The sequence below is a fragment of the Protopterus annectens genome, chromosome 17.part0 (genome assembly GCF_019279795.1).
Source record: "Protopterus annectens isolate FY-2018-M chromosome 17.part0, PAN1.0, whole genome shotgun sequence".
NCBI classification, from domain to species: domain Eukaryota; kingdom Metazoa; phylum Chordata; order Ceratodontiformes; family Protopteridae; genus Protopterus; species Protopterus annectens.
In genome coordinates this window covers 786757181-786829269 of record NC_056751.1, presented here as the reverse complement: position 1 = coordinate 786829269, position 72089 = coordinate 786757181, and the positions used below count along the sequence as shown (strand labels likewise).

At 39.9% G+C, this 72089-nt stretch overlaps 1 protein-coding gene across 1 annotated transcript; it reads right to left on the bottom strand.

Annotated features, from left to right (window-relative positions):
• Positions 1 to 42362: 42362 nt before the first annotated feature.
• Positions 42363 to 71290, bottom strand: LOC122791513 (proline-rich extensin-like protein EPR1). The gene is made up of 4 exons (XM_044059256.1): positions 71237 to 71290; positions 44518 to 44958; positions 44127 to 44450; positions 42363 to 43904 (listed from the first exon to the last, which is right to left on the bottom strand). Exons 1-4 carry the CDS (start codon positions 71288 to 71290, stop codon positions 42363 to 42365), a joined length of 2361 nt encoding a protein of 786 aa, XP_043915191.1.
• Between the last annotated feature and the right edge of the window lie 799 nt (positions 71291 to 72089).

Here is a 72089-nt window from a genome sequence, read left to right as displayed (position 1 = left end):
TACAATGCCCCTTTTGGCATGTACCTCACAAAGTGCATGCAGCAGCTGGAGAGACTACAGAGGTTCCTCACCAGGAGAATCCAGGGCCTCAAACATCTACCCTACACAGATAGGCTAAAGGAGCTGTCCCTCTATTCAGTCTCCTACAGATTCCTCAGAGGTGACCTCTGTCTAGCATACAAAGCAATCTCAGAGCCCACCTTGATGGGACTGCTGCATATCCGCAAGTCAAGCTCCACTCGAGTAACCTGCACGCATGACCTCAACCTGATCTCTGACATAACTAGGACTTGTTGGCCAGACAGATTTGTGTCCCAGAGACTCCCCCTTCTGTGGAATAGACTCCCACTCTATGTCAAGCAGTGTACTTCATTAACGCTTTTTAAGTTCAACTTGGATATCTGGGTAGGGAAAAGAAACTACACCCCTGGGATTCCACCCGTGTCCCTGCTGGACAGGGCATCAGGTGCTGAATTGTCAGAACATGGACTAAGTTCTTGGCCAGGCTTGTAAGGGCCTCAGGGCCAGCAGCCTAGTAACTTCCTATGATCCTCTAATTGCCACTTGAGTTCGAGGGCTTCAAGTTTCAGTGTCCATGGTCCCCCCTCTCAAGTTTACATATATAGAATCTAACACCCAGAATTTGAAAAAAAATATCCAGATTATCACAATTATGCTTCCTCAGTGCACTTAGACCATTTTGATTGCTAATGTCATATATTTGCTCATAAATACTTAAGTTTTCTTTCAGTTTTTCTTATATAGAAACTTGCCCATACTTGGTATTTGGCAATGTAAACCACTGTCTTAGATGTACAGTTGTAATAAGTATTCTTATTCATCCATTCCTGATTGTTCAAACAAATTCTATCTCCTTGTAAAATGTATTTACATTGTGCACATGCTTCTCATATAAAAATAGCTTTATTCAAACTCCTATTGTATCCTAATTTCATACAATTAAATTACCGAATGTCTTTCAAATGACTGTTTCTCTTATGACTATTTTTGGATCATTCCCTAAAGTTTTAAAAAGTTCCTCGTCTACTCTGAAGACATTCCAGTTATATTGCAGAATATTTCTAAATTGTTTGCCATAAACATTGTAAGCAGTAATAAAGGCACTACTTACTTCTTTCCCATTGTTCTTCAGGTCATGTTGCCACAGCCAGGAGGGGTTTATCTAACCCTTCCTCTCTTTTTCTTCTGACCTCAGTCATCGTAGCCTCTACTGACTCACAAGGATACCCTAAACATATGTTTTCATTTTTTGTATTTCCTCAAAAAAATGTTTCCAGGTCAGGTGCCATTCTAGCTGCCCTTACCATCTGCCCCTTTACTGTGGTAAATAAACCTCTGTTTCAATTTGATGAGCAAAGTTTGGTACAACAGGATCTGATGAAGGGATTCTTGATGAAAGCACTTATCCAGTTATTTTAAGCTGATTTCACATTTCACTGTGTTTTTATTTTTCTTATACATGCTAATTTTTAGTATTAAATAGTTTTAAACCTCTCCGTGGTGGACAAGCTTTGCTTTGTGTCTGCTGTCAACTTTTTACACATGTATGTACTGATCCCTTGTGGGCATTTTATCGCAGCAGTCACTTTTTTAAGATTCTAGAGTACACTGACCATACTCTTATCTCTTATTATTAGAATTAAAGATATGAAGGGTGACATTGGTAAAAAAAAAAAAAACAGCCTATACAATAGTGCATGATATGGTGAATCTAAACTAAAAAAGTATAGCTAATAATTTCTGATTGTATAATAGTTATTTGTTTTATTATGTCAATATGCTTGTTCCTGCATATACAATTTCTATAAAATATTCAACAAATAATAATTTCAGAGAGACAGAGAGAGAAGTGGGCACAAATCCAGGTAATAATGCACAAACTGTGCAATCTATTTACAGGTGTGTAGTGGTGAATTGATTCAGCAGTACTTGCATGTTTTATTTCTTGCTGGGGTACTTGTTTTGAGATGACTACATAATACTTATAAGTAATGTCAAGTCAGAAGTACCAAATTATGTACAAATGAGCTGTGAAATGTAACAAAACATTGTGTTATGCAGGTACCACCCCCTGGCCAGGAAGAAGTGTACCTGCTAGTCCAAGAATAACATAATACCTTATTAGGTGGGGTGGACAATGAGATATAGCTTAGAATGAGCCCACCCAGGCCCATAGAGCAGCCATGCCTTATAAGCCCTATCTATATACCCCCTCCAGCTATCTTTCTGAGCTCTATACCCCACTATGGACTGAGAAGAAAACCTCTCTCTCCTAATTACACTTCCACCACCCCAGGATAGGCAGACCCTTCCAACCTGTCAATTCTGTCAGACACCAACATGCTAATTGATCACCTGGATCATATTCAGGTCTTCGGCTTTCTACACCATTGGAGGTGGTTTGATATAATTTTCTAATATGACTTAGTAATTCTGATTAGCATTTTAAATTCTTTAATGCCTTATCTATTGAGCTCTGAAATGTTTAGTACTTCTCATGGAAACCTGTATAATTCATGGAATACCTTTCTACTCTGCAATATTTTTTTTTCTTTCTGATAACTTTCCTAAGGCAGTTCATACACTGGTGCTCATTCTGTTTCTTTCATGGTTGAAATTTGCTTTATTTGGTCCTATGACACAGAGGTATAAAGGCCTTACTGCAACCCAGATGACGCATTCCCCAAGCAGAACAGTTATTGGTGGACCTGGTTGGGGAGGGTGAGAGTAAGTGGCTGGCATTGGCTTGCCCATCCTAGTGGGAGGGAGGCATCATAGTTCATAGGTTCATACTAGGCTGTTGATTCAGTGGGCCATTTGTAGGCTACCCAACAATCTAAACCATCTACCAAGATATGAATTAATACCTGACCAGGACCTAGTTTTGTACCCTTTCCATAAGGGTTAGAGGAGCCACATTCATGTTACTCTTAAAATGGGTTGTGAAGTTACTCTAATTGGCCTCTAAGGGGATTCTATTCTAGAAAAAAGGTATGCTGTGTAAGATAGTGATTCCACCAACATGTCCTATTTATGTTTCGGTGGTACTTTAGCTCTCTCGATTGGGTGTTTATGGTTGTATTAGTTTTATAGATGTTTAGGAGGTTACAAAGGACCAAATCATTCAAGGCTGTGTAGGCCAGGCAGAAATCTTGTCTCAGAGGTATGTAGAAAAGAGAAGAGTGAGAGCACGTTAAGGTACTCGGAGTAACTCCAGGCGGACATGCCCTTAGCTTTCTCAATAAGGAAACACTGAAGTCTGTTGAGCTGGGTCATATGTATAGTCACATACAGACCAAAAGCAGCGTTATAATCTGTTATTTGTCTGATAAGGGAGGGGTAGGGAGGGATGATGACTTCCTTGGATAAAAATATACCCCTGGTGATTAGTTTGGTTGTATAAAAGGATTTTCTAACAGTAGTGGTCCCATGGTTGTTAAAGTCTAGTTTATTGTCAATGAAGATGCTAATGAGGGTGCCCAATGAAGATGCTGAGTCTGTAATGATTGAGCCAGTGTAATGGGGGGGTATCACCTATATGACTGGAGTACCCAGGTTTTCCAAAGGGCACAATGATGCATTTATTTGGCATTTATTTTGTGACCATGGTCCAAGAACCACTTGCAAGAATCAGTTAGGACCTGCTGGGGAATACATAGATAATCTGGGCATTTATGACAGCTTCAGGTTTGCAGTCATTGGCAGTCTTCATCAACCAATCAATCACAGGCCTGTGGTGTCTGCTCTAGGGTCAGAAAAGTAGATACCAAAGAGGAGTGGCCCCAAGTCTGATTCCTGAGATACACCACTGATAACTAATCTTTTAACTGAGAGAATGTGCCTGAAATGCTAACAGACTGAGTTCAGTCAGTGAGACAGTTGTCATTTAGAGGGTAATACAGGGGTTTATGAATTATTGGATTAGTTTATAACTGATTCCTGAGTGTGGAATGGTATCAAGGGCTTTGGCCAAACCAAGGTATAATGCAGATAATACAAGGAGTAGTAATGTTGTGGGTGCAGTTTGGTTACATTAAAGACTAAACTCAATGTCCTGCTGTACGGAGTCTGAATTAGGGAGCTCTGACCACATATGTATAATTTGTGAAATTGCTGAATCTGTTTCACTATTTTAAGGAAAGGGAGATCATTAAGATTTTTTTTCAATCAGATTTTACAGATATAAATGTTGATATTTTGTTATAGGAGTTGGTTTCTTGTTTGAATTGTCTTACAATGCAGCAGAGTTGGGAAGCATTCTTTGACTTTATTAGCAAATTCATTGAATGTTTAGCACTTATGAGTTTGTTCTTTCAGAAAAGGATAAATTGTTTTCTCTGGTGGAACAGCAAGCTTGTTAACGTGAAACATAAAAAGAAAAAACATTAAGGCGATATTATAGGACTCTTCCAATGGTAGTTAATACAAGAATTTACAACAGATTAAAGAATTATTTTTAAAAACGTATTTACAAATCAAGATGCATTTACAAAATGAATGTGGCTACTAATTTAAAGTTAAAAAGGGCTTGTTTAGAAAAATCAGGAATAGCATTAAAAGCTGGTTCAAATTATATTACTGAACCTGAAGATCCGGTAAACTTGCCTGCTGAGGGTTTTTTAATAGCTCACAAGTTATTAGACCAATAACTTGTGGTGACTGGGAGTTGCCCACTTCTGCAGGAAGATCGTATAAAACAAACTTTGTTAAATATTCAGATAAATTCATCAACTGGACCAGATGATCTGAACTGATATTTTTTGAGAGAGATTATTGAAAACTTGTAGCCCCGTTGAATGCATATACTGTATTTCACAGATCCCTGATTGAAGGTTATATGCCCAGGAAAAGGAAAGAGGCAATTGTCATCCCAATTTGAAAAAGCAATCCAAGACATACTATTAATGAATGTGTACCAATTAGCCTCACTTGTATTTTGGGGAAATGTTTTGAGCAGGCAATGTATTCATCACTCAGGGATATGTTTAATTTGGGTCTATCTTACGTTGTCAAAAGGCATTTTCATCGAACACCTTTTCATCGACACGTAAACATCAAACTACCAAAACTTTGAATGGCCACTTCAGCGAATTTTTGCCAGGAGAAAAAAAACACTTGGCTGTCATCAGGAATTTGCCCATTCCTCCACTGTAGTCCGATGTCGCAGTTGGTGTATTTAGTTAGGAGGGATGTGGGGTACAAAGGCCCCCTCTTTGTAGGGTCTGACAGTTTGTTTTGTTGTTGGTTGGCCAAAAGAAATTTTCCTCTGGGAAAAAATTTGCTGAAGTGGCCGTTCAGAGTTTTGGTAGTTCGATGTTTACGTGTCAATAAAAAGGCGTTTGATGAAAAGGCCTTTTGACAATGTAATATAGACCCTTTAATTTCAGTAATGATATTTTTCAACATGAATTTATATCTGGGAAGTGAAAATATGATTCATATCTCTGAATGTGCTGTAAATTCACTGGATGAAGACTTGGCTATAGATGTGGCATATTAGGACCTTGCCAGGGCCTTCAGTTATGTTCCCCATACAGTTTTTGTTGTTATTTTTAGGAACGTAAAAATTAATGTTTATGTAGCTAGATGGGTAGTAAACTAGTTATTAGAGAGTTTAGGGTTAGAATAAAAAAAATCTAGTGCTATGATTATTTTGGGGGCAGGGGATATACCCGCAGGGATCCGTACTAGAACCATTCCTGTTTGGTCTGTTAAGGAGTGATGGTCCAACTTCTTCAGTCTGGCCTAGCAAATTTACTGACTATATTAAAGTTGTCTATATTGTCACCAACTCAATGGATCTCATTCATCTACAAAAATATCTTGAGAGTTTAACCAAGTGGGTACAGTTGAAGTGCATGAATTTTTTAACAACAATAAATGCGCAGTTTTGCATTTTGGAGTTAGTTACTATCACTATCCTTATGCTTTGGATAATCATGTTTGTTCTTCATCAAATCAAGTGATGAATTTGGTGTCTTAGTGGACTTTTGATGCACATGTTAATAATATTATAACGAAGTATTATGGCCTTATTAAGAATATTATTTGTTGTTTTACTCCTAGGAATTGAAGTGTAAAGGTTAAGTTTTACACAACCTGTGCATATTCACTTATTGAATGTGGTGGTTCCTTTTGTGTTTTAGGTATTTCTCAGTCAAGAAGCTGAGTATATCCAAAAAACATTCACAAGAGAGATAGTTGGTTGTAATCAACTACCTTATGATAAGAGACTTGAAAGTCTATGTCTTTATTTAATTGCATATAGGTTATTGAGAGCTGTTTTCATTTTGGTGTATAAATGTTTAAGTGATGACATTTTGTCTGCTATGTTGGGTATTGATTTTGACTCATAATACCCTTGCCAGAAATAAAAATATTTTGGTCAAATTACTGACTGTTAGACTTAAGTTAAAAATGACTTTTTACACCACAGAGCTGGCAAGTTATGGAATTACTTGTCAAAACACATAAGATGTGTAAATGAATTATCAACATTTAAGGCATTGTTGAACTTTTGGTTCCAAGTCATTGCCTTTGTATCAAGAATTGAAATAAAGGAAACTCATAAATGGCCTGCATAAGCCCTGAGCTTGGAAATTACTTAATTGAAGTATTCCGTTAGAAATGTGACTGATTTACGTGACTCTAATGCTTTAGTAACTTGATCAAAAACAGTCTACCAGGTTCAAGAGTCAGGATATAACATTAGCACGTCCAAATTGGTTGAAATCCAAGTCCTGAAGACTACCTGTGTCCTTGTTTATGAAGTCCATAATGATGCACTTCATTGCCTTACAGATAAGGTTAGTGAGCCTGATAGGGCTATAGTTGTCCTGGCCATTTGCAGGTCTCCCTTGGTGCAGTGGGATGACCACAGCAGGTCTCCACACCTGCAGCATGAATTCAGAATAGAGGCTGAAATTGAATAGATGTAGAAGGTCAACCAAGCAGGTCTTGGTGCTTGCAAAAAGATAACCTGGCACATTGCCAGGGCCCATAGAGCTAGTGGTTCTAGCTTCAGAGGGAGGGTGCTTAGTATATGCCTGGGGGTGATTTTTGGGGTGGTGTAGGCATGCTAATAATGTATGAGCAATTCTGAGGGAGATACAGCAGGTAATATTTAAGCTGAATTTATCAACTAATATGTTGGCATTGTCCTCAAGGGATGAGAGTGTGATGTTATTTTGTATTGTTGGTTATTGTTTCTTAAGTTCCTGACATAGCTGAAGAAAGCTTTGTGGGTATCCTTAGTATGGATGGTGATTCACAATTTGTAGTTATTCTTGGAGGATTTTATTCTGTTTCTAAGTTGTTTGCTAATCAGTTTGAACCCCCCCCCCCCGATGATAGGGTGTAGTTTGCTTTTACAGTTTTCATTTTTTTTCTCCTATTTTATAACTTTTTGATACTGTGTTTCCAACAAATGGGTTTGTTCTTAAATATGACTCTATATTAATGTCTTACGGGGACTGAGAACTTAGTACTAGCTTGGAGGTAGGCTGCAACATGTGAAGCAAGGTTATCTAGGTGATGAGGTTGTTTGAATTTTATCACACATTATTAGTTAGCCAGAGTATATTTGCATTAGAATAGTCTCTGAAGATGGAGGGTTTTTGAAGTAATCACACATTATTAATTAGCCGGAGTAAATTTGCATTAGAATAGTCTCTGAAGATGGAAGGTTTTTGAGGTAACTTGGGTCTCACACCTAGAGTAAATGCTACTGTATGAAGATCATATTTGACCAGTGATATAATAACTGTGGGCCCTGAGCACAGAGTGGATATATTTGTGAGAACCAGGGGCAATATTTGGGTTCATGACATTTAAATGAATGCTGATTTGACTGAACCCCAAATGGGTGAACCCATTTGATTGAAAACTCATTTGAGTGAAAAATTCATTAACTGAAAACTCATTCTATAGACTCAGAAGTCTGTAGAAAGTATGTGATGGTGTCATTTCTTATCACTGGAGTTATTAGTGAAGTGAATCTAGCTGAGTATGTGTGGGTTGTGACGGTCATCCCCTGATCTGTAGATGTTTGCGTTTGCATTGCAGCATTGATTCACTGTGTTAGGTGTTTTTTTTCTGTGGTTGTGCAACCATATAGTTACTGAGTTTTCAGTCAAATGGATATGATCATTTTGGATTCAATCAAATGAGTATTCAATCAAATGACATGGGCATATAATATTTAAGGCCCCCTCACTGAAATTTGGACTAGTTGGTCCTAGGAGTTGGCCTTAATGAAGCCCAGGAATCTCTGTGCATACTTGTTTCTGGTGGAAAAGGGTCCCCATCTAATGGTGGGATAGTTGAAGTCACCCAAAAGGCTAGTGTTAGGCTCTGCATCAGTTTGTTAAGACATGACTCCTGGACTGCCGGTGTCATATAGGGGGAGTACGATAGTTGGTTACTATGTCGTACTGGGTTTGTTTATTGTAAGAAGAATGTGAAGGAGTTCTAGGTCATTGTCCTGCATTACAGGCCTGAAGGTGAAATGGTTTCTTAGAAGCACAGATATGCCCCCATCAGCTACAGTGTTTAGTTCAGGAGTGATAGGCATTAAAATCCTGGACTGCGGGGGTGTTTCTACCATTCTGAAACCAACATTTAATAACAATAACAATATTTTCAAGGGTTAGAAATTCCTGTAAGGCATGCAACCTTTTGTTTAGAGTACCAACGCTAAGCAATGCCACTTTTATATTATTTTGATTATTCATTGTGTGGATAATTTAAGGAGATGGACATTATCTAAAAAAAGGCACCATGGGGAAAGAAAAAGTCAGGGTCAAGATTCCTCCGAAGTCACTACATTAGTTCATCCAATAATTAAAGTCAATTATATTTTGTTTGTCCTGCGGAATCATTCTTGCCAGCGGTTCAATATTGCTCAGTACTAGTTTCACTCCCTTTCAAGATACATATTCAGAGAGCTCCATCACATTTCTCTTCATAATATCCAGGCAGGTGCATCTCAAGTCACTCACTCCCGTGTCTGCAATGATCAGGTCATACCAGTAAAACATACATACAATACTTTTTCCCCTCCCCACAATTGATCATCAGCTGTCACCAGCTCAACTTCTCATTCACTGAGTTTACTGGACCCACCTTAACCTCCCCCAAGGAATGAAGGGACTTGAGTGCTTTAGTGATGTTATGTATCCTGGAACCTGAGAGGCAATTAACCATTAACCTGTCTTTGCTCAGCCTGTGGAGGGGAGCATCAGTGTATCTAACTATGAAGTCACCTAGAACCTGGATGTTGCCAGAGTAACTTGTTTTATCTTGCTGTCTTAAAGGCCTCTGCATGTTAATTATGTGACCTCTGTTAGTGTCTATATTTCCTATAATTTCAGAGTGAGCTGTATGTTGGATACACTATGTTCATGCTGGGTTGTGTGCAGGAAGTAACTATGACGGTTTATACTGATATCTAGTTTTCAGCATCCTAGGAGACTTAGATAAAGATGATTTAACAGTGTGAGCTTAAGGCGGCCTAAAAATTAGTAGCCTGTGGATATTGCCAAGTTGTGGGTGGAAATAAGACAGTGTTCATCTTACACCTCCAGTTGAGTTAGTTATTTATGCCTCTCATAGATAGATGCCTTTGGATTGAGTTGGAGTTTATTATCTGTGCCTCAGGATTCCTAGTGCTACAAGGCTGGCAATAAAAGAAGGGTTTGTATATTCATTCACCACCGATGACCAGTGCTACTAGATTTAAAGTAGGTGAGGATCTAAACAGTGGGGTGGGAAAGTGTTACATGTGTGGAAGTTTATTGGACTGGTTATGTGTTCAGCACAAGCCTGTTGTGCAGATCATTGCTGTAGGACAATGCTCATGCAACTCAGCACAAGCAGTGTAGACAAAGTAGAAATGAATAAGTAATTCACCAATGTTACAAGAGGGGGCCCTTACAGTAGTAGACAAAGAGAGAGACTTGTATTTGCTAGTACTGTGTAGAAATACTACTAAGCTGCTGCACTCAGCCCAACACTGTGCAGTAAATTCAACAGAAGAAAACAAAAGAACCAATGAAAACTAAGTGTAATCTGAACCCTGAGTGTGTAGCCCTGTTGGTGCAACAGTAACATTATGAGCCTGAGGAGCTCAGCACTGCAAGCAGTATTCCTCTTGACTGGAGGTTGCACATGTGCAGAAGAGTGCATGTTCTTCATGGAGGCAGCAATTGCAGAGTCTGTGAGGCTGCTGTGGGGTGGTGACACATTTAGGCACTCTCATCAACCTCAGAATGGTGCGGCACCAACCTCTTCAATCACCTCAAACATGGGTCTTGTTGAGCTTGGGGGAGGTTAAAGTGGGTCCAGTAAACTCAGTGAATGAGAAGATGAGCTGGTGACAGCTGATGGTCAGCTGTGGGGAGGGCACAAGTATTGTATGTATGTTTTACTGGTAGCTTCTCCTTAAGAACTAGTCCTAGACCTGCACTAGAAGTACTTACTTAAGTGCTGTGATCTGTGAGACAGAATGAATTTTATTGCCTATGTCTTACATTATTTTCTGATTTTACTGCACTCAGAATGAAAAGCTCTGTTTTACTTCAATTGCTGAGATCAAAACTGGCAATTATTTCTTCACAGGAAATCTGCTTTATTCCTGGAATGGTTTGCTTGTAGATAAAATAGTTTTGTCTTTAAGAGTAGACTTTAATGCATTATATCAGCATAGCTGCTAAGATTTTATATGTTTTTGCAGATCTATATGGCGCCTGTTTTCGCACATATGATAATGAGTTGGGAGCGACATTTTTATAATTAAACATACTCGATGCACATTAAATTGTACAGATATATAGATGAGCTCCTGCTTTTATGGGATGGTACCCACAACAAATTGTATGCATTACTGGAAGATTTAAAGAAGAGCACATTTGTTTTTAATTTTATTGTGAGTGACATTGGATTAGAGGTTCTTTTTTTGGACCTAAAGTTACATTTTTGATAAGACTGCTGCATGTTTTTATAGTAGTATCTATAGAAATGGACATTCCTTCCCTGTTCACAGTCATTAGCACTCTGTATAACAGTATCAATAACAAAATAACTGAAGGAGCATTCATAGATATCATATCAATAACAAAATAACCGAAGGAGCATTCATAGATATCATATCAATAACAAAATAACCGAAGGAGCATTCATAGATATCATATCAATAACAAAATAACCACAGGAGCATTCATGGATATCATATCAATAACAAAATAACCACAGGAGCATTCATGGATATCATATCAATAACAAAATAACCGAAGGAGCATTCATAGATATCATATCAATAACCAAATAACCGAAGGAGCATTCATGGATACCATATCAATAACAAAATAACCGAAGGTGCATTCATAGATATCATATCAATAACAAAATAACCGAAGGAGCATTCATAGATATCATATCAATAACAAAATAACCGAAGGAGCATTCATAGATATCATATCAATAACAAAATAACCAAAGGAGCATTCATAGATATCATATCAATAACAAAATAACCGAAGGAGCATTCATAGATATCATATCAATAACAAAATAATCGAAGGAGCATTCATAGATATCATATCAATAACAAAATAACCGAAGGAGCATTCATAGATATATCAATAACAAAATAACTGAAGGAGCATTCATAGATATCATATCAGTAACAAAATAACTGAAGGAGCATTCATGGATACCATATCCATAACAAAAATAACTGAAGGAGCATACATAGATTTGACCAGGGCTTGCAAGACTGTCAACCAGGGATTTCTCTTAATTAAACTGGTTGGATATAACTTCAGTGAAAATACTACTTTGTGGCGAATAAACCTAACCAATAGAACTTTCCAAATACTTACTAATACTGACACTTCGACAGTGGTACAATAACCTGTGCCGTCCCCCAGCATTCTGTTCTGAGATTCTCTCTTTTACCCACATTTTGTAAATCTAATGCACGATCTCCCATTTCTTAAGCTTGTGCTTATTTAGAGATACAACATTCTCATGCTACATGTAGAAGAATCCTTCAGTCAGCTCGCACTTATAATGCAGGACAACTTCAAAAAACTAGCCTCCTGGACCACCAGTAATAAACTGTGATAAATACCTCAACGTCAGGAATCATGGTTTTCTGAACTCAATATTTTCTTCTAAACTATCACCTCTCAATATAAAAAAAAAACCTCTACCGCTCAACGACCAACAAAAACACATTGGCCTTCTACTAGATCCTAAACTAAACTTTAAACAACATACTGAAATAACTGCTAATAAGGCATTAAATGAACTAAAACTATGTTACAGAGTTTTATAACTCCTTTCACCTGCAGCATAGGAAAACATAGACGGAAATGGATTAATTCCTAAACTGAAATTAGGTCTAGCACTCTAAAATGTTCCATTCTTCTAACATTGCTCAGTTTTTACAAATTATTGAAATAAAGGTTTTTGCTTTGTGCTCCTAACAAGTACACAGACACATCACTGTGAGTTACTAATGAGTCAGTAGGTTACCAGTCTAAAACATCAGTTAGTCTAATTGTTTTTCAAAATTATCAAACTTCAATGCTGTCCTTCACTTAATCATAGGATCATAGGCGATTACTAGACCAATGGCTCTGGGACCCTTACAAGCCTAGCCAAGAGTTTATCCCCAGAAAAGAAACACAATCAGTACCTTGCACCCTTGTCAATGAGGCACACAGGTAGACCCCCTGGGACAAATGTGTGGTTGCCCATCCTCTCATCAAGGTTGTGCTTGAAGAGGGGTCAGCAACGTACTTTGTTTGACGTGTATGGGGAGTCTATTCCAGAGATGGGGCAGCCTCTGGGAGACAAACCTGTCTCTCCAACAGGTTTTGTTAATGTCATATATTGATTTAAGCCTTTTGATTGGGTACTACACGAGGAGTTAGACATATGGATATGGAGTATCTCTAGTAGAGCAAGGTGTGAGACTGCCTTGTAGGTGAGACACAGGTCACCTCTGAGCAATCTGTACGATACAGAGTAGAGTGATTGTGATTTGAGCCTGTCCACATAGGACAGGTGTTGGAGGCCATGGATTCTCTTTGTGAGGTATTTCTGTGGCCTTTCCAGTTGGTGCAGGTGTTTGGAGAGGTACATACCAAATGGGGCATTGTACTCAATTATTGGCTGTTAGAAAAATGTGTATTTGAATATATGAGAAATACTAGTTTAAAAGCAAAGTAGTATATAATGCATTTTATTCTATTAATCATATAGCAGAGAGTTTTAATTCATGTGTAAATGTAAGTAGTTTTGAAACTGCAGTGTGGCTTGAAGCAAACTGACCTTCGACCCTGGCAGATGCTAGCTTAGCAAGTTTTAATGTTTATGTTTTTCACAAGTGATTATCTGCTGGGTCAGGAAATTAAATGTGTGAAATAATGAAATATTCTGCTCTTTCCTGCTGGGATGATTTGGCCTTGTATATGTGTTACTGAGATAGCACGCAGCTGGTAGAAAAGTGTAACAGAGAACAAAGAGATGTATTAAAAGACTGAATCTGCTATTGTATGCTGTATGTTGGATACACTATGTTCATGCTGGGTTGTGTGCAGGAAGTAACTATGACGGTTTATACTGATATCTAGTTTTCAGCATCCTAGGAGACTTAGATAAAGATGATTTAACAGTGTGAGCTTAAGGCGGCCTAAAAATTAGTAGCCTGTGGATATTGCCTAGTTGTGGGTGGAAATAAGACAGTGTTCATCTAACTGAATATAGCTGGCAGAGAGTGTTACACCTCCAGTTGAGTTAGTTATTTATGCCTCTCATAGATAGATGCCTTTGGATTGAGTTGGAGTTTATTATCTGTGCCTCAGGATTCCTAGTGCTACAAGGCTGGCAATAAAAGAAGGGTTTGTATATTCATGCATATACTCCACTTAAACTACAGAACACACTCTAAAACTAAGGCAAACTGCTATAAAATTGTAAAAACAAGCTCCCAAAGCATAGGCATTGAACCTGGTGTTTGTTTAGATGAGATTACTCACCTGCAAGTTAATTATTCAGGAGTTACATCTTGAAACCTGGGCTCTAGTGGCTTAGTGTAAACCCCGCTCCGCTCCCTGCCCTGCCCCCTATTCCCACCCGCCCCCAGCACTCGTACTTTTATAACCTCAAACCACTCCCCCTACTGTCCACTAACTTCCTGTACCTCACTACCGCCCTCTAAGATCAAACGGAATATGACACCACCCAGGAAGCTTATCATACTAACTCTTTTCCTCCTACTTGTCCTTACCTAGCTACCCTATATGAAACCTGGTCTTACATAGGCTTCCACCACCCAGGCTACCAAACCAACCCCTCCCCCATAATTAACAACAAAGGCCATGACTCAACTCCCTACTCACCCTCCTTGTTAGAACTCGAACGCTATGTAATTATCAAACCTACCAATATTAGGCCAAATGATAAACATTACTACAAACTTCTACTCAAAGCCCTCAAATTCATTACCACTCTGAATCACAGACTAGCCACAGATGTTGATATCCACCCCAACCCTGGCCCTTCCCCTCCACTCAATTGTAATTCCACCCTATCCTCCCCTCCACTTCTCAATCTAAACTCTAGACCCTTTAACTCTCTTCTGACCTGTCATCTAAACATCAGAAGTGTAAACAATAAGATTCACAACCTACATGCCCTTTTAGCTACTTGTTCTAAAGACCTACTATGTCTCACAGAAACCTGGCTTAAACCAAGTACGAAAGACACACAGATAATCCCACCAGGGTATGATATACTAAGAGCAGACCGAATAACTCGTAAAGGTGGCGGTGTAGCCATACTCTACAAAAATACATTACAAATCTCCCTTGCCTCTCCACAACCCCTCCTAACAAACAATGCCAAAATTCTACTTGTAAAACTTCAACCAAACAAACATAAAAGCATAAATATAGCATGTATTTACATCCCCCCAGGCAACAATAATAACAAAACCTTAGAGGACTTTCTCCACTGGTTAACTCAAACTCACCCCCAGGAATCCATAGTGTTAGGTGACTTCAACATCGATTGGAATTCCTTCTCATCTAGCTCCCCATCTAGCAGCATAAATCTACATGGCTTTTCTCAGCTCATATCCGCTCCTACCAGACTAGGTAAACCCCAAAACAAAGACAGCATCCTGGACTGGATCCTTACTAATAAAGATCCTGACCAGTACTCAACAGGTACTCACCCAGAGGACATGAGTGATCACTTACTCACCTATGTTATCAAATTCAAGAAAATCACCCCTTCTTACAACCATAAAAAAATCAGGAATAATAATAAATTCAATGCCTCAATTTTCAAACTGAACTTAAAGCCCACAACTGGACAATACTCAAGTCTCTTCCTCTTGAAGAGGCAGTTATCTACTTCAACACCACCTTTCTCAAGATTCTAGATTCCCATGTCCAATACGGTCCATTAGAACTAAAACCAAAACCGCATTCATGGCTCTCTAAGGAAACAAAATCCAAAATCCTATCTAGAAACAAGATGTGGGTCACATGTGCCTCTAAAGACCCACACTCCCATCAAACCTTCCGCAACTTAGAAATGAAACTAAAAGAATGATCTTAAATGATAAAAAAAACTTCTTCCTCCACCTCCAACACAAACACCTTAATAATCCACAAAAATTCTGGGCAGGCTTAAACAAGATCCTGCACCCAGGCCAGGCAACCACCCCCACTCCAACAACTTGCAAACAACAGTGCCCTGTAAACATTGCTAACACATTCAATAGTTTCTTCACAGAAACTATACAATCCCTGGCCACACAATTCAAACAAACAACCAGCCCACTCCACTACCCATGCCAGCAGAATACTACAACTACATCAGATCATCTTTTACAGAAGCCTTATTTAAAATATACACATCATTCTTCATAAAGGGACCCTTACAAGCCTAGCCAAGAGTTTATCCCCAGAAAAGAAACACAATCAGTACCTTGCACCCTTGTCAATGAGGCACACAGGTAGACCCCCTGGGACAAATTTGTGGTTGCCCATCCTCTCATCAAGGTTGTGCTTGAAGAGGGGCCAGCAACGTACTTTGTTTGACGTGTATGGGGAGTCTATTCCAGAGATGAGGCAGCCTCTGGGAGACAAACCTGTCTCTCCAACAGGTTTTGTTAATGTCATATATTGATTTAAGCCTTTTGATTGGGTACTACATGAGGAGTTAGACATATGGATATGGAGTATCTCTAGTAGAGCAAGGTGTGAGACTGCCTTGTAGGTGAGACACAGGTCACCTCTGAGCAAACTGTACGATACAGAGTAGAGTGATTGTGATTTGAGCCTGTCCACATAGGACAGGTGTTGGAGGCCATGGATTCTCTTTGTGAGGTATTTCTGTGGCCTTTCCAGTTGGTGCAGGTGTTTGGAGAGGTACATACCAAATGGGGCATTGTACTCAATTATTGGCTGTTAGAAAAATGTGTATTTGAATATATGAGAAATACTAGTTTAAAAGCAAAGTAGTATATAATGCATTTTATTCCATTAATCATATAGCAGAGAGTTTTAATTCATGTGTAAATGTAAGTAGTTTTGAAACTGCAGTGTGGCTTGAAGCAAACTGACCTTCGACCCTGGCAGATGCTAGCTTAGCAAGTTTTAATGTTTATGCTTTTCACAAGTGATTATCTGCTGGGTCAGGAAATTAAATGTGTGAAATAATGAAATCTTCTGCTCTTTCCTGCTGGGATGATTTGGCCTTGTATATGTGTTACTGAGATAGCACGCAGCTAGTAGAAAAGTGTAACAGAGAACAAAGAGATGTATTAAAAGACTGAATCTGCTATTGTATTCGAACTGATATGAAACCTTGAAGAAGTAACTTTACAGAAAGACATTATGTCTGACCAGCTGGATAGCATGGCCGTATTGCAACTAGAGGAAATCTTTTTTTAAAATATACAGCATCAGAAGTTTTATGAATAAAGGACTGTAAGCTAAAGTGATGTAGATGCCCTGTGACATATCACGTCAGTAAGGTGGGCACAGCTTGAATGCTAAACCTATATAAAATTGTGTGCTTCCTGTTTCATGTTAGACAAAATTCTGTACTTGTACGTTTTTTGCCTCGTGGTGTACACTAGTAAACTTTTGAATCTGAACCTCCTGTGTATTGAATTCTTAATTTTATTTAACATTGGCCTAATGAGGGATGAGTACAGAGAAGTAATAATCTCCTTTTTTCTGGATGCAATCCCTTTACTTATGAGATGAACCAAGTAAAAGGCTTTTCTGACCACTGCCAATTGCCACTACATGATGGTCAAATGTGAAATTGTTGTCAACTTGTGTACCCAGGTCTCTCGCCACAGGTTGTGTTCTTAGGGAGTTGACGTTAATTTGGTAATCAGTAGGGGCTGTGTTTTTTGCCGAATGGTATGATAATACATTTTCTTGCATTTAACTTAAGGCCATGACTTTGGCACCAGTCATTTGTTGCTCTGAGACCCTCTTGAAGTATGTTAACATAATTTTGGGAGTCTATCACAGCACCCAACTTACAGTCATCCACAAACTTGGTCAGCCACAGGCCTTTTGTGTTTGCCTGGACCTCTGAGAAGTAGATGTCAAAAAATGGGGGTCCCAGGGCATATCCCTGGGGGACACTAGCTGCTAGCAGGTTGGCTAAGTCAACAGGATCAGTGTAAGTGGCACCATTAAGAACTAATTCTAAACAAACCTGGGCTTTGCCATGGAGGTTTCTGATGTAACTGAAAAAGGCTTTGTGGTTAGCCTTTGTTTCAGAGGCTAGTTTTGATTCATAATTGGCTTTGGAGGTTTTCACTAGTGATCTAATTTGCTTGTTGAGGCTAAGGAGGGAGTTTTTCCAATTGGGAATTTGTGCCTTTTTACCCTTGGGCAACATTTTTTTTCCTTTTGTTGTAAAGCCTGTTGATAGAGGATGTCCACCACATAGGTTTGTGTTTCCCCGAGGAGCAGGTTTTAGTTCTGTTGGCTTTGGCTGAATCCATGCAGTTGTACAGGTGCTTGTATACTGCACTGGCATACTGTTCACCATATTTGTCTGCATCCTGTGAGAGGGGTGGTGGTGTGAAACTACTGATACCCTCCCTTAGAAGGTTGTAGTCCATTTTTGAGAAGCTTTTTAGCCTGGTTATGGCTGGGGGGGTTGGACAGAATAGACACTTTGAATGAGACAAACTGATGGTTTGATCTCACCAGCGAAGAACTTACTATGGGGTGGTGCATCAGTCACCCATGTTGGTGAGAACCAAGTCTAGAATGCTATCTCCCCTTGTGAAGTATGGGAAAAGCTGGTCTAGTGAATTAGAATTGATGAAATTAAGGAATCATTGGGTAAGTGCATTAGAGCAGGAATAGTTCATCCAGTTTATGGTGGAGTAGTTGAAGCCACCAAGGATCAGTGTGTTAGGGGGTACCTTGATGAACTCAAGTAGGTCCAGGTAGGAGGAGTGGGTGTCCTGAGTCATGGAGGAGGGGTCTATAGCTGGCTATAACTTGGATGGATGTCTTTCCAATTGTCAATTGCACCTGGACAAGTTTTAGTTTATCATGCTGGCAAACCAGTCTGGAGGTGTGCTTGTCTTTAATGAAAATAGAAACTCCACCACCCTTAGTCTTCCTGACCTCATTTTGGGGTCGGAATGTGTGGCATGAGGTATAGCCCGGAAATGCAGGGGTGCTCTCTGCAGCCTTGAACCAAGTTTTCGTGACTGCACAGATGTCAGCATCTTCCAATGCTAGGAGAGCCTCTAGTGAGTCCATTTTCAGGTTAAGGCTGCTAGCGTTAAGCAGCATGACCTTCAATTTGCTTTTTGACAGAGATTTTATGTTAGAAAATTTGTCTGTGGGACATTGCCTAAAAAACATACAATAAGGGAGGCAAGAGCCTTGTCCAGAATCCTAAATCACAGGGGTGACAAGTGGTGGCCATCTCTAGCAAAGCATCGAGGTCTGTCAACCATGTCATCCCAGGCAGGCAGATACTGGATCCCCTTGGAATGACACTAAAAACTAAGCCAATTGTTGATGTCAATTATTTTTGTTGGTATTGTGGTATCATTCTTGGTGAAGGTAGGATGCTGCTTAGGCATAGGGTCATACCTGCCTGGGACACATACTCTGACAGCTCAATCATGTCTCTCTTCATATAGTCTGGAAAGGTATGTCTCAAGTCATTCACATCAACATGAACAATGACAGAGTCATACTTGTATCTGTTGTGGAGAGACTTAAGTTGATGGCATACCAACATTTTTGGGGATCATCTGAATGTTTGTTTTGGATATTTAGGAAGCAATTTTGTTTGTCGAGTTTGGGTTGTCTTTTTTCCTGATTCCTAAGCTGTAGATAGTTTTGTCTGGCAAGGGTAGTATTGTCCCTTTTCCAGATTTTCCAAGCCTTGTCTCTAGATTTTAGTAGGGCTCTAGTGTCCCTATTTAGCCATTGAGCATAGCTTTCCTTGGCTCTAACTTTCCTAATGGGTGCTACTTTGTCAAGAACATTAGTGAGAATACTGTTAAAGTAGTCAACGGCCAGGTCTAAGTCAAGAGTTTTCAGTGGTTTCCAGTCACTATGTTTTAGAATACTGTTTAGTTCTAGTATGTTTAATTTACAGTCGTCTTTGACTTGTCTAAAGACTATGGGTTTGACTATGTTGGTTCATTTTCGCAAGAGGAATGTTGGGAGGTGGTCACTAAGACCATCTGGGAGGCAACCTGTCTGATAGTTTTGTTTGGGGCAGTTGACTAATGTCCAGTCTAGAATAGATAGTTTATGGGATTTTTTGTCAACTCTTGTGGGTTCTTGGATTAGATGGGAAAAACTAAAAAGATTGATATGGTTAGTGGGGTTATTAGAGGTACAGGATAACCAGTCAGTGTTTAGGTCGTCTAGTAAGATTGTTTCTTGAGGAAGATATTCTGTGGCCCACTGTAACATTTCTTCAACAGTGAGAGAGTTATTATCTGGGGGAATATAACAGCAGATAATTATGATAGATTTTTGTGTTATTAATGCTTAGGGTTGAATCTAAGGTTTAGACATTCTGGAATTTGGGTATTGGGGTTTGTAGATGTTTAATATTAAGAGCATTTCTAAAGAGGATAGCACCCCTTCCCCCTTTTCTGCCCAGTCTTAGAATGTTATATCCAGGTGGAATAATTTCTTCGTTTAGGGTATTAGGTTTTAGCCATGTTTCAGTTATAGTTAGTATGTCAGGTGAGTAGTGAGCTATAAATGCATGTAGGACTGTAAGCTTATTAGACATACTTCTAATGCTGATATTAATAATCAAGAGGTCAGAGGTTTGCCTAGTTGATAAAAACAATCTTGCGGTCCTGGGTTTGGGTGTATATCTCCTGATATAAGCAGACTTTTTGTGATAAATATTATGTGTTTAATTGTATGCAAAATGTCTATGTAAGATCTTAGTGGTGTTTTTCTAGTGTAAGGTGGAGTTATGTGATTCTTATAAGTATGTAATATTAGGCTGTCTTTAAATAGCATTGAAGAGATAGGAAAATGTGTTTGTTTGGGTGAGTGTTGTATGGAATTATATGTTTTCTAGTGATGTGTTTGCTTGTACTGATGTGGTGATTGTTAGGCATGTGAGTGCAAAGAGGAGAGATCCTAACATGGTTGTTGTTATCTGAGAGATTGGGAGTTGGGTTTTGTTGGACTTGGGATTCAAGTGTGGATGTGTGTTTGAAGGCATGGTAAGCAGACACTATGAGTCTTTTTATGGAAGAAGTTGATTAGGGGTGTGGACAAGGGAAGTGTTGAAGGTCTTTTCTTGGTGGGAGGTATGGTCAGGTGGTAAGGGGTTGAGAATAAATGTAGATGTAGGGGGGCATGTAAGAAACAGGGGCAGGGTAGGGCAGCGGAGTGAGCCGAGGTCAGCGAGGTAAATGGAGTGGGGCTTCACCAGTCCTTGAGAGTCCTTGAGACTGCAAAATCTATCAGAATTACTGGTCAGGTCAAGAAGATGATTACCAGTGAGCATACTACCATTTTTGGAAATCTTTTTCTTGTCTAAGCTTGAATTTGTTAATAAAGGTTGCAGGACTATAGGGATAATCTAGAGGGAAATGGTACCAGTGCCGCAGATCTGCAAGTGGTAGGCTACACAATTAACTACACAGTTTACATTTGTAAGCAGAGATAAAGAAAGTTAATGTCATTCACATACCTCTCAACTGTACAGGTTTTGGCAGAATGTCCAGAGTTTTGCCTCATATTTTTGGTGTGTTCCTGCTAACATCTGTTCCTTTCTGGCAAATAGCTGTGGATTGAAGTCATTACATGATGACAAATATTTGAGTTTAAGACTCAACATCCTTCAGAAAAATTAATGCTAATGCGAAACCTATTATTCTATCAACTTTCGAAGTTTGTAAAAGCAATATTTAAAATATGTTCCTATTTCTCCCCCTATCATTTTAGGCTTTGTCCAGATTTTTTGCTCTAAGAAGTTGGGAATATGGTCATTCACCTTAGAAGTACCTTTGGACTGGCTCTATAGTGCGTGTGATAACTGTGTAACACTATATCAGTCAAATAACTAGATAGGTAGGTGTTCTAATCACAGTATCAGCATATATAACAGTGGTTGTGTGTGAGGTAGTGTGTGTGTGTAGGAATACGTGTTTTAGTCCATTCCCACCCAGAGCAACTACCATTGCCCTACTTCACAAGATCTGCTGATGTCATTCACTGTAGAAGTACTGTTGGACTGGCCTTTGCCCTATATTCTCTGTGTTGTGTGCGATAACTGCATAACACTATAGTACAAATAACTGTTAAGGTAGGGGTTCTAATCTCAGTCCTAGCAAATGTAAAAGTGTGTATGTTTGTAGGTTAAAGATTTTGAGCCCGTACACACCCAGTACACTTCCCATTGCCCTACTTTAGCAGTTCTGCTGATGTCAGTCACATCAGAAGTACCTTTGGCAACCCACAGCCCTACAAGCTCTGTGGTGCATGAGCTAATAGCATAACAGTATAGCACAGACAACTATTTAGGTAGGGGTTCTAATCTCAGTCCTGGCAAATGTAAAAGTGTGTGTGTGTGTGTGTGTGTGTGTGTGTGTGTGTGTGTGTGTGTGTGTGTGTGTGTGTGTGTGTGTGTGTGTCTGTAGGCTAAAGATTTTGAGCCCATTCACACCCAGTACACTTCCCATTGTCCTACTTTAGCAGTGCTGCTGATGTCAGTCACCTTAGAAGTACCTTTGGGCAGCCCACAGCCCTACAAGCTCTGTGGTGTAACACTATAGTGCAAATAACTAGTTAGGTAGGGGTTCTAATCTCAGTCCTGGCAAATGTAAAACTGTGTGTGTTTGAGTGTGTGTGTCTGTAGGTTAAAGATTTTGAGCGTGTTCACACCCAGTATACTTCCCATTGCCCTACTTTAGCAGTCCTGCTGATATCAGTCACCTTAGAAGGACAGCCCATCGCCCCTACAAGCTATGTGGTGTGTGCGATAATTGCATAACACTATAATACAAATTACTTAGGCTGGGGTTCTAATCTCAGTTCTGGCATATATGTGTGTGTGAGTATAGTTGTGTGTGTAAGTGTGTATATTGTTGTGGTCCACCCAGTACACATCCCAATCTCCACTTTACAAGGTCCACTGTTGTCCTCCACTGTAGAGGTATCTGTAGACCAGTGGTGCACAACCTTTTTGTGGGGAGGGCCACTACATGAATTCTTATTGCATCTGCGGGCCACCTCAAAACATAGTAAGTCATTACAAGTTAACAACAGGTATAGGTGACTGGCATTTTTACTTAAGACAGCACTCATTAAATTGCTTGTTTTTTACGTCAACTTTGCATTTAATTTTATTCTGGCTTGCAGCAATGACTTATTACAAACTCTTACAGAAAGTTACTACTTTTTACAGACTATAAGTTATGAACAAGAAAGAATAGTTACTTCTGTGGCTAAAATTAGAGGTGTGCGCAACTGCAGTCAATTAGGTAAGTAAGCACATGCTGGAAAGTTTGCATGACTGTTGTAAGGCATAGTATTTTTTCACTTTATTTTAATTTTTTTAGTTACTCTCTGGGGGCCAGATGGCATTTAGTGGAGGACCGGATTTGGCCACTGGGCTGGGCATTGTGCCCCACTGCTGCAGACACTCTGCAGCCCTATAAGCTCTGTCCCACATGCAATAACTATGTAACAGTATGGAATAAATAACAAGATAGACAGGCCTTCTAATCCTTGGATACCATTCCCCACTCAGGAATCATAGACAAACACACGCAGCAAGGCATCAACACCTTTATCATTAGGTTGCTTGCAAACTGGCTCACAGATAGAACCCACAGTGTGAAAGCAGAGGAGCAGTCACAAGTGGAGTCCACAGGGTTTGGTCCTGGGTCCCCTCGTGTTCGGATTCTATGCTTCTGAAGTCCAGCTCAACACAAAGAGACTCTAAACAACCCAAAAGCGAAAACGTAAAAAGTCTAAATCCAAAACACCCAGGCAGAGGAAAAAATGCACATTCAGGTATCAACTGTTATAAAACAAAATCCAAGTTTATTTAGAATGGTAAGCGCTTTCACAATAAAATAATAATGCTTCATCAGACCAAGAGAACAAAGCTTCATACACATCTTAAATAGTAATTTAAAAATCTAACAGCCATTCACTTCACAGAGAACTCTCTCTGAATAATTAACAATTTAAAACCACAGATGCATAAAAAATATACATGTATACATTCATCAAAAGTATATATAAATTCATCCTAAATAAATGCAAATGTTGATGTATAAAACTGTAAATAAGTATGTGTACCGAAGATAATAAATATATTAAAAGTATATATGTAACTATGAATAGTAGACATTAACATTTCTTGTGTTTATGTTTGTTGACCCTTTTAGATTTCAAGACAGGTTTAAGGGGAACACTGTCATTCAAACCATGACCATGACGGAGACAGTGGAACTCCAGTGGATCTTGAGACTTGGTTCTCATAGGGGTCATGGTTTGAATGATAGTGTTCCCCTTAAACCTGTCTTGAAATCTAGAAGGGTCAACAAACATAAACACAAGAAATGTTAATGTCTACTATTCATAGTTACATATATACTTTTAATATATTTATTATCTTTGTTACACATTCTTATTTACAGTTTTATACATTAACATATGCATTTATTTAGGATGACTTTATATATATTTTTGATGAATGCACATTTTTTGATGAATGTATACATGCATATTTTTATGCATCTGTGGTTTTAAAATGTTAATTATTCAGAGAAAGTTCTCTGTGAAGTGATTGGCTGTTAGATTTTTAAATTACTATTTAAGATGTGTATGAAGCTTTGTTCTCTTGGTCTGATGAAGCAATATTAATTTATTGTGAAAGCGCTTACCATTCTAAATAAACTTGGATTTTGTTTTACAATAGTTGATACCTAAATGTGCGTTTTTTTCCATAAAGCAACTCTAGCTGACAGTGTTCGCAGACAGCTGCAATGTGGGTGCTATTATTACCTCCCCATGTGATGTTGACATCCTGCATAAAGGCCTCACTGAGACCTACGACTGGTGTCAGAACCCTGGACCTTAGCTCAATGCCAGAAAATGTGCCGACATCCCCTTTGGAAACAACATAGTTCCCATGAATCACCACATCGATGGTAGTCCACTGAATACTGAAGTCATTATAAGAGAACTGGGGACACAGGTTGACAGCAAGTGCTCTGTTGATCACCACAGTGCCACTATGTTCAGAAAGTCCACCTATGTGGCACATCTCATTACTAAGGGTGTTGCATCCAGGAAGTAAGAGGCCATTGTCTCCCTCTACTCTCCCCTCATTAGGCCAATCAACAAGCACAATGGCCCATTCAGCATGTACCTCACTGTAAACCTGCAACAACTGGAGAGACTGCAAAAGTACCTCACAAAGAGGATCCTAGGCCTTAAATACTTGTCCTATATGGACAGACTCCAATAACTCCAATTATTCTATGTCTCATATTGGCTACTTAGAGCCGATCTCTGCTTGACTTACAAAGCCATGTCTGACCCAGCTCTGTTAGGAATGCTACATTTAAAGAACCCAATCCATCCACATCACATGCCCCAGAGACCTCAACCCCATTTCCACAATTAACAGAACATGCTAGAGGGACAGGTTCATAACCCAGAGACTGCTCACACTATGGAATAGACTTCACATACATGTCAAGTAGTGCACCTCACTGGCCCTCTTCAAGAGAAATCTGGATGAGTGGATGGGGAATAGAAATCCCACCCTGGGGATCACTCCAGTGTCTATACTTATTAGACACACTGGGGATTATTGTCAGGTGGCATGATGCCAAGGTAATCCTATGGGCTAGGCTTGTAAAGGCTCCATGGTCATTCACCTAGTACACACCTATAAACCTATGAACCTATGGATCTCAGTAGTGGCAAACATGTGTGTGCATTAGTGTGTAGAAAAGTGTTTGTGAGTGCACAAATATGTGGATGAAAGTAGTTTGAGGCCCTTCTCACCCAGTACACCTACCATTGCCATACTTTACAAGGGCTGGTGATGTTATTCACTATATAGGTACCTTGGGACACTCTTCACCCTATAAGCCCTGTGGTGCATGTGGTAACTGCATAACAGCATAGTACCAATGACAACATAGGTAGGGGTCCTGGCAAATGTGTGTGTGTGTTTGTAAGTGTGTATATCTGTAGGATACAGCATTTTGATGCCTCACTCTCCCAGTACACTTCTCATTGCCATACTTTACAAGGGCTGGTGATGTTCACCTTAGAAGAACTGTGGGACACTCTTCATACAATAAGCACCATGGTGTATGCAATAAATGCATAACACTATATTAGCAAAAGCTAGATAAGTAGGGGTTCTAATCTCAGTCCTGGCAAATGTGTGTGCGCGCATGTGTGTGTGTGTGTGTGTGTGTGTGTGTGTGTGTGTGTGTGTGTGTGTGTGTGTGTGTGTGTGTGTGTGTGTGTGTGTGTGTTGTGTGTGTGAGAACTGTATCCTGTGTTTGAGTAAGAACTATATCCATTGGGGGGTGGGTTTTAGATTTTTAGGCTATGGTACTCCCAGTACATGGCCCAAGTTCCACTTTAGAAGGCCTGCTGTCTTCATCAACTATAGAGGTATCTGTTGACACTCTTCAGCCCAATAAGCCCCGTGCCGTATGCAGGAACTATGTAACAGTATGGACTGACTAACAAGATAGGCAGGACTGCTAATCTCAGTCCTGGAAAATGTGTGCATGAGTGTATTTGTGTGTGTAAGTGTGTATAACTGTAAGTTCAAGTATTTTGGGTCCATTCCTACCCAGTAAATCACCCATTGCCATACTTTACAAGGCCTGATGATGTTGTTCACCTTAGAATTACCTTGGGACACTCTTCACCCTGTAAGCTTTGTGGCACATGTGATAAATGCAAAGCACTATAGTAACAATGAGGTGCTATTCTCAGTCTTAGCAAATGTGTGTGTCTGGGCATTTGAGAACAGTATCCTGTGTGTTTGAGTGAGAACTGTATCCATTGGGTGGCAGTGGTTTACAGTTTTAGCCCATGGTACTCCCAGTACATGACCTAAGATCCACTTTACAAAGGCCACTGTTCACATCCACCGTAGAAGTATTTGTGGACACTCTTCGGCTCTATAAGCCCCATGTCATGTGCAACAGCTATGTAACAGTATAGAATGAATAACATAATAGGCAGGGCTGCTAATGTCAGTACTGGCAATTGTGTGTGCATTGGTGTGTATAGCAGTGTTTGTGAGAGTATAGACTTGTAGGTGACAGTCTAATGAGTCCTTCCACACCCACTACACCCCCCATTGCCATACCTCACAAGGGCATGTGATGTTATTTACTTTACAGGTCCCTTGGAAGAGTCATCACACTATTAGTTCCATGCTACCTGCGATAACTGCATAACACTGTAGTACCACTAACTAGATGGGTAGGGGTTCCAAACCCAGCACTGGCAACTGTGATGCTGTGTGTGTGTGTGTGTGTGTGTGTGTGTGTGTGTGTGTGTGTGTGTGTGTGTGTGTGTGTGTGTGTGTGTGTGTGTGTGAGAGAGAGATAGAGACTGTGTGTGTGGGAACAGTATTCTCTGTGTATTTGGTCAACACAGTATCTTCTGGGGGGTGTGGATTTTACCAATCTGAGGTGTGTCTCACCCGCTACACTTAACCATTGTCCACTTTACAATGGCTGCTATCAACCACCATAGACTTACCTGTATACACCCATCAGCCCTATAAGCTCTGTGGCACATACAATAACTGTTACATAGACCTGGTAAATGTGTACATATACAGCTGTACCTTGGCTTTGACATGATCGATGTGTTACCACTTTACCACATCCCTCATTGGCAATGTCTGCAGGGCCATATCCTGCTGACACACAGACACTTAGAACGCAAACAGAATACAGCATGTGTGACTACATTCAGTCAGCATTACTAACACTAATAATGCATCATGGCTGAAAAGGTACATGCACGCTAAAGTGTACCCATTACAAATACAAGCTGACAGCATCATGCACAGCATTACATAGCTAAACTGTACTTAATTCACCCTGTGTATCAGAACCATATTAGCATGTCCCTGCATCAGTGGTATGGATGACAGGGATGTGTCACAGGTATAATCATATGCACAGGGTGTAGTGTGGATTTGCCAGAGGTCTAGGCTCAGCCAACCAGTTGACATTGTGTGTGTGTATTTAGAGGGGTGTTCTATGAATGGGCCATGCAGAGGTGGTGTGTGTGTGTCTGCAGGTGACCTGGCTGTGATGGTGATGTGTATGTGTTTGTATACACACAGTCATGCCATGTGGCTGACATACACAGGGGTATGTTGGACAGCTGTGGACCATACATGATAGGGTGTACAGTTCACCATCTCTGGCCATGGGCATGTGGACTGGTCTTGCCAGGGGTCTCACTGGTACCACCAGGCCCAAGGCCAGATGCAGTACTACTCCCCGATGGTGACTGCTGTCTGCTGGATCTGTGTCCCTGATGGGACCGGCCAGGATTATGTGCCCATGGTCTACTCTGTTGTGATGTGGATAGCACACGCCCTTTGGTACTGCTGGTGGAACTGCCACTATGGGAGTGTGAATGTGCACGGCCATGTAGACTCTCTGCTGATGTTGGTGCTGACCTACATCCACATGGCTAACACTCATCTCTCACGACACTCTGCAGCACAGACATTCCACGGTTGAGGATTGCCAAGGTCTCACCTCACCATCTATTCATGACCTCAGTATTTTGACATGTGGCCTCAACAAAGTCATGTATGACATCACATAAGCCAGGATGAGTTGCATCCAAGACCCTGAGTATTTGACTGGTATGGCATTCAATACATGCCTGTGCATCCATGACAGCCTGAAACATGCATCTAGTGACATCTGCTGTGGCACTTGCAACAGTGGCTTGATGGGCAACAGTCCTCCTTTGATCACCCCTGTCCATCAGCCTGTGTGGGACCTTGCCTGCACTTTGGCTATGGCTAGTGTCTATACTAACACGTGTTACACTGCACTAGCCTGTTCTATGCCATCATCCACCAACTGTCCATTATCTGTGGCTGCTGGGAATGGGGTATGTGTGGGTATTGTGACTGTGTGTGGGGACATTGTGGACAACTGTGGGTTGCCAACCGATGGCACAGATTCTGCCCTGACAACCCCTCCTGTGCCTCACTAGGACCTCCATCATGTTCAGAGTCTGCAAAGACACTGACATCAGATTCTGAGCAGGAGGGACCACAGCCACCATGTTCACCTGTGAGGGGAAGACAACATATGTAAATTAATACCTGCACTATAAGGTTTGCTGGTACACACACACACACACACACACACACACACACACACACACACACACACACACGCACACACACACACACACACACACACACACACACACACACACACACACACACACACACACACACAGAAACACACACACAGAAACATACATGCATGCACACATGAACACACACAGACACATACAGGTGAGGTGGCACAAAGGTCCAACTGGTGACATTCACAACACACAGTCAGACCACAACATACACACTCTGGACAGGCCCTCAACATCATGCAGTGCAGTCCTTTACACTTAATGTTACTACTAATATACACTTCTGGGATATGTGAGTAGGGTTAGTAGGTGATAGGCCTTCACTTAGCACACATTGCATCCATGTACACAGTATTGCTGCTCACATGTATAGCACAGTGCTAACTCCTACAGAACATACCTCTCAACTGTACAGAGTTTCATTGAATGTCTAAATGTGTGGCTCATATTTTTGGTCTGTTCCTTGTAAATACTGTGTTTGTCTGATACATTACTGAGATGATCTGTGGACTGGCACTGGCACCACTAATTAATGATATAATTTCAGTTGCAGACATCACAACCTGCAGTAAATGTATGTTAAAACAAAGCCGGTTAATCTAACAACTTTCTAAGCTTACAGTGGATATAATAAGTGTACACACCCCTGTTGTTTTTGTGATATATAACATAAGACCACAGAAATCATGTCATAACATTTCCCACCTTTAATGTGACCTATAACCTGTGCAATCCAATTGAAGAACATACACATTGGTTATGGGTAACATATAGTAAATGAAATACATACAATAGGCCGGTTGCATGAGTGTGCACCCCCTTAAACTAATACTTTGTTAAAGCACCTTTTGATTTAATTACAGCATTCAGTCCTCTTGGAAAGATGTCTATCAGCATGGCACATCTTGACTTTGCAATATTTGCACACTCTCCCTTGCAAAAGCCCTCCAACTCTGTCAGACGGTGAAGGCATCTCTTGTGCACAGCCCTCTTCAGGTCACCACACAGATTTTCTATTGGGTGTTAGGTGTGGGCCCTGGCTGGGCCAGTACAAAATGTTGAATGTCTTCTGGTGAAGCCATTCTTTTGTTGATTTGGATGTATGGTTTGTGTCAATGTTGTGTGGAAAGGTGGAATTCCTCTCCATCTACAGCTATCTAGCAGACACCTGAAGAATTTAGGCCAAAAGGGACTGCTGTTTGTAACTGTTCATAACCCCCTCCAACTTGGCTAAAGCCCCAGTTCCAGCTTATGAACAGCAACCCCAAAGCAGGACACTGCCATCTCCATGCTTCACTGTGGGGATAGTGTTCTTTTGGTGATGAGCAGTGTTGTTATTGCGCCAAACAAACCTTTTGGAATTGTGGCCAAAAAGTTCAACCTTGGTCTCATTAGACCATAACACATTTTCCCACATGCTTTTGGATGACTTGATTTATTGTTTTTCAGAATTTAGCCAGGCCTAGATATCGTTTGGTGTGAGGAAATGCTTCCCATAGGCAAGACATATGGAGAATACAGGAGATTGTAGTCACATGTAGTACACAACCAGTAATTGCCAGAGATTCCTGCAACCCCTTTAATGTTGCTGTAGGTCTCCTGGCAGCCTCCCTGACCAGTTTTGGTTTTGTCCTCTCATCAAATTTGGAGGGATGTCCACTTCTTCACAATGTCACTATTGTTCCATATTTTCTCCACCTTTAGACGACTGTTGTCACAGTGTTCCATGGTATATTCAATGCTGTGGAAATGTTTTTGTACCCTTCTCCATGCTGAAACCTTTCCACAATTAGATCCCTTTGAAACTTTGTAAGCTCTCTGTGAACCATGGCTGTTGCTGTAGCAGGCAACTGAGTAAATATCTGGAAAAGCCTACTAAGACAGCTGACTGTTATTTATTGTTAATCAGTCTCTGTAAGTGATGGCAGGTGTGTACCAAAGAAGACGTAATGCTGTAATTTCATCAAAAGCTGCTTCAACAAAGTATTAGCTTCAGACTGTGCACACGTATGCATCTAGCTTATTGTAGTGTTTTATTTTTCATACTTGTTCCCCTAACAAGTTTGTTTGGTTATCAATTGAATTGTACAGCTTATAGGCCACATTAAAGGTGGGAAGAGTTGTGAAATGTTTTATTGTGGTCTCATTTTTGTATGTCACAAATACCTGACATTTTAACAGGGGTGTGTACACTTTTTACATGCACTGTATAAGACTATTTTTCAATTGATATACCTTCATATGTGTGTGATGCACTTGGGCAATCCTACTAAGGTCAAAATCAGGTTTCCAAAGTTGCATAGAAAAAATTGTCTGAATTAGGAATGAGCAAATGCACATTGGCATTCGCTAATTGCAGATTCGGCGTTTTGGGTGCAGATTGCACTACAGTGGGGATCAGGAAATGAATCCTTTCCCCACTGTAGTGCGATCTTGGAATTAGTATATTAAGTAGGAGGGTGTGTGGGGGATGCGTCCCCCACGTGGGGGGTACAGGGGGGCTTGCCCCCCTGTATTATGATGTGTATTCAAAGTTTTAATTCGAAAATCAGCGAATCTGCTTTCGATATGCTGATTTTCGAACTACTGTGACTTTCAAAGTTTAAATTTTGTGCTTTAGATTCACACAAAAGCACAATCATAATTATGATTTTTGCTTATTTACAGGTATACCTTTTCAAATATGTCCCTAGTTTTGTCCTATTGTCCCCCCATTTTGATAGCCTTTGCCCAGATATCTTGCACAAAGAGGTTGAGAGGTATGGTTCAACCTAAGTGATTCCACAGAGCTTTTTCCCTGCTGTTGAATGACTCTACTGAATGATATGTTTGAAAAAGCATCAGAAATCCCTACAGCTCAAATGGTGTAGTGGTACATTGCTCTTACTATAGTGTATGGGGTCTTTGGTTTGAAACGTGGCAGGGCTGATTATTTTGTTGTTAGGCAGAACAGTGGTTCATGGAGACAGAGTGATTAAAGCAGTTTTAAGCAGGTTTGCATGAAGCTAAGCGATGACAAAATATGATGAACTATACAGATGCTTAATCCATTTTGGCTTCACTTAACATCACGCAAACTTGCTTACACCCACTTACTCCTGCTTACACCCACACTATTTCCTTTAAAAGAAAAGAAAAAAGGGTTATGGGAAAGTGGTGAGAAAGGGGGCACACAGAGAGAAAAACAATATAAAATGTAGCTAGAGATGTGCAGAATGGGTGTAGGGAAGGTCCATAGCTGTCCATTTCTTATACAGCAGCATTTGTGCATTTGTGCAGAATTCGGAGGTAAATTTGGACACTCAAAGTCCAGAGAGAGGGGTGAGGACAACAGAAATGTATTGTCAAGCCAATTGGACCAGATTACATGTGCCCAGTGGATACCTTTGCAAAAATGAAAGCTATGTATGGGGTGATAATTCTTTTGGGGACAGATGCCTTTTTTTTTTTTGGTAAGGTGAGAGTGGGATGTTAGGGAAGGATTGTAGGTAAGTAGAAGACGAGGTGGTATATGACACATGAGGGGGATAAACATCTTTGATGGGGATGGTTGTTGATAATCTAAAGCCCATGAGCCCCCAAATGGATATAGTGGGACTGAGGTCCCCACTGCTCCTTCACGGTCTCAAACATGGCTGTGTTGGGGGTTGGACAGGAGGGGGCAGCCTACCCCTTGAGGTGCACCAGGCAGCCCTCAATCTGGCACAGCTGCCCACCCAACTCTGCTCAGATGGCGCTGTGCACCAAACCCTGGAAATGACTGCGGGTCCATGCTCCCTCCCGGGAGGGATGGGCCCCGTCCTCTGAGGCAGTTCCACCTGAAGGTGGTGCAGGACCAGCAGATGAGGACGTCCTGGGTTGGGTCCCAGATGTGCTGGGGCCCGGTGCCATGGCCAGATGAGGTGGGACAGGTGGAGCTGTTGAGATCTCCCTTCCCAAATGTGCTGTGGTGTTGAGGTTTCAGAAAATATGTTGGTTACTCATGAACAGCACATTTCAAGATTAGTTATAACAGCATGCATGCGTGTTCCAATTAACCCCATAATACAGAGTTGAAACAGTTGCATAGCAAAATAAACACATGCAAAAATGGAACAACAGTATGCATCATAACAGCATGCCAGTAACATTGATGGCAACAGGCCAGCAACAATGGTATTTGAACAAGGTATGTTAACATGCAACCAATCAAATATATGAACAATAATAGAACATAAGTCCCAACATTAGGTTTGGAGAAAAACATACCCAAAGTATATGAATTATAGTATTGAAAAAACCAAAGAATGGAAAGTGCCCTTAGTGACTAATAAAATACTGGAAAAAAGCACAATGATCCAACTGGTCCCAAGACTTGACAAGCTTTAATATCCTAAAATTAACACACATTATCGCTGACAAAGTCACATATACGTTTTCATCAAACAACTTCTTCAGATGAGTGTGCTAACCTAACCAACCCATTTAAATAGCCAACAGTCAGACAGTAACCAATAAAATATGGGACTCAATTTATACAAAATCACAAATAAGTTTCCCCAAACCCGTCTGTTTTTTAAAAAGTTTTTAAAATTTAATATACATAAATTACATAAGTGTTTCTAACACCAATATATTAATGGGACTACTATGTTTTTAAGGTTTATATACGAATTTAATAAGGAACAAATTAATTATTTGGATGTTAATATACAAAAATCTAAAGGATGTTTTACATCCAAAATATTTCGCAAAAATACCTTTTCAAGCTCTTACTTGCACTACACCAGTACCCATCCACCACACTAAAAGAGGGGTGTGGTGAAGGGTCAACTGGTGTGGGCAATGCACCAGTTGCACAATTAATTCACCAGTTATAGTACTGATCCAGATGAGGGTTGGGGGGAGAGACAAAAAGTCCATTAACAGCTGTTTATGCTTCTATTTTCCACAACAGTACTGCTCAGTACTCTATAGGTCTGCCCTCACTTTACGTCTGCCTATGTATCACAGTTTCTGTAGCACAAACATACCTATTAAACTGTCAGGCTGGAATGGTATGGGGCAAACTGTGACAACTCTGGATACATGACTAGAGGGGACTAGTACATGTTAGGGTTACATATCTGGCACAGGAGGGGTACCCTAAACTGCTTTTATGTGAGTGTGCTATTGGCATACTTCAGCTGGTTTCCTATCTGTGTCCAGAGTTATTGGAAGCAGTGAGCACTAGCCGTGACAGCATGACACTTGATAGGCATGTATCAGGAAGAGTGCATGTTGCATGTACCTATCCTGGTGTCATTTGCAGGCATGTGGTGGGGTAGCTGAACAGTTCTACACTGTTTATTAGTATACCATTCATACAGCTACTACCAGCATTTCCTTACCTGTAAAACCTGTGGAGAAAATATCTGTTAACCCTACCTGACTGTTTTTACATTTATTCCTGATTCCTTGTGTGTAGATATGCACACATCTTAGCACCACTCCCTGGATTCGAACCATGTCCGGGTGTGCAAAATTAGCAATGAAGCTATTCTCATCACACTGAGCTACTGGGAAACTGCTGCTTTTTGTTTCACTGGTTTCTGCCTAATACTCTCTTGGTTAGACAGTCTGAACTTGTAATTATTTGATGCTTGCATGACAGATAGTTATTGTACTGTGCATTAATCCTTTGGATTACTACAATATGAAAAGCAAAAGTTAACACAAGACAATGCTGGATGGAACACACTTTGAAACTTTACGCATTACTATTCAGGGCTCAGAGCTTAGTGCAGTATATATTTCACATTTCAGTTATATCTTGTTTAACAGCTCCACCATCTACAGTTTTTCTTAACAGCTAGTTCACAGAACAACCTCAGTTAATGTATGGTGTCACAGCCATATTTGCTGTGAAGAACCTGTATACATTCTATATGTCTGCAACAACATACCAGAATAAATACTACCGTTTTTTAGGGATTTTTATTGCATATCAATATTAGTCAGTCAAACTTTTTTATTTATTCAGTTAACACAGTAACAGTATACCTACTAGTAGTAAGCAATGTACTCCTTTTTTAGCTATTTGCACAATATGCTGCAAAATAGATTTGTACTCATCAGCCTGTCAGTACAGCCTCAGCAGTCTGTCGGCATGGGCTTCTATGTTACTAGCCTTCTCTGCTGCAGCTGTAGAGGAGAAAAACAAATATTATGCATACCTGTCTATCACATTCTCAGGCTAGTATTTGTTACTTGATAGTGATACTTACTCACTACTGGAGCATTCAGTGCCCATGCATCTTGGATCCACTGGGCCAAGAGTGCCCCCTTTCTCTGCTTTAGGTCAGCATAGTGGTGCCATATCTGCTCACCAGTCTGAGGGATGGCAGTGGCACTGGTGAGATCACGTGAGAGATGATCCTAGGCCTCCGCTTTGTATTGTGAGCCCTGGTACTGGCCCTGTAGCAGTCTCTCCTCATGGTTTTCTACAAGGAGTCCAGCCATCACCCTGGACTACTGAACCGTCCAGTGCTGCACCCAAAGCATGCTCCTTCACCTGCACCAGCCATAGTACCTGCACAGATAAACTATAATGGATTCTGGCTGTGTTCCCACCTGCACAATTTAAATAAGGCAATATTCCCACCCTTTGCCATCATTGGACCATTTTGAACATATTAAGCTCTGCTACTCAGTGGCATATCTGCTAAGCTGAGTTGAACAGTGCTTAAATGGGTAATTTCTGAGCACTGCTTAACAATGCGCAAATCCACTAAGCTGTGCTACTTGCTGCTTAGCATTCATATCTAACCGATGCTTAAACCTGGTAAGTATAGCTGTGCTTTGCTAACCATTGCTCACTTTTCATTTTTAAAACATTATCAGACTAATGATTTCATTTAGTAAGTGTATATGATTTACTTTACATGGCATCTCTCTATGTGCTTTCATTACATTAGCAAGGGGTGTGGCTATACTGTATGGACAAACCACGATAAACTAAAACCTAAAACAAAAGTGGAACTAACGAATAAATGCAGCAAAAGCGGAGCACGGAACCTTTAATTGTAAGCGCTTTCGGTAGGGAAAATCTCCCCACCTTCTTCAGACAAAAAATACACAGACAAATGCCCATTCAACACATTTAAATATCACAATTAATTATGACATCATAATCTCATTAATTGACCCGTTAAAAAACATCATAAAAATATGACTATATATATGAAAAATGAAAACTATAAATGTAAAAGAAACAACATATATGTATTTGTATATATATATATATATATATATATATATATATATATATATATATATGTATGCAGTACTTTACTCCATCTAAACAGCTCTACTATAACTGCAGTCTGGAGCAGCATATTCTTGTGCTTCCAAATCATGTGTCAGACTAATGTTCCTACCACATAAAAGTGTTCCACTGATGGCATAACAGATAAAGATGACTCCTGCTGCTGTTGGAGCTATTTACTGCTATACTCCCTTCCCACCTCCGATTCCCTAGCCACCCCTAATAGCATTTCATTTACAGGGCCTGTTCTCCATCCAGAACTCCACCTAGTTCTCACCCCTCTTAAAGGCACAAATATAGACATAGCCTGAGTACTAGAATACACAGGCAATTCCTAAACCATCAGTCTGCATTTAACTCATTCCCTCCAATGGAGCCCTGGATGTTTGCATTGTAACTTCCGATGGGCGGAGCCTAAGCTTTCTGAAATAATCAAATTATGTCCTCACATTTCAAACAAACATTCATATCTCTGGAACCATAGGTGTTACTAAAGAAGCATACATCTTAAACTCTTCAGTGCAAATTCTTTTTATAGTGGTAGTATTCTTTAGATTCTAGGTTTTAAACTAGATTTTATAAGTCACATTAAACATAAAAGAAGAAGAAGATTAAGTCTGTAATATTTATTTTATTATTTTAGTTATTTTATTGTATTTATTTTACATTTGTTTACTGGGAAAGTCCAACTGGACACATGTCCTTTTTCAGAGGAGGCCCAGGGAGAAAAGCTCCACTTATAAAACTAATAATAGCAACATACAGATAAACACATAAATAAAACATACACAAGTCGATATAGAGGTAATAGGTACTTCTGTTAAGCTAACATTGAGAATATACACAAATACACTTGTTTTAAGCTAGCACTGGATATGTACAGACAGATAATTTGCAGTTTACATATGAATTTGAGTACATTTAAGAAGTATTTTAATGTCATATATATTGATAGCTTGTAAGAGGTAAGTTTAACTGTTCACCAGTGTTATAGTCTGAATACTTGCTACATAGTGATAGAGTTAATGGAGTTAACAGGACGACTAAGATATGTGAATAAGAACACAAAAACAAGAAACAAGTGCAACCCAAAAGGGAAACCAGTAAAATCCAAAAGCACTTGTGAAGCAGTATGTCCCAAAATAAGCAGTTTATTTAAAGGCCAGCAAAAAAATAAAATAACGCTTTAACTGAATCACTGCATTTTCATTTCAAGACTTATTCAGATAAAATACCATATAAAACAATTACATTTATATATAAAAAACTCAACCTGTCAGTCACACACCATCCAATAATCAAACACTCATTAAAACCGTTTACAACATTAAAAAATAATCCCAGCATCTCTTGCATATAAGAGATGGTATAGATAAATAAATAATGCATCCTATATATGGGATAAAAAGTTTATACGTTTACAAATATTAGAGGCTGGTGCATATAAAAAAAATATTCACATATAAAAAATGCTATGTAACTTAAAAACTTAAAAACTTTTCCACATTTATATTCCAAAGACATGCATCTGGAGTATTTCTCCCTGGGCCTCCGCTGAAAACAGGCTCTGTGGAACCTAGTCGGACTTTCCCGGTCAACAAATGATAAATAAAAATAAAATAAATTTAAAACAGCAAAATATTAACCTCTCTTTACTACCATCTTGTGGCCAAAGCACTAAAGTGCAGGTGAACATAAAAAAAAAAATAAATAAAATGCAAAAATGTTACATATAACAATTCACAGTCTAGCCACTCTCATTTAACACTGAACTTACACTTAAATTCTCATTAAGTCATGGGCTTCTGTTAGCTTCTAGGATTCATTGTCAGTACAGTTCATGATTCACAATTTTGCTTTCCAGAGAACCTCTCTTAACATCAAAAGGAAGTAATTCTATCATAAAAAATGTATAGTTTGCATTGGGATACCCTTTCAAATGCTTATATAAACTATTCTTTTCAACCTTAGTCTTTATATCATAGTAATGTTCATATATTCTTCTTCTTAGGGTCCTTTTGGTTTTACCAATATATAATGCATTACAGCATTCACAAGTAGCCAAATATACTATCCCCGACTTACAATTAGAAAAGGACTTCCCTTTAATGACTTTGTTCCTACTTGTCAAAAAAAAAAAAAAAGACTCTTTCTTTATGGGCAATATAAGTGCACTAGTCACACGAACCACACTTAAAACGTACCCATCCTTTTATTGCCCTTAGTCGCAACCTTATGTTCCACAAGGTCCTTTATGTTCTGGGCCCTCCTATAAGTTATATTGAGGGGATTCTTAAAAAGCACATCTAAGTCAGAACACTGAGAACATTTTCTGCATTCCTCCCTAACGATCTTGGTAATTACTTTGGCGTCCCCATTATAATCTATGACAGCGGCACCATCCGTACCGACACCCTTCTCATCACTATTTTTACCCTCGATAACATTTTCACCAGCTTCATCCTGACCTAGTATGGGTCGGTATTTATCTTCTCTACCCACTATAACTGCTTCCTGTACCTGATCTATTCATTTCTCTGGGTATTTCCTTTCAAGAAACATACTCTTCAAATGTCTACTTTCCTGGACAAAATAATCGCCATCCGATATCATTTTACTTATACAGACATATTGTCCTTTTACTATATTCATTTTTTGACTAAAGGGATGGTCACTTGTATAATAAAAATAAGAGTCATAGAAAGCATTCTTCCTATAAATCTTAGACTTAAACTCTTGTCCTTAACTTTATTAATAGACACATCCAAATAATTCATGACTTCTTCATTTATTTTGTAGGTGATTCTTAAAAAAATGGGTAGTTCCATTAATATTTATCTGAAGAAGTCTTGAAACGAAAACGTGGTGATTCAGTTGAAGCATTAAGTTTTTTTGCTGACCTTTAAATAAATATGTTATTTTGCACTGGACATACTGATTCACAAGTGCTTTTGGATTTTATATGTGAATAGCAACTATCTTGGATTGGTACAGGTACATAGCTAAGTGCTGGTTAGGTAGCTTTTTAGGATTATTTTGAATTGTGCTAAGGAAGAATTGGATGTAATATTGGTGGAAGTGTACTCCTTATTTTTGGTATGAAGTTAGAGAAAAGGTAGTCACCAGCTGTGTTTTTGGTCTTTGTTACCTGAAGAAGGAACTTGTTGCTGGATTGGAGTGTCCTATTGCAGGTGTAAGGTTGAAGTAAATTTTGAAATGCAGGAGTACTCTTGGGTTGGTGTAGTATTTTATGTGGTAAGGTAAGTTGATTATATAAGAGGAAGTTAAGGGTTTCTAACCAATTAAGTTGTTTTACAGCTATTCAGTGGTGTGACCTGTAAGGATAATATTTTGTAAGCAGCTTACAACATCTCAGCAACCATTAACTTTGCATACATACTGTTTATGGCATTTTGTTCATGGAGATGAGAGTTTTGATATGGAGGTAATCAGTTGTGTCTGCGCTACGTCATTGTCGAGATATTAAGAAAAGCATGAACTTCATGACTATAAATAAATATTATGTGGCAACAATTCATATCTCCTTACCTGCACTAGACACAGGTCACTATAAATAAATATTATGTGACAACAATTCATATCTCCTTACCTGCACTAGACACAGGTCACTATAAATAAATATTATGCAACAACAATCCATATCTCCTTACCTGCACTAGACAGAGGTCACATATCAATGCACTTCTGTTTGCCATTGTGTAAATTTTAAGATGGAATATTTTAATACTTTGTATGTGGCATGGTTTTAAAATTATTAATACAAATATGGACAAAATATTTGACACCTACAGGCATCAACAGGATGTAACTAAAGAAGCACCTACTAGTGTCACCTGACTGTAACGAGTTACGCATGTTAAATTTATTTACTATCTTATATTCACTAGTTAACCACAGTGATCACAACTTACACCATCCCCCTCACTCAGCTGTCTACTCCTACCCCTCTTAGCTCCTGTTTCTCTGACATCTCTCTCTACAAAGCTACATACCGAGCTTCTATTAAATATTTTTGCATCCTTACTCTTCCTGTTTTATCACCTTACAACTTACCATACATCACTCAATGTTGTACATATTTCTTCCACTGTGTGTTCTACCTCTAACCATTGAAATCACCCCACTTCACCCCAATTGCATCTAGTATATATAAAGACTCACCCCATCTTTACTTTAAATTCAAATTCCTAACCCCTCAGACCTGCCTCACCAAAATAAAACTAACTGCTACAGCTAAACCAAAACAAGCTTATTGAATGTATTCATTTTTCTTTCTCTTATGAGTCTGTCGGAATATTACCCCAAACTCAGCCCCTCCTCCCATCCTGACTCCCCAGTAACCTCCAAAACTCATCCCTAGCCAACCCCCCAACTCAGCCCACCAATCTCCTTCCAAAACAGGGATCACACCACCTTCACCAAAACCAGCAAAACCCAACCCACATATCAAACTCACCCTAACAACTTAAAATCATTCCCTTAAATACTTGTAGCATGTATAATAAAATTTCAGAATTCGACACTTGGATCTCACACAATATACCACATATTGTTGTCATAATTGAAACATGGCTAAAACCCTGTATAACTGACTCTGAAATATCATTCTCTGTTATAAAATCATCAAGGCTGATAGAACTCAAAATAAAAGATGGTGGAGTAGCTTTACAATGGCCAGACTCTCTTGAAATCTTACCCTACAGTAAACCTATTCCTAAATTTTATAATGCTGACTCCTTATCTTCCATCTCAAACCAAATAACCATATGCAACTATGTGTTACAGCACTTTTATTCCCCCAGGTAATAATGCTACAACCCTGGAAAACATCTCGAACTGGATCTCGCTTTTCCAGAAAACCCTTAATAGTCTGGTTCCAACTAAAACAAAGAGAATAAAAAATAACCATGTTCCTCGGTTATTCACTTGAAGCAGGCACCTATTTCATGAATGAGATAAGGCTTGGAAAAATGGGTAAAATATAGATCTCCCCAAAACCTGCAACACTTTAAAGAACTAAATAACATACTAAAAGATTATCACAGACAAGAAAATCTACTTCAGTAACCCATTATTAAATCACTCTTCCAGCCCTAAAAATGTTTTATTTCTATTAATAATATACTCTACCCTGGAATATTCATCACTCCTAATCCTGACCCAATAACTGCCTCAGAAATAGCTGCTCAATTTGACACACATTTTATAGAAAGCATTAAAGCCCTTACTAAAGATTTTCCTGCCAACAATCCTGACATGCTGCTTCCTCAGACAGCAAGCCCCACCTATTTCACCCTAAAACCCATCCCAACCTCCTACATCAAATTGCTACTTCTTAAACTGAAACTCTGTTCTCACTCAGTAGATAAACTCCTAGCAGAATACCTCAAGCTAGCTGCCAGTTTCATAGCCTATTTTTTGCCTCTTCTAATTATCAAATACATCATTCCTTTTCTATAGAAAAAAATCATCATCCCCCTTTATAAAGGAGGAGTTACATCTGATGTAACCAATTTCAGACCTATTTCCATAGCTTTGTCAAAAATTCTGAAGACTTGCATTTACAAGCAACTTCTTCAACATATTCTTCAGGAAAGGTTCCTGAACCCAACGTGTCATGGTTTTATACCTGTTCATATCACTATCACAGCCTCATTAACTTTCGCAGATACTATTAGCAAAACCAGAGATGAAGGCAAATGTGTTTCCTCTGTATTCCTTGATGTCTGTAAAGCTTTTGATTTAGTCTGTCACCAGAAATGACTCTACCACCTATCTTCCCTCAGGCTAACAAAATCCACACCACTACGATTTAACTATTACATAACCCATAGATACCGATCTGTTAAATGGATCTCCACTTTTTGTTCCTTTCTTCCTGTCAGCACAGGTATAGGACAGGGTCTCATTCTCGACCCTCTACCCTTCAATATATTCATTAACAATTTACAAAAATCCTCTCAGCAAGCTTCTTTCATATATCTCTTCTGTTTACAATTCTAACAGTCCTGGTTTTACCACCACCAGTCATTTTAAGGCTTCTCACAATGCGGGTGAATTGCCAAGAGGAGCTAATGGAGATGGTATAACTGGTAATGGTAACTGAGGAGGTAATGAAGATGGTATAACTGGTAATGGTAATTGAGGAGGTAATGGAGATGGTATAACTGGTAATGGTAATTGAGGAGGTAATGGAGATATAACTGGTAATGGTAACTGAGGAGGTAATGGAGATGGTATAACTGGTAATTAATCGAGGAGGTAATGGAGATGGTATAACTGGTAATGGTAACTGAGGAAGTAATGGAGATGGTATAACTGGTAATGGTAATTGAGAAGGTAATGGAGATATAACTGGTAATGGTAACTGAGGAGGTAATGGAGATGGTATAACTGGTAATTAATCGAGGAGGTAATGGAGATGGTATAACTAGTAATGGTAACTGAGGAGGTAATGGAGATGGTATAACTGGTAATGGTAATTGAGGAGGTAATGGAGATGGTATAACTGGTAATGGTAATTGAGGAGGTAATGGAGATGGTATAACTGGTAATGGTGATTGAGGAGGTAATGGAGATGGTATAATTGGTAATGGTAATTGAGGAGGTAATGGAGATGGTATAACTGGTAATGGTAATTGAGGAGGTAATGGAGATGGTATAACTGGTAATGGTGATTGAGGAGGTAATGGAGATGGTATAACTGGTAATGGTGATTGAGGAGGTAATGGAGATGGTATAACTGGTAATGGTAATTGAGGAGGTAATGGAGACGGTATAACTGGTAACGGTAACTGAGGAGGTAATCGAGATGGTATAACTGGTAATGGTGATTGAGGAGGTAATGGAGATGGTATAACTGGTAATGGTAATTGAGGAGGAAATGGAGATGGTATAACTGGTAATGGTGATTGAGGAGGTAATGGAGATGGTATAACTGGTAATGGTAATTGAGGAGGTAATGGAGATGGTATAACTGATAATGGTAATTGAGGAGGTAATGTAGATGGTATAACTGGTAATGGTAACTGAGGAGGTAATGTAGATGGTATAACTGGTAATGGTGATTGAGGAGGTAATGGAGATGGTATAACTGGTAATGGTAACTGAGGAGGTAATGGAGATGGTATAACTGGTAATGGTAACTGAGGAGGTAATAGAGATGGTATAACTGGTAATGGTAATTGAGGAGGTAATGGAGATGGTATAACTGGTAATAGTAACTGAGGAGGTAATGGAGATGGTATAACTGGTAATGATAACTGAGGAGGTAATGGAGATGGTATAACTGGTAATGGTAAATGAGGAGGTAATGGATATGGTATAACTGGTAATGGTAATCGAGGAGGTAATGGAGATGGTATAGCTGGTAATGGTAATTGAGGAGGTAATGATGATGGCATAACTGGTAATGGTGACTGAGGAGGTAATGGAGATGGTATAACTGGTAATGGTGATTGAGGAGGTAATGGAGATGGTATAACTGGTAATGGTGACTGAGGAGGTAATCGAGATGGTATAACTGGTAATGATAATTGAGGAGCTAATGGAGATGGTATAACTGGTAATGATAATTGAGGAGGTAATGGAGATGGTATAACTGGTAATGGTAACTGAAGAGGTAATTAAAATGGTATAACTGGCAATGGTAATTGAGGAGGTAATGGATATGGTATAACTGGTAATGGTAATTGAGGAGGTAATGGAGATGGTATAACTGGTAATGGTGACTGAGGAGGTAATGTAGATGGTATAACTGGTAATGGTAACTGAAGAGGTAATTAAAATGGTATAACTGGCAATGGTAATTGAGGAGGTAATGGATATGGTATAACTGGTAATGGTAATTGAGGAGGTAATGGAGATGGTATAACTGGTAATGGTGACTGAGGAGGTAATGTAGATGGTATAACTGGTAATGGTGATTGAGGAGGTAATGGAGATGGAATAACTGGTAATGGTAACTGAGGAGGTAATGGAGATGGTATAACTGGTAATGGTAACTGAGGAGGTAATCGAGATGGTATAACTGGTAATGGTAACTGAGGAGGTAATGGAGATGGTATAACTGGTAATGGTAATTGAGGAGGTAATGGAGATGGTATAACTGGTAATGGTAATTGAGGAGGTAATGGAGATGGTATAACTGGTAATGGTAACTGAAGAGGTAATGGAGATGGTATAAACTGGTAATTGTAACTGAGGAGGTAATGGAGATGGTATAACTGGTAATGTTGATTGAGGAGGTAATGGAGATGGTATAACTGGTAATCGTAATTGAGGAGGTAATGGAGATGGTATAACTGGTAATGGTAATTGAGGAGGTAATGGAGATGGTATAACTGGTAATGGTAACTGAGGAGGTAATGGAGATGGTATAACTGGTAATGGTACCTGAGGAGGTAATGGAGATGGTATAACTGGTAATGGTAACTGAGGAGGTAATGGAGATGGTATAACTGGTAATGGTAATTGAGGAGGTAATGGAGATGGTATAACTGGTAATGGTAACTGAGGAGGTAATGGAGATGGTATAACTGGTAATGGTAAGTGAGGAGGTAATGGAGATGGTATAACGGGTAATGGTAATTGAGGATTTAATGGAGATGGTATAACTGGTAATGGTAACTGAGGACGTAATGGAGATGGTATAACTGGTAATGGTAACTGAGGAGGTAATGGAGATGGTATAACTGGTAATGGTAATTGAGGAGGTAATGGAGATGGTTATAACTGGTAATGTAAGAAGACTGGTTTATTTTCAGGCAAGAGTGCGGCTGCCCTTGAATGAAGACTATGTGATCCTGATATGGGAGGTTTACCCACCACAGGTACTGCCAACAGTCCTAATAACTTGCCTTTGACTATGGTGAGCACATCGAGTGAGAAGGGTGGTGGTGTTGATTTCAGAAACTATGAAGAAATTAACTCTAACTCTGTGGAAAAGCTTTTGACATTTGCTGGGTGGTAAAATAAAAATTTTAATTTTTGCAAGAGTCATGCCCCCAGAATCATGAAACTCCATGCAAGAATAAGACTATTCTTGCATGGAGTGGTTCATGTCCGTTTAGAATAGCAGCGTGCCTGGCATAGTCATGAAGGCACTCTGCTGTTTAAACTACATGGACATGAGCCATAAACGAGTGCAGGGAGCATGTCCAAGTAGTACACAGACACTAAACACACCCCCTGCCATATGGGACTTTCTAAGCTGAACTGGCATAATATTACAGCTTTGCTCTAATATTATGCCAGTATTTCAGTGACTGCGGACACTGAAATAAAACGGCAACAAGAAAGCAATGCAGGGAGTGTGTGACATTCTGTGACGCACCCCCTGCATTGCTAAAGTCAAAGTACTGTACGACACTTTTTTAACCTGCTAAAGCAGGAAATGTTTGCAAATGCACACATAACGGGGGATAAATCCCCCAAAAGTGAAAAAGCACAAGTACAGCCCCACAGAGAAAGTTGATAGAGAACAGGTCATGCATCAGCATGAATCACGTAGGGGTAGAAGTCTGAAAGAAAATGTATGGCAACATTCCCTCATAGCAGTGCATGTTAACAAAGGTACAAATGATGGGGGGAATAAAACTACATTAGGGACATGCCTGAAAAATTGCCCTCACACAGTTAGAAAGTTGATAGATAACAGGATATGTATTAGCAGGAGTCCCTGAAGGATAGAAGCCTGAAAGCCAAATCAAGGCAAGTATTTCATGATTGCAGTCCCAAGTAGTTGTCAGAATACCACAATATACATCCATATAACCTAATAATATAATAATAATTTATACATTTTTTCACTAGCCTAAGGAATGTTTAAGTGTAGCTAAGTGGGCGTGCACATTATGGCCATCTGCTTAGCATAGCATAAACATCCCATAGGAGCTAAATGCAAATAGACAGGTAAACTTTCCAAGCTGAGGTAGTGTAGTGGTTAGGGCATGGCTTTACATGTAGGTGCTCACAGTTCAAGTCTTGAGACAAGCAACTTATTTTTCTATGTGAAAGTAGTGTTAAAATTATTTTAGTAAACTTAAATTATGTAGCAACTTTTTTTTGTCAACCAGGGTAGTGTAGCAGTTCCAGAAGTGAGATGTCAGTGTAGAAAAGATGTGAAATCCCCATATAAACACAAGTGCCCCATACAGTGTAGTCACACAAGAATATAATGTAATGAAAGCACACAGGGGGATGTCATGGAAGGGAAACGTAAAATTATAATGTGTATATAAATAATTAGTTTATAATATAAAATTATAAGTATAATATCCTTAAACATGCCTTAATCACTGTGTATCCATCAGACCTCATTCTGTCCAGCAACAAAATAGTCAGCCCTGCCAAATCTCGAATCCAGTATGCTGTCCGCTACAATCACAGCAAAATGCCACTACACCATCTGAGCTGTGAAAATCTATAATGTTTGACCAAACCTATCATGCATTCTGGTCATTTTAACATTAATGAACAAACAACAGTATTCCCAAGTGTCAAACCCATGAACACTATAGTAAGAGGAAAGTACCACTACACCATTTAAGCTGTAGGAATTACTGTGGCTTTTTCAAACATGTCATGCAATAGAGGCATACAACACTAGGGGAAAAGCTTTCTGGAACCATTCATGTGTTGTATATAGAAATATAGGTTCATAGGTTCATACTAGGCTATCTGCCCTAGGGCATTTATAAGCCTAGCCAGAATGTGCTTGGCTTTCGCCACCCATTTTAAATTTATTTTGCTATGCCCTTTTTCGAGGTTAGTATACTGTGCCTTTTCTAACAGTGACACAGAAGTGATACCCGGGGTAAACCTATGATCTCCCATCCACTCATCAAGATTCCTCTTGAATAGAGTCAATGAGGGACTCTGCCTAACCTGGACTGGGATTTTATTCCAGAGTGAAGGGAGCCTCTGGGTTATGAATCTGTCCCTCCAGCATGTCCTATTTATTTCAGTGCTGAGGTTCAAGTCTCTCGAGCATGTAGCTCGATGGGATTTGGATTTTCTGAGGTGCAGCATGTCCATTAATTCCGGGTTGGACATGGCTTTATACGTCAGGCACAGATCGCCTCTGAACAGGCGTATGCCACTGAGTAGAGCTGGAGTTTCTTTAACCGGACAGCATATGGCATCTGTTTGAGCCCTTTGATCCTCTTGGTGAGGTACTTTTGGGATCTTTCCAGTTACTGCAGGTGTCTGGTAAGGTACATCCCAAAAGGGGCATTGTACTCAGTTATGGGCCTGATGAGGGATGAGTAAAGAGGCACGATGACCTCCCCTGATCTAGATGTGAATCCCTTCATGATTAGGTGGGCTATATAAAATGTTTTTCTAACCCCTTTGGCCACGTGGTTGTCAAATGAGAGATTGCTATCAACTTGGGTCCCCAGGTCCCTAATTACTTCTTCTGTACTTAATGGATTACCACCTATGTGGTAATTTGTGGGCACTTTGTTTTTGCCAAAGGGGATGACTATACACTTTTTGGCATTTAGCTTGAGGCCATGTCTCTGGCATCATTTGTCTGTTTCTATGAGGCCCTTTTGGAGGATGCTTGTGTCAGCTGGAGAGTCGATTATGGTGCCCAGTTTGCAGTCATCTGCAAACTTGGTCAGCCACAGTCCTTCCATGTTGGCCTGTACCTCCGAGAAATATATACTGAACAAGAGAGGTCCCAGGACTGAGCCTTGTGGGACACCACTTGTAACTGGTTTGGAGTCTGACATGGCTCCAGCAATTCTAACCATGTGGGTTCTGTCCTTGAGCCAGTTTGCAATCCATCTAGTGACATAGGGGTTTATATTTAAGCTGGTGAGCTTATCTATAATGCCCTAGTGGGGTATTGTATCGAAGGCTTTGCGAGGTCCAGGTAGGCTGTGTGGACCACCTTCCCCTTGTCAATGGCCTTGGTGACTGTTTCAAAGAAATCAACCAGGTTTAAGAGGCAGGATCTGCCCTTAACAAAGCCGAACTGGGTAGGATCCAGTGTCTGTAGGTCCCCAATATCTTTATTTATGAGGTCCATGATGATCCTTTCCATAGATTTGCAGACCAAGCTAGTCAGGCTTATGGGGCGATAGTTTCCAGGATCCGTTGAGGCACCACCTTTATGGAGAGGGACCACTGTTGCTGTACGCCACTCTTTGGGGACATATCCTGTAGTAAGGCTGAGACTGAACAGTACTTTTATGTTTATATATATATATATATATATATATATATATATCTATATATATATATATATATATATATATATATATATATATATATATATATATATATGGCTCTAAGATGTTTGATTGAAAGATCAAATGTCCGAATCCATTTAGGGTGAGCATACTTACACAAAAGTGCTTTTCACCAAAGAAGCACTTTCACGTAAGTATGCCTGTTGCTGAGGCCGTACTGTGGTGCGGATAAGGAGAAATTCCCTTTTCCCGACTGTAGTGTGGTCTCAGAGGGAGAATATTAAAGTAGGGGGGTGCAGGGAGGCCTCCCTGCAGAAATGTAAATGTAGTGTTTTTTTATAACTTTAACGAAAAGCTTTTTTTCAATGAATGCCATAAAGTGTGTTCGGTGGTTATGGATTTGGACGTTTGATCAAATATATATATATATGGTTCTAGGTTATAACACCGACAGCACACAACATCGACAACAACATCACCGACACCACATCATCGACAGCTCACAAACACGACACCACACACACACTCAACACATCACCACAACAACCAATAAACAAAACAAATTCCCTGACCAAAAACCACACACACAACACAAGCACACCTAAATCCTAACAAACAAACACTAAACCTTACATACACAACTATCCACTACCCTAACCAAAACCCTAACCCTAAGGTCCGTCACTATCGCACACTAACCTAACCCGCTCCCTGACCCTAACTCACTTAACCCGCCCCTAACCCAAACAAAGTCACTACTGCACCTTTACCTAACTCGCGCCCTAACCCTAACTCACTTAACCCACCCCTACCCCTACAGACCGCCAACATCGCACACTTACCTTACTCACACCCTAACGTCCGTCACTACCGCATACTTACACATCCTTTCCCCATCTCGTGTTCTCCAGCCGGTGTTTCATCCGTCGATCTTCTCAAGGCCGGGTGATTTCGCTGTCGGTCTTCCCAGCTTTCGACGTTATAACCTAGACCCATATATATATATATATATATATATATATATATATATATATATATATATTTCTATATGTATGTCTGATGAAACATATCTTTGAAAAAGTAGAGTCATAATATAGATATACATATATAAAGGAAGGAAAAATATATGTGTGTGTGTGTGTGTGTGTGTGTGTGTGTGTGTGTGTGTGTGTGTGTGTGTGTGTGTGTGTGTGTGTGTGTGTGTGTGTGTGTGTTTGTGTTTGTGTGTGTGTGTGTGTGTGTGTGTGTGTGTGTGTGTGTGTGTGTGTGTGTGTGTGTGTGTGTGTGTGTGTGTTCATAACATGCAGTGCAGTTATACCTCAGAACCATCCCTCTCAACCTGTTAGTGCAAGAAACCTATACAAAGGCTGTAAAAGGGGAGGATGGGCCATATGTAGGGACATATTTCAAATATTGCTGTTACAAATGAAGACATTTGCTACAGCAACAGTTACATTTCAGCAGACAATTGCTGAAGGATATGAGAATGGAAACTGAAATGTTATGTTATTTACTGACATAAATCCTTGGATCATCACCGTGATTTACCACATGCACAGTCAGATAGAAAGGGCCCATGATACTCACATGTACTCCCTCCCTACACAGCCCAAATAACATGGACACACTACATTGCTACACAATCCTGACAGTCTTTTAAGAATGGGCAGACATACACAGACCTCTCAAATGTATAGTTTCCCACAGAATGTAGAGGCACAGGACTCATATATATGGGCGCTTCCTTGTTACATGTCTGGGAGTGTATGACGTCACTGGGATGGTAGCAGGAATGAATGCAATAAGTAATGATACTACATACCTCTGAACCTCTTAGTGCATGACATATGGACAAAGCCTGACATTATTGGGGGACAGCGACCCAAACACAGGGTATATTGGGCATATTGCAGTTATAAATGTATACAATTGTTGGGGTTACTCAGTTTGTTGTCACATATCTTTTCTGAGGGATATGAAATCAATAGTACCAATGGATGTTAGCATGTACTGACTGCATTCCCCTGAGTATCCTACTGAATAGCCTAGGACAAGAGCTGTCTGAGGAAAAGACCAAACATATGACCCATGCAACTGGACAGTGTTTAGGCCTCTAGACAATGTAGAGGTATGACCGCAGTGATGTAACAGAATGGAAATCCCCTGACAGCTGAAAAACATGTCACCCAGCACCTTATGAAGCGCAGTAAGACCAACATGATACTCCCCCACACCACCTCTGGGTGATTACCTATGTATATTCAAATATAACGTGCACTACAGGGATGGAACTGTAGTGAAAAGCAGAGAGTGGTGCAAAAATGTCCACCCAGAAACATTTGCACCACCGTCACAGCAATATGCCAGTACCCAAAATGAACTATAGAGCAGAGCGACTGTCTGAACAAACATATCCTGATTGCCAGTCACACACTACACCAATATATACTGGCCCAGTTCACAGTGTACTTGGAATCCTGAGGTGTTACAGGACATTTCACTATCAGCCCCTACAAGCATACAGACCTGATAGACCACCAGCAACTGTAGCAGCATGCAGAGTCAGATAGGTAAAGGATGTATGGCACTCACATCTGCTACTCTCCCTACTCAGCCCAACAAACATCTACACACAACACTGCTACACAATCTTGGCAGTCTGCTTACAATGGCTAGATATACATAATTGTCATATGTACAGATTTCCACAGAATTTTCAGGGTGTGGAATCATAATCCTGGCCATGCTGCATACAATGGCCAGGAGTCTACCAGGTCAATGGCATGATAACCGGAGGGCAGTTGGTAATTAATGATATACCATACCTCTGCACCTCATAGTGCAGGACATCTGGACAGCGCATTACTTACTTGTGGGACAGGGGGCTGGAAAAGGGACATATCACACATAATGGTGTTACAAACTGAAACAGTAGCTAGTGTTACATGTGTTGTTATAACATAACATTCCTGAAGGATATGATGTCAAGAACACCAATGGATGTCAACAGTTACTGACTACAATCCTGACATTATCCTACCAACCCCACAAAAACATACATTGTTCAAGGAATAGACCAAGCATAACAGGCAAACATCTGGCCAGTTTGTGGACAACATGCCAGTTGAGAGGTATGTCAGAGGCATATCGCTGTTAGATGTCACGTCACCCAGTTAATGCATGTTCAGACAAACCCTGTCAATCTAACAACCCTTCATGTGTATAACAGCACTAATGACATACAATCTGTACCCAGTTCTTGAGCTATGCCCCCCATGTTGTTTGCATGTCTCAACATGTCCTGTCCTATGAGGTATTTCCACCTACTGTCTGTGAAGCTGTAGTCCCCACACCTCCATGATGTCCCTCACACAGGCAAGAAAAATGGGCAAGGCCCACATGAAGGGATTCCCATATGTTGGAACTAGCAGCAGTGTCCAGGCCCGCACCACAATAGTCTGTGGACACCTACATAGCTTTATGGCCTCAGCAATACTAGTTAGGACAACATCAACCCCCTCAAAGTAGGCCGAATGCCTGTGGTGGATAGCAGCAATACACAACTACCATCATAGGTAGAAATAATCACAGGATAGCCCAAGAATAAACAGGTGCCTCATTGGAAGCCAAATCACCTTGTTCTGCTCAAGCAAATAAGGTCACAAATGATGTACCCTAAGTCTGTCTTTGAGGACAAACTGGAGACATCCACCAAGGCCAATCAATAGGCCTTCCAGATGTGTATCTGCAATTCCAGAGACAGCACACATATCTGCTCTGCAGTGGTGATCAATAATACCACATAGACATATGCCATGGATATAGGCAACCGGCTGCAGACAGGTGAAGTGTAAACATCACCCCCCTGTCCCCCATAGGTACACATGTGATGTACAGCACCTGCCCCCCTCCCCTCATGATCAGGAATCAGGTCTGTAATGCCCTCTCAAAGGCAACACCTAGAGGTCTACATAGGCCTGATACCATTCCTGGCTGCATCCAACATGAACACAGGCATGGGCTGTCAGACCCATTCTGCAGTGTAGTCAACCACAGCCTGAACACCGGTGTCATCCCATATGCACAAAGGACAGAAAGTTGACAAAAAACAGGTTATGCATTAGAATTAATGTTTAGAAGGATACAAGTCTGAAACTGAAATGTATTCCATTATGTCTTGACAGCAGTCCTCAATGACATGGCTGAAAAATGCAATGCTCTCCATTTACTATAGTAATACAATACTAATATCCAATAGGTGATAAATAAAAATATACAGCTCAACTCCCCAAACCAAGATAGTGTGGTGGTCAGTGTCCCAGCTTTACATGCAGGCATACACAGTTTGAGTAATACAACAGACAATCCAAATTTACGTGGGAAAGCAGTGTTAAAAGTGCTGTGTTCATATTAAAATATGTGGTAAGTTATTTTTGTCACCCAGGGTAGTGTAGCTGATGTAAAATGGATGTGTGAGTGCATATAACATGTGAAACCACCCATGTATACATGTCCCAGACAGTATAGTTATACCCCTTGCTACTGTAATGAAAGCACATACAGCCATGTCATGTAATGGAAATCATATACACTTACTAAATTAAGTCATTAGTGTGGTATATTATGAGAATGAACGGTGAGCAATGGTTAGCAATGCTCAGCTATGCTTAGCAGGTTTAACAACACATTTCTGTTGTCCTCACCCCTCTCTTTGGGGTATGAGTGTTCAAATTCACCTCCAAATTCTGCACAAATGCACAGCTGTTGCTGTATAAGAAATGGACAGCTATGGACTTTCCGTACACCTGTCCTGCACATCCATAGCTAACTTTCATATTGTTCTCCCCTCTGCATGCCCCTTTTCTATAGCTTTCCTATCACCCCTTTCTCTTTTTGTTTAAAGAATTAGTGTGAGTGTAAGCGTGAGTAAGTGGTTGTTAGAGCAACAAGATTATCAGCACTGCCACACTATAGAGATAGCAGTGCACCACTAAACTATTTGCATTGTAGGGCTGTTGCTGTTTTTTCCAACATATGCTCATTCAACAGAAGGGAAAAGTTTCCATAGAATCAGTCAGGTTTTGTATTTATACATATACACATGTATATATGTATGGAGATGCATATATATAGACAAATATATACATAATATAAATAGTGATATACATATAAAATATATACACACACACACACACACACACACACATATATATATATATATATATATATATATATATATATATATATATAAACTATACATATGTAGAAAAACAAATATATATATATATATATATATATATATATATATATATATATATATATAAAATCTCCACACACACACACACACACACACACACAGATATAATATATATATATATATATATATATATATATATATATATATATATATATATATATGGTTCCCTATCAGAAGCCTGAAACACTATAAGCCTGAAAATCAAAATCCTGAAAACTATAGACTGAAAGTTCAAAATCCTGAAAGCCCAAAATCCTGAAACTCAAAATCCTGAAAACACAAATAATGCTAATATGTTACTATAAAGACACTAATATCTACCAACTGACCCTGACCCTAACCCTAACCCTAAGGTCCGTCACTATCGCACACTCACCTGACCCGCGCCCTAACCCTAATTCACTTAAACCGTCCCTAACCCCAATATTTGTCACTATTGCATACATGCCTAACCTGCGCCCTAACCCTAACTCACTTAAACTGCCCCTAACCCTAACATAAAACCAACCGCACACTTACCTGAACCCAACGCATGACCCAACACCACAGGGCTAACAATAGCAAAGCCACAATGACATCATTATGTCCATTTTGTGTTTTCAGGATTTTGAGTTTCAGGATTTTGTGCTTTCAGGATTTTGAACTTTCAGTCTATAGTTTTCAGGATTTTGATTTTCAGGCTTATAGTGTTTCAGGCTTCTGATAGGGAACCATATATACATATATATAAATCACACTCTCTCTCTGTATATATATATATATGTATATATATATATATATATATATATATATATATATACTCATAACATGTAGTGGAGTCATACCTCAGCACCATACCTACCAACTCCTTACTGCAAGAAATATGGCCCAAGGCTGTCCAAGTGGGGGTCAATGGGACAAAACTAGGAACATATTTCAAATATTGCTCTTATAAATGTAGAATGCTGCCAGTGTGACGGGGTTTCTTCCAGCATACATGTTCTGAAGGATGTGAGTTCTGAAACTGAAATGTATGTCTTCATTTACTGTCAGAAATCCTCAGATCATCACAGTGATTTACCAGGGATATGAAAATAATGCATCTGTGGAACAGACCAGAAATATGAGCAATAAACCTGGACATACTGCAACAATCCAGACAGTCCCAAGGTAGACTTAGAACTCCTTAGTGCAATGAACCTGGGTCAGGCCTGACAAAGTAGGGGAGAAAGCCATGGAAGTAGGGACATATCTGAAATACTGGAGTAGATAAGCTGAAACAGTTGCTGCAGTAACACCCTCATGTCTGTCCTAACATATTTTGACTGAAATAGCACAAATCCAACACTCAGTTACTTCCCACTAGTTAGTGACTGAAATCCTCACATCAGCCCACTGATATGTCAGAAATACACAACACTTATGGTGGCTAGGCAACACTACATCCTACAAATATCTGGAGATAAAATCACATTTGGGCGAAACTACACTCAGCTGCTAACCATGTTACCAAGCACTGTCCAAACTACAGTCAGACTGACACAACACTAACCCACATCTGCTATGGGGAATTACACATGTATTGGCAAATATATCAGGCACTACAGGGATGTCACAACACTGAAAAACAGACACCATTGTGAAAGTGCATACCCACAACCAATTCAACTACAGTCACAGTTACATACAAGTAAGCCAAGGACTCTGTGAACAAAAATATCTCAACGTTTGCCGTTCACACACTACCCCTACATATACTGGCCCAATTCACAGTGTACTATGATGTCTGAATGTGGCATGGGATATGTCTCAGTCTGCCCCTACAAACATATATAACCAATAGACCACCAGAAATAGGAGCAGCATGCACAGGCAGATAGAAAAGGAGCCATAACTCATACATCCATGCCCCTCCCTACATAGGCCAAATGACACTGGCACAATACACTGTTACACAATCCTGACAGTCTGTCAACAATTAAATTCAGAAAAAAATGAAGAAACTGCAACAAAATGAAGGAGGAAAAAGAACCACACCGGATACTCAAAACAGTTCATTCGATTGGAACTGTTTTGAGTATCCGGTGTGGTTCTTTTTCCTCCTTCATTTTGTTGCAGTCTGTCAACAATTGCCAGAAATACACAGACCTCTCAACTGTACACAGTCCCACAGAATGTCCAGGCTTTCCCCTCATATATAAGGCCTCTTCCACAGAACATGTCTGGCAGTCTGATACATCACTGGGATAACATCAGGAATGTAGGCACTAAATAATCATATAACGTAACTGTCAACCTCTTATTGCATGACATCTGGACAAAGCCTGGTATAGAAGTGTCAGCGCTAAATAATCATATACCATAACATATCAACCTCTTACTGCATGACATCTGGACAAAGCCTGGTAAATAAGTGTCATCACTAAATAATGATAGCCCATACCTATCAACCTCTTACTGCATGACATCTGGACAAAGCCTGACATAATTGTGGGATAGAGGCCCCAGAACAGGGGCATATTTGAAATATTGCTGTTATAAACTGAGAATGTTGCTGTTGTAACAGGGTTAGTTGTACATATCTTTTTTGAGGGATCAGGGCGGCCCGTGCTATTGAACTGCAGGACTGCAGCCCCCGCAGGTGTAAAGAAAGACAGAAAATAAAAAACAAACCGGAACTTTGCGCATGCATACTTGCGGCATTTCCCGATATTGGGACCCAGAGCATGTGCACAGAATCTGGACTGCTGCTGAGACAGTCCGGATTAGGAAGACACCATTTCAAGGGCAGAGATCCCAGAAGTCTATGCAGTTACAGCGGCATAGACTGGAAAGGGATCGGACTGCAACATCTGCAGGCTGGGTAGCAGCTTGCTGTCACGGGACAGGAACGACTTCTCATCGCGGGCTCAAAGGACTGGTGGACAAGCAATGGAAGGATTGTGCAGGTAGGAGTGTGTGTGTGTGTGTGTGTGTGTGTGTGTGTGTGTGTGTGTGTGTGTGTGTATATGTGTGTGTGTGTGTGTATGTGTGTGTGTGTGTGTTTTGGGGTGGGGGGTGCTGTGCCAGATGTAAGCAAGGATAATGTGAATCCAGAATAGAGTGCATGCCTGGATTTTGCCCTCCGGTCTTTTTGGTTTAATGCTAAATTGCCATTATGACAGTAATTTTGAGTAAATCTGTTTTTATTGTACTTCTCTAAACTTTGTGAGTTAAATATTTCTTTGGTAGGTCTCATTTTATTTTGTTAGGCATAAGAAAATATTCCACGGAAGAATTATTTAGTCACACACACACACACACACACACACACACACACACACACACACACACACACACACACACACACACACACACACACACACACACACACACACACACACACACACACACACAAAATGCAAAGGTGACTTCTGTAACAGTCACTATTCTCGGGCTGACCCAAGTTAACACAATTCCTGAAGCATATCTGAGCTTTGATGTGTTAGATTTATGTAAGTTTGAGGTATGTCTGTGATAGTTTATAACTGTTGTACTTAAATGGGTCTACAAATGCAATGTGATACACCCCCTTATTTGCATTATAATCTGTGTCTTAAGTACAGGTAAACACAAGCTGGCTTCCTTCAAGAACAAACAAGAACTGTACCACCCTTCTTCATACATTTATGCAGTACTATCTCCAAAGAAGTTATTAAACATGTACTCTTCGAGATTATATAAGCAATTTTCTTCCGATTAAGAATACAATCATTTTTTTGTCATTTTCAAGTTTATATAAAAGTTTATATAATACTAAAAAAAAAACATACTTTTTTATTTACTATTAAGTGGTACCCAGTGTTAAACTGAGCAATGCACTTTGATTAAATTTAGCACTGACTAGAGTAGACTCTCCAAACTGTCTCCATTTTGGAGGAAAGTTTGCATTTTCTGGACACATTTTCTTTACTTGTTACCCTTTTTTCCCTCAGTCTGAAATATTCTCTTGATATGAGGAGAAATTTTTTAACTAATGTATGCGTTTTGTTTCCAAGTTGAAAAGTTGCGTTTGTCGGCAGGGTTACCAGCTTTTCAATTACCCTAAATGGGATATTTTTTGTAGAAATGTGAGATTTTGCATGGCAAAACATATCCACATCCAGTGCAAAAGGTAAGACTTTTCTGTTTGCCAAAACAAAATCTTACTCTTGTAGCATTTGAGTTGCTTACTCTATTTCCTATGACATTTCAGTGTTTCAGATACAAAGTAAATTTTCATGCAACGTTTAAAGAAAATAAATATTTGTTGTCCTAAAATCTCAGAACATTTGACATTTTTTTAGTTTTTTTTTTGCACAGCACAACTGCCTGAAGAGGGACTGTCACTTGCAAAAAGAGACAAGTGGTAACCCTACTTAAAGGACACATTGTAGGGTGATCTAGCATCCTGTAATACTTCTGCTTTTTGTTTAGAATTTATTATACTAGTGAGCAACTAGTGTGCACGGATATCGCAAAGGAGAGGTGCAGTGACTGCATTTGTATGTGCACCAAAGCATGCACAGTGTGTGTGTGTATGTGTGTGTGTGTGTGTGTGAATGCATATAAAGGTGACAGGAGTTAAGTGCTCACTCATCAGAACTGTGTGTCTCCCTTAAAAGGAGAAAAGCAGACCAGCTGTCTTGGGGTCGCACCTGTAAAAAATTATATAGCATGCCTTATAAATGACTAAATGTTATAGGAGTCAGCAGAGCTCCCTACAATGTACTGTTAAAAGGGAAGAAGTGAGTCAATGGCCAAGGCATGTGTAGGAAACCAACCAGTGTTTTGTAATAAGTCAGAATGACTGCTGAAAGGATCACACACTAAAAGGAAATACAATGAGTATTGTAATATTGAGTGAGGCATTTGTTTCACAGCTGTATGTGTGGAAAGTGGAGAATAATAACTTGTTTGTGTAACCATATATAAACTGATCATGAAGGGAAATAGCAACCACTGTCACACAGTAGATAAAAAGAGAGAGATCGCCAAATTAATTATATATATATTTTTTCATTTAGCTTGTCCAGAAAAGAAGAAAGAAACAAAGTGAGTGAATGTGTCTGTACTTTTACTTGAATAAAAAAAAACTACTGTTGAATGAAATGCAACATGTAGAACTCTAAAACCATAAATTACATGTATGTTAAATTTGGAAATTATTTGCTCGAGGTGTGCGGGTGTAATTCTTCAAAATGAATATTAATACATGCACACACACACACACACACACACACACATATATATATATATATATATATATATATATATATACACACACACACACACACATATATATTTAAAATTTAGTTGGAAACCATGGGACGGATATTTGATGTCCTACTATAGTTTATGTCAAATTATCGCAACTAAGCTTATATCAACTGATTCTGCAGTATGCATACACAGGCATTTTTCTAATAAGACCAGACATCCAAGGAAACAAGAAGTACATCTAATTTTAAAGACATACTTTTTTTATTTCGAGTATGTGTGTGATGCCCCAGATGATATATACTGGTGGCTAGAGAGAACTCGGGATACCTGGTGGCGATTAGAGAATACCTCAGGCTTGAACCCTGTACCTTGGGTGCAGGTAGCAAAAGCCTGATGTTTGCTCTATATTTTTATTTTCTGCTCCTCATAAAATCTGTGGATTCTGGGATTTTAATTCATTAAATAGTTGATGGTGCAGTGCTAGCATTGTTGCCTCACAGCTAGAGGTTCTCTTTTCTGATTCTTGGCTGGCGTGCCTTCTGTGCGGAGTCTGCATGTCCTCTCTGTGTTTGTGTGGGTTTCCTCTGGGTGCTCTGGTGTCCTCCCATGTTACAAAGGCATGTTTGGAGTATTTCTCCCTGGGCCTCTGCTGAAAATTGGCTTTTGTTCCAAGTCGGACTTTCCTGGTTAACAAATGTTAAATAAATTAAAATGACAGGCATTTGAATTTCAGACTTCAGATTCTTCATAAAGTACATGGTAACACAAAACCTTTTATTCTAGATGTTTTCTAAGTTTATAAGATGGATATTTGAAATTTGTCCCTATTTTTGGGACTGTATTCCTCCATTATTAGCTTTGTCCATGTTTTTGTGCTAAGGTTGGGAGTAATGGTAAGAACTGAATTCACTGAATATGTTTGGGGCTGTATTCCCCCATGATTGGCTTTGTTCATGTGTTTTGTTCTAAGAGATTGACAGCTATGGTGAGAACTGAATTCACTAAATTGTAGCCATTTAAGTTTTAGTCTTCCTTCCTTTCTTTCACAAAACAGCTGATTTGGCATAGTGGTACGTTGCTCTGACTATTTTGCACAGGGTTCTGGGTTCAAGACCTGGGAATGAAATGTATGGTGGTAACATAGCATTTTATTCTAGCAACTTTCCAAGATTATACAAGTAATGTTTAAAATGTGTCCCTGGTTTTTAGGCTTTTGTCCCCCCCAATAAATTGTGGCTTTTTCCAGATTTCCTGTGCTGCAAGGTTGAGAGAGATACAGCTGAGTGTTGAGTAGATTTTAAAAGGAGGTGAGAGCTGCAGGGGAAGAGAAGTTTAGTGCGGCTTATGCTGAGTCTGCTTGCATTGTTAATAGCACAACAGGTAGTGTACTTGCTTTTAATGCAGAAGGCTAAGGGTTCTACTCCCACAGTATGTAGATGCATTGCTGATACTGTACTATGTTGTAAAGGGGGTAGTTGCTGCAGTCCTTTTTGGCAAAGATACATAGTAACTATAAATGTGTTATAAGTTTGCCATCCATTCCCTATTGCAATATTGTTAGCTTATCATTTTTTGAATGTAGCATAGGCAATTTATTCTTCAAGGGCAACAGGCACTTTATTTGTAGATGACACAATGAAATATAAAGTTGTTTGCTAGCAGCAACCTCTTCATTTGTTACAGATCTCATTAATGTGGAATTATTTGGATGACTTTTATTTCTTCAGAGATTGTGCATATTTACTGATACTGGTGGATTGTAGATGTTTGAGTAGACTTTTATGATGGAAATGTTCTGAACTGGGCAGTTTTGTTATTATTTGTGCATGCATTTTGTTTCATTGTTTACTGGAAAAATGTTCAAAATAATAAATTTAAAATGCCCTCTAACAACTGTACAGTATTATACAAGGAATATAATTTAATACAACCAGCAAGGTGTATCAAAGAACACATGTATGTTTCATGTGCAAAACAGCCCAAAGTTAATCTTCTGCCACCGGCAAAATGTATTTTCTTTGAATGTGGGTTTCAATGCTCTTTCAATGAATGTGAGTTTCAAGGGCAGAGAAGTTTTAATGTTAAGTCTATTTTCATTGTGAGACTGCATTGCTTTGTTTAGCAGATGTCTATTAGTATTTGTGCTGTAAAATGCAAAATAAAACTTTCAAATGAAATCCAAATAATTGCAGAAGTTAAGCAGTATGCACATTACAGTGTTTATGATAAATGGGGTGAAATAGCCAAATAATGGGACATTGGAATGGCTGCAGGGGGAGGCTCCATTCGACCATGATTTTGTGAGGGGGGAAGGGTGGCAAACTCAAAGAAAGCCCTGGCTGAACTACACCTCTCAACTGTCCAGATATTTGCAGAATTAATAGATTTTAGCTTCTTATTTTTGATCTGTTCCTCATAAAATTTGTGGTTTTCTGGCAAATCATTTAGGAATGAAGTCACTAAATAGTAAGAGACATTGGGTTTCAGACTTCATAACCTTTAGAAAAATGCATGCTAAAGCAAGACCTGTTATTCTATCAACTGTCTAAGTTTATACAAGAGCAATTTTAGTACTGTTTGTATGTTCCTCCAATATGTTTGGCCTTGTCCAGCTTTCCTGCATTAAGAGGTTGAGAGGTACATGCAAATAAATTGCTTTATAGAATTAGGAATCCAAACCTCTCAACTGGCCCCAATTTTGGTTCAAAATGATGCTCTCCCCCTAATAATCCCTCCGCAAAATGGCAATTTTGGAAGAAACCGTGGAGAGTTTACAATTATAAATAACTGCAATGATCAGTGTAATAGATTACTTTGTTTCAGAAATGCATGTAGATTCTCTTATTTTTGTCAGCTGCTCAAGATAACAGTAGTAATATTAAAAAAGTGTCCACTCTTTGACAGGTTCCAAGTTGTATTGCGTGGCAATTTTATATTTTTGCATGAGATTTTGAGTCTGTTTTTCATAAAATTGTGGTTTTCTGGCAAATAAGTGGGAAATCATTAAAGATTTAAGTTAGAAAATAATGACAAACATTTGCGTTTCAGATTTCATACCCTTCAGAAAATTCATACTAATGCAAGACCTGCTACTATTCTATTATCTTTCTAAGTTTATAAGAGCAATATTTAAAAATTGTCCTTATTTTTGGGCCTTTGTCCCACTTCTGTGTATGACTTTATCCAGATTTCTTGCTCTGAGGTTGAGAGGTATGACTAAAGTGTCAGGGCCATCACCGTCAGCCAGAGACATTTCAAATTGTGACATACTTCAATAAATCAGTGTGTCGACCAATCGCAGCCCTTAAGGCCAAACACCTTGCCTGATACACTAGTAATAGACTCCATAGTCAGACACACTGATGTCCCACTGACCAGGCTGAACAAGGAGAAGGTGACTGTGAACTGTCTATCAGGAGCTAGGATCCGCCACATAACACACGCACTCAGGTCACTCCAAAGCAAGTACAAATATGACTCCATCATTGTCCATGCTGGTGTGAATGACCTCAGATGTACCTCCCTGGACTACATGAAAAGAGACATAGAGGAGCTCTCCGATTATGTAGCCCAGGCTGGTATGACCCTGACCCTGAGCAGCATCTTGCCCTCACCAAGAATGATACCACAATACAAAGACAAGATGATCAGCTTTAACAATTGGCTCAAGTACTGGTGTCATTCTAAGGGGATCCAATGTCTGTCTGTCTGCCTGGGATGATATGTTGGACAAGCCACGCTGCTTCGCAAGGGATGGCTTGCACCTGTCACCACTGGGCTTCTGGATATTGGCTAAGGCTTTTGCCACCCCCATAGTGCCTTTTTTAGGCAAGGCTCAAAAGACAAACCCACCTCCTTAGAAAACAAAATGGAAAAACTAAGGGTAATGCTGCTCAATGCCAGAAGTCTAAATCTCAAGATGCAGGCACTTGATGCACTCCTCAGCATGGAGAACATCGACGTCTGTGCAGTAACTGAAACCTGGTTCAAGGCTCCTGAGAGCACCCCAGTGCTACCAGGCTATACCTCGTATCATGCTTTTCTGCCCCAAAACCCGGGCCGAACCACAAAGGTAGGGGGGAGTGTCCATATTCATAAAGGACACCCACACCTCCAGGTTAGTAGCAACACATGAAGCATCAGAGACCATACAGGTGCAACTAACCATAGGCAAAACTGCTATACAACTGGTAGCATGTTACAGACCACCCTCTCAATCTCAAGAACCCCACTCAGCCTTCCTGAAGACATTGGAGGATATGAATGCATCACAAAATACCATCATACTGGGAGACTTCAACTACCCAAACATAGATTGGGTACATTATTCTAGCCCTAATACCCTAGCCCAAAGGTTCCTGGAATTCATAAATTCAAATGCACTGGAACAACTAGTCACCTCTCCCACTAGGGCAGATAATATACTAGACCTGATCATCACAAACATGGGGACAAAATGCTCCACACTGGAAGTATACCCCTCACTAGTGAGATCTGACCACAAACTAATCACCCTGGATATACATATCCCACCTCCACCCCCAGCACAAAAGACCACAGTGAAAAACTTCTCAAAAGCAGACATCACTCTTCTTAAGACTGAGATGGTATCCTTTAAGCCCACTGTGCCAGTGGATACCACATCCCACAATGCCGAATCCTTCACAAATGCTTTCTATGGACATCTCCAAGGATGCATGGATCATGCAATCCCAAACAAATCCAAATCCCTCTCCACCAAATGTAAGCATCCTGTCTGGTGGACCTCAGCCATAAACAAATTGTATAACAAAAGAAGGAAGCTACTGCACGTCAGAGCGAAATCCCATGAAGGGAAGACATCTCTGATTAACATTAGCATAAAACTACATTCTCTCATAAAAACATCCAAGGCAAACTTTGAGAGAAAAATCGCTAAGGACACTAAAGATAACCACAAAGCCTTCTTCAGCTATGTTAGCAACCTGGGCGGAAACCCTCAGATATGCTCAGAGTTGGTTCACAACAACAAAAAAATACAACTGAACCCACAGATATTGCTAACATTCTGGCTGACAGGTTCAGTGCAAATTTCTCACCACCTTCACCCCCAAAAGAAGAAATACTTATCCCAGCTGAATGTAATCTCCCTGTCATCTCAGATGTCCAAGTGAGAACTGCCCTAAACAAAGCAAAAAACACAGCATCAATGGAACCTGACGGTATCCCGGGGTGCGTGTTACGTGAATTCCAAGAGGAGCTCAACCCTCACATAAAAATGCTATTTAACCTTAGCCTTACTTCAGGATATGTACCTGAACACTGGCGTACAGCAACAGTGGTCCCACTCCACAAGGGGGTGCCTCTACAGACCCTGGAAACTACCGCCCCATAAGCTTGACTAGCCTGGTCTGCAAAGCTATGGAAAGAATCATTATGGAACTCATAAATGGAGACATAGGAGACCTACAGATGCTTGACCCCACCCAGTTCGGCTTTGTAAAGGGCAGATCCTGCTTTTTAAACCTGGTTGACTTTTTCGAAACAGTCACTAGAGCCATTGATGAGGGCAAAGCAGTCCATACAGCATACCTGGACTTGGCTAAGGCCTTCAACACAATACCCCACTCAGGCATCATAGATAAGCTAAACAGCTTAAAAGTAAACCCTTATGTCACTAGATGGGTTGCAAACTGGCTAAAGGACAGAACCCATAAAGTTAAAATCGCTGGAGCAATGTCAGACTCAAAGCCAGTCACAAGTGGTGTCCCACAGGGATCTGTCCTGGGACCCCTCTTGTTTGGCATTTATTTCTCAGATGTTAAAGCAAACATGGGAGGGCTGTGGCTGACAAAGTTCGCAGATGACTGCAAACTAGGCCATAGTCGATACACCAGCAGATACACACATCCTACAAAAAGGCCTCACTGAAATGGACAACTGGTGCCGTAGTCACGGCCTTAAACTAAATGCCAAAAATGTATAGTCATCCCTTTGGAAAAACAAAGTACCCACAAATTATCACATAGAGAGCAACCCACTGAATATGGAAAAAGTAATCAGAGACCTAGGGACCCAAGTAGACAGCGACCTCTCATTTGACACCCACGTTGCCAAAGTGGTTAGAAAAACATTCTACCTTGCACACCTCATCATGAAGGTTTCACATCCAGATCCAAGGATGTCATTGTACCCCTATATTCCTCCCTCATCAGACCCATGATTGAGTACAATGCCCCATTTGGTATGTACCTCACCCGGCACTTGCAACAGCTGGAGAGACCACAAAAGTACCTCACCAAAAGGATCAAGGGTCTCCAACATGTGTCTTATTCTGCCAGACTAAAGAAACTTCAGCTCTATTCAGTAGCATACCGACTGCTCAGAGGTGATCTCTGCCTGACGTACAAGGCCATGTCCAATCAGGATCTGATGGACATGCTCCACCTCAAAAAATCCAAATCCATCAGGACCACGAGAGCTAAAGACTTAAACCTCGGCACAAGTATGAATAGGACATGCTGGAGGGATAGATTCATAACCCAGAGGCTTCCCATGCTCTGGAACAGGATCCCAGTTCGTATTAGGCAGAGCCCCTCACTGACTCTCTTCAAGAGAGATCTTGATGAGTGGATGGGAGATCGTAAGTTTACCCCAGGGGTCACATCTGTGTCACTGCTAGACAGGGGCACAGTAAACTAATTCTATTATATAAGGGGACCTTCACTGTGTCACTACTAGACAGAGGCACAGTATTCTAGATTTATTCTGTACATTTTTGTACCATTTCATGGGGTGGCAAAAGCCACATCACTATGGCTAGGCTTACAAATGCCCCAGGGCAGATAGCCTAGTACTATACTATGAAACTACTATGAAACTATACTTGTTGTGTCCCACTCCCCGTGACTCTGGGTGTGTCCAAGCAAGGCAAGGAGCATTTATGCAGTGTAAGTATGCAGAGTATTCTCCCATCCAAGGTAGACACAAGTACTACAGTGGCTTTTCATCATTCTTTGATTTTGCAGAATGTTCTGGTTTTCTGTCATATTTTTATACTGTTGATTTATGCTTCTTATTATTCAGAAAATGCATGCTGTTGCAGTGTCCTGTTGCTCTGTGTTTAAGTAACAATGCTTTAATGATTTGTCTGAGATTGTAAGATGCAAGTAAGCTTTAATAAGCATAATGTTGAAGAATTACCAACACTGAAAGCCTTGTTGCCATGCAGAGAATATTTACATAACTAGATAACGTATAAGCCTTAGATATTGACATGCATATGACAGTATTTGTAATAAAGGACAGGATTACAATATTTTCAGAAGCTCGTTATATTTGTTGGAGACTAACATTCATCTTTGCAGGCTTTACCCATAAACTAAACAGAATGCCAATCTATCATGTGTGGTCCATAACGTGTGCAGTAATCCTTTAAGCAATTTATCTTGAGCTTGTTTCTTGTTTGCTGTTCATTTTTTACTTTGATCATGTTTTTCCAATGAAACAAGAAGATAGTTGTCAGGCAGCAGGTCTTTTTTGGATAAGAAACATTTTTACAAGTGGGGGTATCACAGAGATTGCTACTTTCAGCATATTACTTGGTACTTTTATAAAGCTGAATATAAATTGTAATTAGAACTGCAGTGCAAGGAGAAGTGGTTTGGGTTGAGTGCTGCTTGTTTCTTTTTTATACTTGATTTTGACTGGTATTCCAGTAATGTATTTAAAAAAATAATTTATTTTTTCATGCCTCATAACCTTTTTGTTTCCATCTAGATATTAAGTAAGCTGTCATGATGTAGCCAATGCATTCAAATATTTTTTTTCTTCTACACTTCATTTTGTCTTGATTGGACTCTCATAATGACGATTTGACACCCAGGGCAGCATATTTAATTAAAGTTCCAGTTGTTGTGGTTTTGAGCATAGCTCCACTCTTTTTTAGTTGGTCACACCCCTTCCCATTGGCCCCACCCATTCAGCTGTCTCCTGAAGCCCCCCTTTGATTTGAAGTCACCAGCCTCCACTGTAGAGGGATATGAGGTCAGAAACACAAATGGATGTTAGCAGTTACTGACTGCAACCCCCAGAGTAGCTACTAATTTTCCAAAGACAAGAAATGTCTGAGGAACACACCAAACATAGGAGTCCTAATCCTGGCCATTCTGTGGATAGCCCTACAAGTGAAAGTTATGTCAAACACATAACACTGTCAGAGTTAAAATCACCCAGGAACTCCATGTCCACACAAACCCTGTTAGACTAGCATTAATCCAAATGTATAACAGCAATACTTACATTCTGTTCCTATGTCTGGAACATTCTCCCCCATTCTGTTGGCCTGTATCCACAGTTTTGGTTGTAAGAGGTATTTCCAAATACTCTCTGTGATGCTGTTGTTGACACATCTCCATGAAGTTCTCCTCACTGGCAAGGAAAAGGGCCAATGCTCACTTGATATACTCAATGATAGGAGTGTGTTGTCATGCCATTGGCTATATGAATAACAACACAGCTGTCCTGCATGCAATTATCAAGTGGGGGACATCAATTGGTGCACAGGCCATCAGCTGCTCATGAGCATTACCTACAAAAAGCAAGCTGCTGCCTATGCAAAACAGATGTACACCCTACATCCTTGAGAGAGAGAAGCGATAGAGACAGCAAAAATAAAAATAAAAACGAAGCAGGACATAACCACCTACAGATGAATAAAACAAACAGGTATGTCAAACAAGTAAGCATGTAATGGACTGCAGTAAGGGTATGTAAGAATGGGAAATAGGAACTGTAACATATATGTCTCAACAAGACTTGCTGTACTGATATATTGCTCAGCAGAACCTATGGCCATAGCATCTGGGTTTGTCTGCAGTGACATAGATCATAGGTCAGGCCCCTGAGTCACCCCAGGAAAGGATGGCTCACATATGACTACTACTGCGGTGTGTGTTGAACAATACTGACTGTGACAATGCTAGGCCAGCTACTGGGATGTCGTACATATCCATATCTTACTTGTGAATACAACTATGATATACTTGGTTGTCTCAGAAATGTGAGAGACCTGTACATGGTATTTGCATAGTAAAGTACTGTTGCACATGTGTGTGTTAAACTGCATGTGATATACTGAGCTCATACTATTAAACTGTCCAGTGTTATGCACACTGACCATATGTGTGCCTCATACTTGTAGTCATTTTCTCATACAGTTGTGTTATGTCTGGCAAATCATTGGCAGATCTGTGAAAACTGACATTACAACATTTCCTTGTTTTTCTTCTGGCTGTTCCCATTAGGGGTCACCACAGTGGATCATCTGTTGCCATTTCTACCTGTCCTCTGCATCCTGCTCTGTCACACCAACCACCTGCATGTCTTCTCTCACCACATCATGGAACCTTATCTGAGGCCTTCCTCTTCTCCTCTTATCTGGCAGCTTCATCCTTACCGTCCTTTTCCCAATACATTCAGCATCCCTCTGCAGCACATGTCCAAACTGATGTAATTGTGCCTCTTTGGCTTTGTCTCAAAACTGTCCAACATGGGCTGACCCTGTCATATACACATGGGAGGACTGATGGGTTGATTAGTTTGAATTTCATCACTACATTTTCCTCAGATGCTGATTTGCTAAAATCTATTTTTTGTAAAAACTGGTGTTTTTTGTCTGAAGATCAAAGTGTCAACAAATATATCACCGAATACCCCCGGATTACTTTCAGGAGGGGAATGAATTTGAAAAGTATATTAGAACATAGTAAACCTTACTGCCATAAACCACACTGTGGTATGTACAAATGTGAGAACTGCACTTGGTGTAAATACATCAAAGTGACTAGTTCATTAACAGTTGGTAAAATTCAAATTTACATCAATGACAAATTCAATTGTAACACCAGAGGTGTAGTTTATTTAGGGTTATGTTCCCAATGGTCTTCTTTTTATGTGGGCAAAACGGATAGATCCCTGAAAAATAGAATTTATGAGCATTGTTATGCTATTAGGAGGAATAATATTAACAATGCATTAGCTAGACATGTGCTTAGCTTTCCAGGACATGAATTTCAGTTATTAATAATTGATAAAGTTTCAGATAGTGGTAAGGGTGGCCCTATTTGTTTAAAACTAGAGGAGAAAGAAGTGTTGTGGTAACTAAAATTGAATGCTGCAACCCCACCAGGGCTCAATGATGTTATTTCCATCAAAAGTATTTTAAAACTAAAAGCTTTAATAAGATGAGAGATTTTTCTCATTAGGCATACATTGTGTGCTTTTTTATGACAGTGAATGGAATTTTCATGCTATCTAGTACTATTTATTGCATTTTATATTATGCTTCATTATGCTTGTTAATTGTTTTTTTAAAATGAGGTGGGTTGTTTTTTCAATTGATGACATCACTATTTTAATTGTATTTAAAGTTTGTGAATTGAATTTTGATTGTCTGAAGAAGTTTACAACATTCAAGTAAACGGAAGCGCTAACTTCTAAGTGTGTTGTTTCCAGTGTGTTTTTTTCTCTTTCTTTTTTGGTTTAACTAGTGCATTATTAATTGATGCACTAGAGGGCGCTCCATGCATTCCATACGAATTTTGTACAAGTTGGAAGACAGCATGTTAAGTTTTGTCTTCATTTTCATAGGTTCATACTAGGCTATCTGCCATAGGGCATTTATAAGCCTAGCCAGAGTGGGTTTGGCTTTCGCCAACCATTTTAAATGAATTTTGCTATGCCCTTTTTTGAGGTTAGTATACTGTGCCTCTGTCTAACAGTGACACAGAAGTGATACCCGGGGTAAACCTATGATCTCCCATCTGCTCATCAAGATTCCTCCTGAAGAGAGTCAATGAGGGACTCTGCCTAACCTGGACTGGGATTTTATTCCAGAGTGAAGGGAGCCTCTGGGTTATGAATCTGTCCCTCCAGCATGTCCTATTTATTTCAGTGCTGAGGTTCAAGTCTCTCGAGCATGTAGCTTGATGGGATTTGGATTTTCTGAGGTGCAGCATGTCCATTAATTCCAGGTTGGACATGGCTTTATACATCAGGCAGATCAGCCTCTGAGCAGGCGGTATGCCACTGAGTAGAGCTGGAGTTTCTTTAACCGGGCAGCATATGGCATCTGTTTGAGCCCTTTGATCCTCTTGGTGAGGTACTTTTGGGGTCTTTTCAGTTGCTGCAGGTGTCTGGTAAGGTACATCCCAAAAGGGCATTGTACTCAGTTATGGGCCTGATGAGGGATGAGTAAAGAGGCACGATGACCTCCCCTGATCTAGATGTGAATCCCTTCATGATTAGGTGGGCTATATAAAATGTTTTTCTAACCACTTTGGCCACGTGGTTGTCAAATGAGAGATTGCTATCAACTTGGGTCCCCAGGTCCCTAATTACTTCTTCTGTACTTAATGGATTACCACCTATGTGGTAATTTGTGGGCACTTTGTTTTGCCAAAGGGATGACTATACACTTTTGGCGTTTAGCTTGAGGCCATGGCTCTGGCACCAGTTGTCTGTTTCTATGAGGCCCTTTTGGAGGATGCTTGTGTCGGCTGGAGAGTCGATTATGGTGCCCAGTTTGCAGTCATCTGCGAACTTGGTCAGCCACAGTCCTTCCGTGTTGGCCTGTACCTCCGAGAAATATATACCGAACAAGCGAGGTCCCAGGACTGAGCCTTGTGGGATGCCACTTGTAACTGGTTTGGAGTCTGACATGGCTCCAGCAATTCTAACCATGTGGGTTCTGTCCTTGAGCCAGTTTGCAACCCATCTAGTGACATAGGGGTTTATATTTAAGCTGGTGAGCTTATCTATAATGCCCGAGTGGGGTATTGTATCAAAGGCTTTTGCGAGGTCCAGGTAGGCTGTGTGGGCCACCTTCCCCTCATCAATGGCCTTGGTCACTGTTTCAAAGAAATCGCCCCAGGTTTAAGAGGCAGGATCTGCCCTTAACAAAGCCGAACTGGGTAGGATCCAGTGTCTGTAGGTCCCCAATATCTTTATTTATGAGGTCCATGATGATCCTTTCCATAGCTTTGCAGACCAAGCTAGTCAGGCTTATGGGGCGATAGTTTCCAGGATCCGTTGAGACACCACCTTTGTGGAGCAGGATCACTGTTGCTGTACACCACTCTTTGTGTACATATCCTGTAGTAAGGCTGAGACGGAACAGTAGTTTTATGTTTGGGTTTAGCTCTTCTTGGAGTTCATGTAGGAAGCAGCCCGGGAGACCATCCGGTCCCATTGATGCTGTGTTTTTTGCTTTGGAGAGGGCAGCTCTTACCTGAGCATCAATTTTGTATAAGTTGGAAGACAGCATGTTAAGTTTTGTCTTCATTTTCTACATCATGTTTGGTTGCTGATGAAGGCTTTGCTGAAACCGGTACAACCATGTTGGTGTACGGTTATGTTTTTTTGCTGTCTTGAAGTCTGAAATAAAATAACTATCACCTGTGTCATGGAGTGCTGGCTCTTTTTTTCACTATGGATTGGCCCACCCAGAACTTAGACCTACACCAGATAGAAAAACCCCAGTGTGACTTAATGAGGGCTTTGCACATGAGCTGCCCTTGCAATCTGACAGAGTTAGGTGATCTTTGCACGGAAAAGTGGCCAAATAATGCTAAGCCAAGATGTGCCATGCTGATAGACACCTTCACAAGAAGAGTGAATGCTGTAAGTCACTTAAAAGATGCTTCAACAAAGTATCATTTTAAGGGTGTGCACACGTTTGCAACCACCATATTGTACATATTGCAGTCATTATATTTTACACCTAACACATTTGTTTGTTTATTGATTGGATTGCACAGGTCATATGTCACATGAAAGGTGGGTAACATATTTGAATGCATTATTGTGATCTCATCTTATATATTACAAGAACATAGCATGTTAACAGGGTTGTGTACACTTATCATATCCACTGTAAGCTTAGAAGGTTGGTGGTGTAACAGGCATTGTGTGACCATGAATTTACTGCTGGTTTGGAGGTCTGACACTCAAATGTATGTCATTAATCAGTGATATCACTCCTCAGATCATCCCAGTTATGTATCATAGAAACACAGGGGTTATGAGAAACAGAGCAAACATATGAGCCAGACATCTACACATCCTGCAAGGATCTGTACAGT

Coding starts and splice junctions, on each gene's coding strand:
- LOC122791513 (XM_044059256.1), bottom strand. CDS start 71,290: ATGAAGACAAAACTTAACATGCTGTCTTCCAACTTATACAAAATTGAT. Junction 44,959..71,236: donor TATACAAAATTGATGCTCAG/GTAAGAGCTGCC, acceptor TTACCTCCTCAG/TTACCATTACCAGTTATACC. Junction 44,451..44,517: donor CTCCTCAATCAACATTACCA/GTTATACCATCT, acceptor TTACCTCTTCAG/TTACCATTACCAGTTATACC.